This window comes from Chelonoidis abingdonii, chromosome 13 (assembly GCF_003597395.2).
Source record: "Chelonoidis abingdonii isolate Lonesome George chromosome 13, CheloAbing_2.0, whole genome shotgun sequence".
NCBI classification, from domain to species: domain Eukaryota; kingdom Metazoa; phylum Chordata; order Testudines; family Testudinidae; genus Chelonoidis; species Chelonoidis abingdonii.
This window is the reverse complement of record NC_133781.1, coordinates 31,799,057-31,867,549: the sequence shown is the minus strand read 5'-3', so window position 1 is coordinate 31,867,549 and position 68,493 is coordinate 31,799,057. Positions and strand designations below refer to the sequence as shown.

The window sequence follows — 68,493 nt, the reverse complement described above, 5'->3', positions numbered from 1 at the left end:
TTTAAATCAAAATGATCACCATGCTTCAGGAGGCTCTCTAGGTCAGGGGTCCCCAACGTTGTGCCCGCGGGCGCCATGGAGCCCACAAGGGCCTCTGAGTGCACCCACGTACTGGCCGGAGGATGAGCATCTGCCGAAATGGTCGCTGAAATTCGGCAGCATTTCGGCGCTGGCGCCTCTGGATGACACTGCTTGCCGCCGAATTTTGGAAGCATTTCGGCGGATGCTCATCTGCCACCATGGTCCTTCGTCTGGCGCCTGCCAGACGAAAAAAGTTGGGGACCACTGCTCTAGGTTCTTGCACTTTGTCATTAGTTGCTCTTGTTTTCCTATTTCGTTGAATTTAGTCCCGCTCAGCCTGTTGCCAGCTGAGTGAATGGAACCCCAGGCTGACAGCATGTTGAGTGGCTCAGCCAGGGTCTCAGCCGCCGGCCTTCTCAGCCCGCTGCCAGCCTGGGGTTCCTTGGGGGTCTCCAGGCCAGCAGCGGGTGCTGAGTGGGGCTGGCAGCCGGGACCCCGAGTGGCCATGGGACAGCAGCCGGAACTCCAGGGCAGTGGTGGGCTGAGCCGCTCAGCCCGCCGCTGCGTGTCATCAAAAATCAGCTCGCATGCCACCTTTGGCACATGTGCCATAGGTTGCTGACCCCTGCTTTATACATTAGTAAAGAGATGAGCATATTACAGTTGTTGGAGGGCTCTATTTGGCAGTAACAGGGCTATAGGAAAGTCAGTCAACATTTTTTGTTTCTCTGATGAAAACTGGCCCACTCCCTTCTCCATACCAAACTTGTCACAAATAATTGTCAACAGCTTAATTTTCTGTTTTTGGCTAAGATATTGATTTTATATATTTTATATATAGAAATTGAATTCAGGATTGTTAGCAAGCATTTTTGGCAAACAAATTTGCTCAATGACAATCAAAATGGCAACACACTACTGCTTTCATGCTTAGCTCAACCCCCCAGCCTGCTGGTTCAACAGCTGCAGTAGAAGAAGAGATAGGTGGAAAACTGCAGGACCCCAAAATCCACCTCTTGGGTGGCAGAGGGCAACAGCAGCAGCAAACCCTCAGGTCCGATCCACGCCAATGGGCACACCGCCAGCCCAACAGACCATGGTGAAGTTAGCACAGCATCTGATCTCAGGGACGGGACACCCATGGGAGCCACAGCAGCTCATCCTGCCTGTGCAGCTCCCCCCCGGATGAGATGGATCACTGCCAGTCCAGGGGAGAGACACGCTCCCCAGCTAGGTGACTAGATCCAGATGCCCTGATTTATAGGGCCAGTCCGCGATATTTGGGACTTGTCTTATATAGGCACCAATTACCCCCACCTAGGGTGACCAGACAGCAAGTGTGAAAAATCAGGACGGGAGGTGGGGGCAACAGGAGCCTATATAAGAAAAGACCCCAAAATTGGGACTGTCCCTATAAAGTGGGACATCTGCTCACTCACCCCTACCCCAACTCCCTGTCCTGATTTTCGCACATGCTACTGGCTATCCTCAGCCCAGCCGTGTGTGACCATTCCAATCCTGGCTCCCTGCGAGGAAGTGAGTTACTTTCACTGTCATTCCTCAGCAGGTAGGCAGCCAGCCTCACCTCCCCACAGCACCTCACCCAACACAGCCCTGACAGCCCTCACCCCGGGGGAAAGAGTCACACTCACAGGTGAGTTCCTTCCCCCACCTCTTCCCAGAGACCCCAGCAGCCAATCCCCTCCCTCAGACTGTGCTGCATTCGGCTCTCTCTAGGACCCAGCAGCCCTGCTCTTACATGCTCCACTGCTTCCCATCTGTCCGGGATCCTGGCAGAGTGGTGCCCCCAGACCTAGTGCTGCCCTAGGTGGCTGCCTGTTCTGCCTATGGCTAAGGATGGCCCTGCCTGCTGGCATCCACCTCCCCCCCAGCCTAATGATCTGCACCTGGAGAGGCTCGTCCTGCAGAGCAGGGAGTAAGTGCTGGGTGCTGCTGGCAGGTGTCATGTGCTGCTCTTGCAGCAAGGACAGTGCAGCTTTCATTGCAAGGCAGAAGGCACCAGCCAAGGCCTAACAACAGAGAGTGAAAAGCGGGCAGTGGGCAAACAGAGGTGAGGCGGGGCCAGTTTGGAGGGACAGGGCCACTTCTTTCCCAAAGGCAGGTTCAGGAGCCAGGCTTCCCCCCACTGCCTAGAGGCATTTCCTGTGGTGTCCCCTCCCCAGGGCAGGGTCCTGGCCTCCCGCTACCCTGGGCAGAACTTGCCACGAGCACAGCTCACCTGGCAGCATGGCTGCCCCACTGTCCGGGTCAAGCGTTTGCAGGTTCAGGTTCCAAGCCTGGATTTAGGCTAATGCCAGTTGCTGACAGTACAGGGCAGGGCCTGAGGGAGGGGAACATACAGAGCAGGCAGGGGGCAGAAAGCGGCGAAGGGGCAGGGGTTAAACTTGGTCCATTCTGCTTCTCCAGGGGGATGTGATCCAGTGATAGCTAGAGCCGTGGGGCTCCATGATCTCCCCCCACCCCTGCTCCCATCTGATGATTCCAAGATCATGCATAGGGCAGGAGCTCATTCCCAAGGCCAGTTCTCCTGGGGCAGGATCCAGCTGACTCCCACACAGCAAGAGAAGCCGGCTGCAGGGCTGCCACGGTAGCCGGGCTCCGCCAGCCAGCCACAGCCTCTCTGCCTCAGACCCTGAGCTGACCAGTCTCTTGGTAACACAGGACAGACTGGAATCCAGCTGGTTCCAAGAGCCCCAGGCAAGGGCAGCGCACAGACACCCTCCCATGGTCCAGAGCAGCTGGCATGAGAGTGAACAGGCCACTGGAGAGTATCGTCACAGGACACCCCTACTCCCTGCAGAGCATTACCTGCCTCAGGCCTGCGCTGGACAGCTGCCGTCTACGGGGCAGCTGGCGTGGGCAGCCAGCAAAGCAAGGCCACTCCGTACGTCTGGCACAAACCAGGCCTCTCCTCACGCAGCCAACGGGCTCTCCAGGGAATGACATGGCCCAGCCAGGGTCTCCGGCACATCTGGTCACATAGAAAGGTGCTCTGCTGCCACGGTGATGGGCCAGAGAGGTGCCATACACACCCAGGGCTGTGCTGAGAACCTGTCAGCTCAGCTCCCAGCAGAGATTGTCCCCACCCAAACCCCACCCAGCCTCTGGGAAAGACTCTGCCAAGCTCCAGACGCAAGCCATGCAGTCGGGCCCTTGGCAGGGAGAGCAGCATTGGTCTAGGTCCCTCCCCTCTGCTGTTTGCTCTTCCCCCTTCACCCGACAGGACACCTTCCTGACCCGCTCTTTGCACTGGGGCTAGGAGCAGCTGATGGGGTGGGCGGTGTGGTCCTAGTTACCAGACAGAAGCATCCAGGCCATGCCCAATGCAGCGATCAGCAGCCATGCCCAGTGCTCATTGCACAGCCACCGCCTGACCCCCAAGGAGTCTTGATTCCGAGCTGGCTGGGACAGGAAGTGCTGCTGTAGGGAACAAGGCCTATGCCGGCTGTTTGCCCTACTGCCACTCGCTGCCCCTGCTGATTGTCCAGCCCTCTTGGCACCCCCAAGTCACATCCAGGGGCTCGTGGGGATGGCTCTGAAACAGAGATGTCCCCGTGAGCTGCTGGCCAGCTCCTGTATGGACCCCCTGCTGCCCCAGGGAGGACAAGCCTCTCCAGCTTTGCTTAGGGTAAGGTAGCAAACAGAGCAGCTGCCGCCCGTGGCTCCTGCTTTGGCCTGGGAGGGCGGGAAGTGACATTGGCTTAGTGGCTGTGGGCAGGAAAACAGCTCCTGGTTCAGTGGGCTCCGGCCTTTTCCAATCACGTGCTGATGAATCACTTGACAGAAATGCAGCCCTCTCTAGGCAGATTTGTTCTGAACAGTGCGGCTTTGTGGAGCAGACTGCTCTGCACTTCCCGGCCAAGAGCCCAGCCAAGCTCCACGCTGAAAGCCAGGAGCCAGAGGGGAGGGTGGTGTGGGAAGGAGAGGGAGAGAGTCAGCCCAGGGAAATCCAGGGCACAGCATGAGGTCCCTCCCAGCCCCTCAACAGGAGGCAGCTCCGAGCACTCAGACTGTGAGTCAGACCCACAAAGTCAGGAGATTTTAATACTAAGAAACCCTTTGTATTTGCCATGTCTGGTGAGCGAGCTGATCAAGTCACGTTTTCAGGCACCTCTGCAGCAGGGGCAGGGCTGCAAATATACTGTGGTTTCCCAACGAAAGCCAAGCTCCCCACAGAATTCCCTGACTCCAGGAGCTGGAGCTTTAATGGAAATCCCAGCTACGTTCCAACTCATGCTAAAGTCAGAAGAGAGCTGGTGAAGGCCGGGGTGAGTAACGATGGCCCCATATTGGCTCCCCAGGAAGGACAAGGTGCCCTCCCCAGGCAAGGGAATGGGACATGCAGAGCCCAATACCCTGGAGATAAAACACCCCCCTCCCTGGGAAAGATGCCAGCAGCAGCCTGGCAAACTGAGGCTGCCTAGGATCCCAACTCACACCTCATTAGCTGCATGGCAGTGACGCTGGGCATCCAGGGACATGTCAGCATCCCTGGGCAGGGGCCTGGGAACGAGACCCACTGCCAGGTGGCTACCTGGCTGTGTGAGCTGTTAATGGGTGGGGGGGTTGTCTAGGGCTCTCAGACACCATGGCAACAAGTGGGGTATGGTTCCATGTAAGCAGCAAGAGTCAATGGATGGGACCGAGGGACTGTTATAATGGGGGGGGGGGGCACGTCACCTTACACATTTTAACCAATAGGATTGTACTATGAAATTCCCTGATGCCATATGATGATTGGCTGTTACCGCTGAACTCACAGCCCTCCCCCCCCCCCACTCCATCGAGGATGAATCCAAGAGTCCCCCAGACCTGCCCCAAAGCAGGAGGGGGTGGAGGCGCAATGGGATGACCCAGGATTGTGCACAGGACTCCAGCAAACACACACTTCTCATCCCCACACTGCCATCTTCTGCGCTGTCTGAATCACTGGCCAGCCAAATGCCCCCCCGTCCACCGTCCTGCTAACAGCACGTCCGGGAGCCAGACAAATGTATTCTGGGCAGCTTTCAAGCACTTAGCCTTTAGCTGCCTCTGCAGCAGCCTCCATGCAGAGAGAGAGATGGGTGCAGCTGTCCCCACAGCTCTCCCCATTAAAGCCCATCTCCCTCCCCATGGATTTCCCCACTAGCTCTTGGAGGCGCTGGAATGTGGACCCCCTCTCCCCGCTGCTTCTGATAACTCCAGAGAGAGAGAGAGCGCACAGTTATCAGTCTAGCTTTGCCCAGCAAACATGCCTAAGCCAGAGTGCCCTTGCTCCAGCTGGTTCTGAGCAGGAAGCTCACTCTCTATGGCCCACTCGGTCCTTGGCTTCCCTGCAGAAACTTCCCTAAACCCATGTGTTTTTGACACTGGGGATGTTCATGGGGAGCTGAGCAGCCAGCAATGAGTGGTAACTTTCCATCATGACTGCCCTGGGCTGGATCTGTACTAGGGACCTCGAGGGAGAGGCGTCACAGTCCACCGTCATGCCTGAGCTAGCCAATTCCCAGGCCAGCACACGGAGGAGATGATGCATGTTGGTTCTGGGGCACAGAGCTGGATGAGAGGTGAGGTCACAAGGGCATGAGCGCTGTATCTAGGCACTGCTGACAGTCAGTCCTTGGCACCTATATAATAGGGACTCCCTCAAAATAAGTAAGCCCCTGACCGACCCTCTAGCCTAGAGGGAGAAGAGAACAACCTGGAAGAGTCTTTGCAGTTCTGGGTGCCTTGAATTAAAGCAGTAGCACTGGCACCACACGGGGTTTGTGGGAATGGGTTCAGCCCATAGCCACATCTGAAATAAACCCCCAGCAAAACAGGAACGCCTGTGTGCTTTTAAATGGAAACTTCCTGCTCTGTGCTAGTGGCTGAAAACAGGGCTAGGAACGAGGGGAAGCCAGCCAAGCTGCAGGAGCCTCATGCAGCAACACTCAGTGTCTGAATCATCTCTGCTGCGATCTGTAACCTGGGCAAGGGCGATTCCTGGGTCGCCATGTGCCTCTGCTAGCTGTGTCCCTGCTACGAGACAGGCTCCCTTCCAGGTCCCGCCCTGTATGTGGGGAATCCCACACTGGGATGCTCCATGTCACTGGATATAAGGCTGGATTCACCCTCTTCAGAGAAAGGAAGATCAAAATAACAGCACCTAGAAGCGAGTACTCCCACCTACCCTCCCCTTCCAGGAGGGAGGCCTGTCCCTTTGCCTCCATTCTACAGGCACAAACAGACACTGCAGTTAAACTGCCCCTTAGCCCAAGTCAGCTGGCATGGGCCAGCCACGGGTGTCTCACTGCAGTGCAGACATACCCTGAGTGACTTTCCCAAGGCCTCTGAGAGAGCAGGGAGCAGAGCTCTGGGCTTCTGTCTGAGAACAATAGTCAGCATCCCAAAGCACAATAGCTACCACTGATCCCATTTCACAGGTAAGAAAACTGATGCTCAAAGACCTGCCCAAACTCAGTATAGCGCCAGTAACAGGACCCAGGAGTCCTGACTCCCAATCACTCCTTGCTGACATTGGCTAGGGGCTCTCCCAACAGAGCGCTGAGGGGCACTGTGCTACCCAGCCTCTGCACTCATGTTCAGAGCACCATGTCATTCCGGCCACTTCTGAGCTGCCAACGCCATGGGCTCCTGCCAGCCCCCATGCCCCACACCACCATGTAACAGGGGTGTGACCTGGTGATCACCACCCACACACCCCTACACAGCCTCAGGGTGGCCCTGAAAGCAGCCCCTGCCTCAACTATCCTTTCTAAGTCCCTAGTAACTTCAGGCAAAACTTTCTGAGCATTTATCATAACCCAGCCCCACCACCCAGAATTCCCCAGCTCACACTGACAGTCCATCCACACACCCAGTACAGCCCTGGCCTCGATCGCTACACCGAGGCTGGGACTCCCCAGCGTGGCCCTGGCCACCCCACCACACCCAGGGCCCCCTGGCCTCTCTCACACCTCACCTGGCCCCTCTTACCACCGCCAGGCTCCCCGGCGTGGCCCTGGCCTCCCCCGCCACAGCCAGGCTCTCCAGCACAGCTCTGGCCTCTCTCACCACACCTCACCCGGCCCCTCTAGCTCGTCTGCTCCTCCACTCGTTTCATTCTCAGGTCTGGTCCTAGCTGTCACCCAGAGACGTCAGCGCACTCACCCGTCCATCATTCCCCAGCCTTCAGCGGCCCAACGAGCCAGCAGGTACCTCCCTCTGCAGCTCTCAGCCTTCAGCCCGCTCTGGCCTGGGCAAGTTTGTGGGTGACCCCCATCCCTCCCCCAACGGACCTGCTGCCTCCTGCTTTCACCAGCCTGCCCTGACTCACTGCTCAGCAGGGGCCCTCGCTACTCCCTCCTTCGGGGGCAGCCCAGCCCTGCTCTGAGTGGTCTCTGGACACCCTCTCCTCTCTGGACCCTCCCTTGCCTTCAGGCTGCCTCTCACCTGTAACTCTCAGGCCAGAGGTGCTGGAACTAGGGGTGCTGGAGGTGCTGCCGTACCCCCTGACTTGAAGTGGTTCCATCCTATCCAGGGTTTACAGTTTGGTTCAATGGCTCTCAGCTCCCCCACTGTAGAAGTTGTTCCTGGCCAGGGAAGGGCAGCCCTGCCCTTCTGACACCAAACTAGGGTGCAGCTGGACCAGAACCAGGCTGCTGGGCCCAATTTCATTGAAGACACCAGCTCCCCTAAGCAAGGGACTGATCACCATGTGCTGGCCAAGAGTGAGAAACTCCCCCCACCCTCCGATGCTGCGTCTCCCCCACCTGACGGCCACTTCCCAGGCACTCAGCTGGTAGGTCCTGTGTCCCCACTGGTTACCATGGCAAGGCCCTGGAGAGAATTAATGCTTCAGACCAAAACACTGCAAGCTCCAAATCTGCAGCTTAATTAGAGGCTGGGGCGTGTGAGGGGAGCGCTCTGCTGCGGCTGAGCTGCCAGCCCCCCAGCCCCGACTCCCCCTCCCTGCACCAGAGACCCAAGGCAGCAGCACTGGAATCTGACAGCTCTGGCCCAGGCGCCTTCGAGCAACCCCACATGGGGGAAGGGAGCGTCATGCAGGGAGGGGCCCACTCTCCACTTGCAGACAGCTGGTGTGAGGATGGGTCTCCGCTGATCCCTGGCTACAGACGCTCTAAGCCGACAAGAGAGAGCTCTCCCATCCATCAGCTTAATTAATCCAGCCCGAAGGAGCAGCCGCCCGCAGGAATATCAGCAGGACACAGTGCGATCACGTCGGTGTCACTTACGTGGCTCAGGGGTGGTTGGTCAGGCTGACCTGAGTGGCAGCGTAGCCAAGCCAGTGCCTTTAGGAGAGCTAGCCCTGCTGTCGGGGGGAGGCAAGGGCTGCTCTGTGGCAGGGCCACACAGCAGTACCCTGCAGAGCACAGCTACCTCCAGGGCAGCACCATGGCTGGACAACGTGGCTCCTGGACAACGGCTGCTTGTCTGACTGGCAGCTTCTTCAGTGCCAAACTCTGGACTCACGGGGCTGGTTCCACCCCCAGAGCTGCCAAGCAGAGCTCCCTGCAGGGGCTGTGCGACAGAACCGGGCAGTGGGCAGTGCTGTCTGCCTGGGGCCCCAGATGAGGGATTAGATGGGTACAGGTCACCTGCACAGGCCGTTACCATGCCAGCAGCAGTCACCACTTACACAAATCCTGCCTGCAGTCAGGGAGGTGCAGCTGGCACAGGTACAGTGGCAAAGCTGGCCCTGCATGGAGATCCCCTGGGCGCACACTGGAGTTTGCCCCACAATCCTCAGCTAGTGAGGATGAGACCAAACCGAATGACAAGTCATTGACCTGCTGAGTCAAAGCAGCAAAACAAGTGAGCTTCCCAAGAGGCCCTGCACAGCCCAGCACGGGGTGGCCCCGCACGGCGGAACCAATGCTTCTAGCAGCACAGAAAAGCCAGAAGAGGAGCAGCTGCTTGCCAGCCTCCCTGCTTCTCCTGCTCTGGGCGTTTCCCTGGGGTCAGCAGGAGGTTCCCTGGCTCCTGCACGCCCCAGTTCGGAGGGGCACTGGGACAGGAAGTGACCTCACTCCAAGCAGCTGTGACACACACGATTTAGTGAGACAAGAGGGAGAGCCAATCACATGGCCAGCATGAGGCATCCCAGCCCCCAGCCTCTCCTCCCAGAGCTGGCAGGCTTGGCGCTGCCAGCAGAGGGTTTGCTGGGAAGCACCCACAGGCATCTCGGATTCTTTGGAAGGTGCCACAAACGTCACAGCCACACTCCACCCTAGCAGTGCCTCCTCTGCTGACCTGCCAGGACTGACCTGTGCTCAGGGCTTCCCTGGGCGTGAGCCGGTGTCAACAGCACAGGGAAAAGCTCTGATCCGGGCCCTGGGCTGGACTGTTAGCTGCAAGGGAAGCAGAGGCTGCTAAGCTCAGGGATCCCAGCAGGAGCAGAGGGCTGCAGGTGGTTATGTTTCATTGCAAGTTCTGCATATTATATATATGGCTCTGCTGGTGCACAGCAAACCCTGGTAACGGGCTAGAGCCTGCTCTAAGGTGTAAATCTGGAGTCACTGGAGTGAGTCTGGATTTACACCAGCACAGGCTAGTCTGAAGGGAGTGAAATCCCTATGGATGCCCATTTTATATTGTTACTGCTCTGCGGTGTCAACCACCACAGAAAGGAAGAGTCCAGCTGCAAGGCAGGCATCCAGAGCCTGCCCTGTAGCTGGGACCCCCTTGCCCTAGCCCCCCCGGAGCGAGTCTGCCCTTAGCCCTGACACACCAGCACCAGCTCAACTCCACCTGCCATGCTAGTGTCAATAAGATGCCAGCATCTCTCCCCAGCCAGAATGGGTCCATGTGACAGAGCAGGGAAACCACCAGCAGCCCCACCCCCAGCACCCCCACTAAGGCCTCCCTGCCCCAGGCCAGCACCCCACTGCACCCCCACTCCAGGCCAGCACCCCCTCCCCACTCCCAGCACCCTCACTAAGGCCCACCCGCCCCAGGGCCAACACCCACCCCAGCACCCTCACTAAGGCGCCCCCGCCCAGGCCAGCACCCCCATTCCCACCCAGGACAGCACCCACTCCAGGCCAGCACCGCCTCCCCCCCACTCCCACCCCAGGCCGCACCCACTCCACCCCACTTCAGGCCAGCATCCGCTCCCCACCTCCAGAACCCCACAAAGGCCCCCCACCCCAGGCCAGCACCCCTCCCCACCCCCAGCACCCCAATATGGCCCCCCCACCCCAGGCCAGCACCCCCACTCCCACCCAGGCCAGCATCCCATTTCAGGCCAGCACCCCACTCCACCCCCACTTCAGGACAGTGCCCCTCTCCATCCCCAGCACCCTCACTAAGGCCCCCGCCCTAGGCCAGCACCCCCTCGGGTGGAGAGGTTTCCTAAAGAAGGCTAGTGAGACAACGTCAAAGTGCTGGCGGGGTGGATCTGAAGCATGTCACTCTATAGCTCAGTCAGGAAGACAGGTCCCGGCAGGTGACAGGGAGTTGCCAGGAAAAGGCCAGAAGGCGCAAGGCCCCAGGCAGTGGGGGGGGGAGGCGCTGTCCACATGCGGCACAGCTTCAGGGACTGGTTTGGCTGTTCCACTCATCACATGAAGCAGCTGCCAGGGCTGGGTTCCAGCACTGCGCAGGCTTCAGACACACAACTCCCCTGCAGCTCTCACCTCTACGGGCTGTACACCTGAATCCCCTGGGCTCCGTTCTCACCCCAGCCTGTGCCACGTTCACCCAGCCCTGCTGCAGCGCAGGCAGAGCCACTCCAGAGCGAGCTGCAGCCTCCCGTCCCTTGGCCAAACATGGGGACTATCAGAGCTTGTGTCATAAACAGATAGTTAAGGGTTAATGTCTCTTTTACCTGAAAGGGTTAAGAGCTCACTAAACCTGGCTGACACCTGACCAGAAGGCCTAAGGGGACAAGATAACTTTCAAATCTTGGTGGAGGAAGTCTTTGGTTGTGCTCTTTGTTTTAGGGGTTGTTCGCTCTTGGGGCTAAGAGGGACCAGACGTCCATCCAGGCTCTCCAAATTCTTCTGGATCAGTCTCTCATGTTTCAAACTGTAAGTAATAGCCAGGCAAGGCGTGTTAGTCTTATTTTGTTTTCTCAACTTGTAAATGTTCTTTTTTGCTGAGAGGATTTTACCTCGTTTGCTGTAACTTTGAACCTAAGGCTAGAGGGTTCCTCTGGGCTATATGATCTGATTACCCTGTAAAGTATTTTCCATCCTGATTTTACAGAGATGATTTTTACTTTCTTTTCTTTAATTAAAAGCTTTCTTTTTAAGAACCTGATTGATTTTTCCTTGTTTTAAGATCCAAGGGGATTGGATCTGGACTCACCAGGGATTGGTGGGGGAAAAAGAGGGGGGATGGTTAATTTCTCCTTGTTTTAAGATCCAAGGGATTTGGATCTGTAATTTCTCCTTGTTTTAAGATCCAAGGGATTTGGATCTGTGTTCACCAGGGAATTGGTGAAGTCCCTCAAGGCAATGCAGGGAGGAGAAAGTTTTGGGGGGACAGAGAGTGCTCCAGACACTGGAATTCTGGATGGTGGCAGTATACCAGATCTAAGCTAATAATTAAGCTTAGAAGTGTCCATGCAGGTCCCCACATCTGCACTCTAAAGTTCAGAGTGGGGAAGGAACCTTTACAGCTGGAGTCCCCACTTGCCCAGCCTCCCCCTTCTGCGGATCCTTTCCATGTGCTGCTGGCCTCTGGCACTCCCCCAGGGCTCGTGACTAACCAGCCAGAGGCCCCAAGGAATCTGCTAGCGGGGCCAGGGCCATGGGTTGAGTCCTTGCAGAAAGCTGGAAGCTGAAGCCTACCTAGAGGTCACATGTGGGGCTGGCTGAGCTGCAGACTAGCCCAGGAGAACTCCAGTCTGAACAAGGCAGCAGAGTCAGGGTCATAGAGGAAAGGGAAGTGGCCCCAGGGCCATGCGGCAAACCCTGGGCTGGCTTCTGCAGAGGGGAGGGGAACAGCACTCCCTGCACTGGGCTCACACCCCTATGAGCCATGGGCCAGAGGTCTCCCCCAGGCAACACAGGAGGAGTGGGCCATGGGGCAGGGAAAGATGCACAGAGAAGCCAAGTGACTTGCCCAAAGTTACCTGCAGCCAAGATATGAATTCAAGACCTCTTGGCTCCCAGTCTGGCACCCTGCTGCGCCCACTACCCAAAGCTCAATACTTACTACCCCCTTCCTAAAACTCTGCCTAGAAATCAGGCTTTCGATTCACGTCCATTTGCTTCTGTGCCCAGCCCAGGCTCCCCTAGCCCCAGCAGAGCTGGCTCACAGGACCCAGGGCAATAGCTCCCCTCCCAGCAGGCAGCATCCACGGCCCAGTGCAGGGAGACACCCAAGCAGCATCAGAGCCCAATGCCAGGAGGGGCCATTGATCGTCCAGGCTGAGTCTCAGGCCTTTTTCTGCAGCCACATTAGGCCAGCAGCAGCCATGAGCTAAAAAGCAGAAAGTCACATCCTCACATTCCATCTAAATTGCATCACAACAGTGTCCCATCAGGCTCTTAAGGAGGCTCCTGTCCTAGCAGCACCACCGCCACCAGAGAGACATTGTAAGATGTCTAATGAAAATGCTGTTTGATGCATCCTGTCTGGGAAGGAACCACTTCAAGAGTTGTGACTGTGAAATCTCCACTTCTCTATCGTTTATCTGTAGGGTCTCCGTCAGGTTCTTTAATCGTTTCTGTCTCTTGCATAACTAATTTTGTAAGATTTAAGTCAACTAAGGTGGTGGGATCTGATTGGGTAAAGAATGTTTCACAATGTGCCAATATTGGTGAAAGACATTGTCCTGCAGGACTTTAGTTTACAATGATTGGTTAGGGCACAGCTAAGCAGAACTCACATGTCACTATATAAACTGGGCTCCAAAGGAAGTTCCTTGGAACCGACTCCAGGACATGGCCCAGGATCAGAGCTGCCAGACCCCAACACCCCGACAGCCACAGTGTGCAGAAGCCGGAGGCCCTGATGACCTGATCCTGACTGGGCCCCAGGAGAAGTTTCTCTGCCTTACTGGGAGTGGCGAGCATTGTCTGCTCAGCGTGTGCAGTCTGCTTTGATGACTGTTAATAGAGGTGAAGGATATTACCGTGTGAGGCTCTTTCACTGACCCTGCAGACCCACAGAAGAGTACGCCCCAAGCCCTTGCAACGCAGCAAGGATGGAGGAGCCTAAACTAACAGGCTTGTGCCTTGAGCTACAGAAGGGCAGAGGTGGGTGCCCTAGAGCGTGCAGGTAACACCCATATAACATGGACCAGAGAATTGCCCCTTGGAAGTCTGACATCCTAGGGCCTGTACCACAGCCCTGCGTGCTAGCTGCACTGCCCCTCCCTGCCCTCCATACACCCTACCCCCCACAGATGAGAGATCACTGCCCCAAAGCCTGTCTCCTCAATGGGGAGAGCAGCTTGTGCAGGTCAGAGCCAAGGGCACCAGCTGCCTCTTCCTCAGCAGCGTTCACTGGGCCACAGCCAGGTCTCTGCCCTGCTGGGGGCTGCTCACTGGCAAGCTCTCGCCTCATTCAGAGGTGGGTTTTACTTTGCAGCCAGATGAGTGCTGTGACCATGGCCAGGATCACAACTAGGGCAGGTGAGTGCCCATCCTCCTAGCCCAATTCCTGGCAGCATTTCCTGCTTTAGTCACTCCAAGGCCCTGTCACCGATGAACCATCCAGAGGGACCAGTGAGGCTGAAGCCTGCATGAGGAGTGGGGAGCCTGGGAGGATGAGGACAGGAAAGTGACAGAGGCCAGCTGACGTGTGCTGTGAACTTCAGCTATACTGCCCTGCCCAGCTCCCACTGAAAAACTTGGGGAAATCCAGCAGCTCAGATTGATGCTGCTTCACTTTGTCTAAAATCTTCCTGTCCCTAAATCAGTTTGCACAGCTCCCTAACAAAGAGCGGGGCCCTGAGACACTCTGGGGGGGTCGGCAGGGGTGAGGCATCCAAAGCCAGGAGGCCAATCAGGGGCAGTGGGCACCCAGAAGTGAGGGGAATCTGGGGCAGTGCAGGGTGTGCGGTGATGGAAGGGGGCTGGGCTGTCAGCCGACCAGAGCTGCCAAAGCATTTCAGAATGTCTCTCTCCAGCCAAGCCTGGGTGCTGTGGCATGGCACTGCCCCTGAGTGCGGCAGGCAGTGGGACTGGGCTCAGTTTGTTTAATATGTTAAATGTAATAAGGGCATTATTCATAGAAAGAGGAATCCAGATCCCGGCCCTGCCAAGGCCTCCCTTTCAGCAGCATCCAAGCCGAATAAACTGGGATGGAGGAAAGGAAATGCCTGGAAGTAAGGAACAGACAGAAGGTGACCCAACCCAACACAGCCCACTCCCCAAGGCAGGGCCCGGCTCTCTGCTCAACATTCCCCACCGGACCCTTCGAGCACAGCATCCAATCAGGAACAGCACTAACACAGCTCTCGCCTTCCCCAGGGCGTCACCAGTGAGCTTGAGTAAATCAAGATGGCAACGTGCAATGCTAGTTTTTGTCATTAGGGGCTCAGCTGTATTGAGTCAAACCCAACAGAGCAGACAGCTCCATTTGTGCCTGGTACTCGCCCTCCATAGGCCCAGTGCCCAGGCTGAGCTTGGGGGAAGGGTTGCGCAGGGACGCAGAGAACACAGCTCAGACCTCTCAAGGAGGATTTTCATCCCGTCCCCACTAACTGATTCAGAACCCAGAGAGCGAGAATGGCCTGGGGGATTCTCACCCTACCAGACAGGCACACTCCTGGCAGCACGAACTGACACACTCTCCCACCCAGCAACACCTCTGATTAAACAGACAGATGCCCTGAGGTTACAAACCCAGAGAAGCTCAAGTTCAGTTTGAGGCTGGTGCTGGGTCCAGAGAGAGCTACAAGGCGTCACTATCGGGTGCTTTGCTGCTAAAGCTTCGTCTACACAGCCTCCCACATGCCTGCAGGCCAATCCAGCCAGGCCTGGAGGACGACAGTGCTTAAAGGCATTACTGCAGGGAACCATAAAACGAGCAATACATTTGATAACTGCAAGGTGGTGAAAGAGGAGATAAGTCGGGAGGCCCCACTTTAGGCCACGTGTGTCTGGTCCCACAGGCTGGAGGGAGCAGGGAGTTCGGGCAGGGCACCCATCAGTAGCTAGGTGGCAGGTGGTGATGGCAACAGCTAAAGCACAAATGATTCTCAGCTGGAAGCTGAATGGCCCGAGTGGCAGAGGTAGATGGCATATGAGGAGGACAGCAGGCTCCTGTTCCTGTCTCTTGCCAGACCCGTGGCTGTGACCGAGCAGCCCAGTCCAGCTCTCACGTGCACAGGTTGGCTCAGCACTCGCTGGGCAGAGATGGGACACCAGCAGCTTCTGCTCTGGAAAGGGAGGCTGCTGGGTGGGGGGTGTTGAATCAGGGCAGTTCCTGGGAGCCCCAGCCAGGCCCCTCTCAGGGTGGGGGTTGCAGGTGCCTTGTTCCATCACAAATGCCTCCAAGACCGGGTCTGGGAGTGACTTGCCACGGACTCCCCGGAAATGGCTCTGTTCACAGCAGACTAATCTCTCATGGGTTTTAACGGGGGCAGGAGCAGCCAGGGCTTCTGTTTGCTCATGGTGCTGAGAGGGGCCAGCTCCCCAGCAGCTACCAGGGAGGCAGTGAGCCCTTGAACTCGGCTCTCCGCAGGTAACAGCTTCCCAGCTCCACTCTGCTGATTGGATGCAGGGAGAGCACTGCCCCTGGGCACAGCTACCAGGCGTGGGCACAGGGCTCTGCCTGAGCTTGGACCCAAAAATAAACCCCAGTGAACCAAACAGGCCTGGAAAGTGGGGGGCGGGCGCCTATTTCAAGCACACTTAAGTTCATCCTGTACAATCCATCCTCCTACGACTCCCCCCCGCGGCCTGCCAAATGAGTTCCCTGCTGAGCCTGCGGGTCAGGGTCCAGCGACCACAGCCTCCACCCTCTGTCCTGTCTCTCGGGCCCCGCTGCCCGGCAGCCCTGAGCCAGGGGGCCGCAGAGATCCGAGCCCCACCGCCCCCTGCCGATAAAAGAGTGTCCCATGTTTGTACAAGCGCCGCAACCCAGCGCAGCCCCCAGCAGCCCGGGCTCCAGACCCCAGCCCGGCGCGGCCCGGCCCGGGCGCACGTCTCAGCCCCAACCGCACCAACTAGCGGCGGCGGCGGCGGCGCCCGGCCCCTCCCGCAGGGCGGTTCGTGTTGCCCGGCCCGGATCGATCCGTGGCTCCGCCGCAGCGGCCCCAGTCACGTCCCGGTGCGGGAGGAGGCGCGGCGGGCGCCCTTACCTACGTCCGCGTTGCAGAAGGCCTGTTGCGGGTGCACCGGGGAGCAGCTGCAGGCGTCGGCCGGGCGCGCCGCCCTCCAGAGCAGCAGCATCGCCAGCCAGGCCAGCAGGCTGGGCAGAGCAGCGCGCATCTTGCGGGTCTCAGAGCGCCCGTGGGGGCCGCCGCATCCAGCCAGGCGCTGCCGCCAGCTCCCGCCCGAGCCGGAGTCCGAGTCCGAGTCCGAGTCCGGCTCCGCCGGGCCTGGAGAGCCGCGATTCCCGCGGACAGGAGGCTGCACACGCCCTGGCTGCCTCCCTTGCGCGGAGGATTTGCTGCGCCGCTCCGCGAAAGCTGCTTTTAACGCGCTCGGGGCTCGCAGCTGCTCCGCCCCGTGGCACAGGGCCAGGCTGCTGCGCTCAGCGGCTCGATCGCTCTCGCCCCTTCCTTCCCCCGGGCCTGCGGCGTGGGTCCGGCTCTCCTTGCGAGAGGCAGGTCATGCCCGGCTCCAGACCCAGCCCCCGCCCTTCTGCTCCCCCCACACCTGGGGAGTCTCCTCGGCGGCTGGGCTCGGGTGGGTCTTGCCAATGGGCTCCCTCTGGGTCTGGCTGCCAGCACCCCAGCAATGCCCAGGCCTGTGCTGCAGTTAGCAGGGTGCCCCAGATGGCCCTGTGGGCCAGTGGGGGGAGGGAGGAGAGGTAGGCCACCGCTGCAGCGTGCCCCCTCCTGTGGGGCTCCGTTCCTTCCCATGGGGCAGAACCTTCCAGGGAGCCCCCCACCGCTGGCAGGAGTAACCTCACCATGGCAGTGACAGGTGCCACTCCTCCAGGAGCGGTGAGTGCTGCCCCTCCCTGGCACAAAGGGCCACAGCATGCCAGCCTGGCAGCAATTGTAGGATGAGGATCACGGCCAGGGGGTTATTTTCTTCCCCTGAAATGTGAGCGCTGGGGGAAGGGGCAGGTTTCCTGCCATCACCCCCTCCCCTGCGCTCAGGAGCCAAGGGCTCACGGCTGCGACATCAGCACCAGGCCAAACGCAGCCTCACGTGGAGGTGGCAGCTGGCCAGTGCTGAGCGGAGCAGTACGTTTGCTCCAAGGGCTGTGATTATGTCTATGCCCAGGCATTTCCTGGTTTTTCCTGCTGATCTCTTCCATCTCTTGCCCCCCCTTTCCCAGCTCTCTTCCCTTGAGCACCACAAGCAACTGCTTTCCCACTGTCAGGGGCGGCTCCAGGCCCCAGCACGCCAAGCGCGTGCCTGGGGCGGCATGCTGTGGGGGGAGCTCTGCCGTTCGCCGGGAGGGCAGCAGGCAGGTTGCCTTCGGTGGTATGCCTGCGGAGGGTCCGCTGGTCCCGCGGCTTCGGTGGAGCTGTGGGACCACGGACCTCCACAGGCAGCCTGCGGAAGGATCCACCAGAGCTGCAGACCGGCGACCGGCAGAGCATGCCCTGTGCATGCGCATGCTTGGGGCGGCAAAATGTCTAAGACACCCCTTCCACAGTGCTGGAGCCGACCGCTGCTCACACTTTCCAGACCCTTGTCCTTTACTGTGCACACAGAGCTCAAATCTTCTCTCTGGCCTTGCAACCCCAGTGCAGCTCCCCCGCCCCCCCCCCCCCCCCCCCCCGACACTCAGCCTGGCCCTGGCTGCCTACTGGCCTCCATTTCAGTGCTGGAGGAGGCAGGCTCTGTGTAACACTGACGGCCATATGCAGTGGACACAACTTTCCTGGTCATTCCACACTCAGGTTCTCCAGCAGTCCCTGCCTCAGTGTGAGAGTGGGGAGGACGTGTGGCTCTGTGGCTGTGCCTGGCAGGGCTGTGGAGACTCAGTACTGCCTGCTACATGGCAGGGACAGTCTGCTCTGAACTCCAGCTCAACATCACGATAATCACAACATCACACCCAGAGATGTGGGTTTTCAACAAGGAGAAGTCTGTTCTAGCAAGATGCTTATGCCTGAGTACTAAATATCAGCATGCCTGAGAGCTAGCACAGGGCTGAGCTGGAATCAGCATCTCATCTGGTGAGCTGCACATTTCCTTTCTCCCTGCATTGCCGGTGCCGTCCCCTGGGCGGTGGGATGCACAGGACCCCCTCCCCACTGTGTCCCTGTAAGGGGATTCATGAGTCACCCCTGCCACGCCTCCTCATGGCTTGTCTGGGGATTAGCTCACCATGGCCCCTTCCCACAGTCCCTCAGCCCCTCGTCTCATGCTCCCCTCCAGCTCTCTCTCCCCTCCAGGACTCAGCATAGTCTTATTGACTGTGATTCGGCCTTCTAGCCAGGTCTCTGTAGTCCTCCCCTTTCCAGGTCTGTCAGCATCTCTGCCATTCCCAGCTGTGCCAGCCCAGGGACCCTGTGCCCCGCAGCTATGGGCCACTCACTCCCAGACCTGGTGGCTACTTCCCCCGGTTCCGGCCTACTTCCCCCTTCTGCCTGGCAGAGCTTCCTCTGCTCCCATGGCTGCTTCCCCCTTGGGCTTCTTACCAGAGCCTGTAATTGCTAACACACTTCCCTCTGGACACGGGGAGACCATAGCCTATTGCCCCCTGCACCTGCCCTTCTGTTCTCAGCCTTTCACAAGTCTGCCCAGGGCAGCTTCAGTCTTAATTAAGCATTACTGAGCCCTGGCTCCCCTCGAGGAGCAGCCTAGGTGGTTAATTGGCCTGTCTAGCCACCTTAACCCCATTAGGATTGGTATGGGGTGAAGGCCCCAGCACAGTCCCCCTCAACCGCAGCACTGGCCTCTGATACTGAGGGGGACAGTAAGCGTCACAGAAGGATGGGGCAGGGCTCTAGAGGGGGGCCAAACCCGCAAGGCCGGCTGGGGCGAGATGCGGGAGGACAGTTGGGAACTTGGCTCCAGAATGGCCGTGGGGCTGTCTTGGAATGGGGGTGATGGGGTTTGGAGCACACACAGCAGGGTGGCACCCCGGTCCGCACCAGAGCCTGAGGTGTTGCCTTACTGCCAATCACAGCAATGCTGGAAACTGAGGCCCTGTGACAGCTGCAGGAGACAGATGTGGCTAAGGAGCTGGGCAGGGGAAACCGAAGCAGTACCTGGGATGGGGTGGGAGTGACAACCCAGGTGCTACAGCAGGAAAAAGAGAAGAACCCCAAGGTGGTGGAGTGGGAGGCATGGGCCAGGCCCACTGAGAGGAAGCTGGGCTGGGGGTGGCCCAGAGAGAGCAAGAAGCCGAGACAAAGCCAGAGCTGGCAGCAGCAAGCGAGGAGCCTCTGGGGGGCCCATGGCACTGTTGGAGCTGGGCGGCTCTGGGGTCCAGAGTGGGCTGGGATAGGGCTCCCCTGCTCTCAGGTGGTTTTGGGGAGCAGCAGGCCTCGGCTGGGAATGTTTCGCAGAGGCGCTGGAGGAAGCTCCCCCAAGCCCCAAGCCCAGCAGTGAGTCACGGCTGTTTGGGATAAATGGAAACACATGTCCAGCCCCACGCTGGCTTATGGCTCAGCTCTCCAGAGGCACTCGGTAAACACAGGCAGGGGGAGGGGAAGGAGCCTGCTTGGCTCTGCCCTGGGGAGAGGGCCCCGGCCCCAGCACACCAGCACCTCAGGCTGGGGGGAGTTTCACCCCAAATTCCAGCAATGGTCATCACAGAAGGCACCACCCGTATCCCAGACCAACCTGCCCTGCATCCCGCTGGGCACACAGCCCAGGTGAGGCCAATTCTGGGTGGCAGGGGAGTGGCTGGGCCTGGCTCCCCACGCTCCACAGCGAAGGTGGAGCAGGGGAGGGGAAAGTGGCTCTGATGGGAAGAAGGGGCACTCTCCAGAGGAGACTGAGTGAGGCAGGTCCTGGTTTGCCAAAGCCCCACCCCCTCCTGGCACGCATGGCCCTGGCTCTCTAGATCTGTGCTGTGGCTTTGACCCCAGCCTGAGGCTATGGGCCTGGTCCCCCTGGCTGACTCTGTCCCCTCTCCTCAGAACAGCTGGCACTTCACCCTCCTGGGCCAGGGAAGGGGAGTGCCCAACCCCGGCTCACACTCCCGGGAGGCGGTCTGCAGTCCCCTAGACTGCATGCTCACAGGTCTCAGCTAGTGCTGCTTGGTCTGCCAGCAGCGCCTTGTCCTTAGGCTGGAAATCTCATCCGCTGCTCAGGGCCGCTGGGAAGAGAATGGATCCAGCATTTACAATTACGGCAAGGCGTGCCCCCACTGTTCCCATGCCATGGGTCACTCCCAGCCCTGGCATCTGCCATTCCTGCCCCCAGGCCCTGTTCTTGGCAGTCTGTTCAGAGGAACAAATGCAGCCTGTCCCAGGGACCAGAGCAGGGTGTGCTGAAGCGAAGCTGGCATGAGCAGCATCTCCTCTTGTGATGCAGAGGGCAGTGGCAGTGTGGCCCCTACCTCCCACAGCAGCATGCTCTAGCGCTGCAGCTCCTTCATCGGCTGCCAAAGGAAATATGTTTGTGAGCAGAGCATGAAAACAACACAGGCAGGAGGAGCACGCTTGGAGCTCAGGGCAACGGCTGCACCCTGGAGCAGGTCTGTGCTTGGAATACACCCAGAAGGCACAGCACTGCCACCTCTCCAAGCAGGGTGCAGGGGGTGTGAGAACTGGCAGAGAGCTCCTGGCAGTGCTGGAAGGAGAGTCAGGCTATGGCAAGGCAGCAAGCACTGTCCCTTTCAAGCTGTCTCCTTGCACTCCAGACTCAAGCTGTGAGTCACTGCAGTCCTCTGGCTGAGTCCACAGAGCATCTGAAACAATGGCTTGGAGAGGTGTGAACTGCCCCACTCATCTCAGTGAGGCAGGAATGCAGGTGCCCAGGGTCGCTGAGCTAAATACCAACTATCCCCGGTCAGTGCGGCATGGACGGAAGGAGACAGAGGAGCATGTTATGGCTAGAGTGAGTGGGGCAGGTGGCATTTAGGAGATACTATGTCTTTCCCCACCCTCCCAAACTAAGGAGCTGAGCCAAGCAGAGCCCACAGGGGTGGGGTGGAGGGAGCAGAGCCCACAGGAACACCCAAACCCTGCTGGGCGAGGGCCCTTGCCTGGGGAGCCCAGCAGATCCCTCACAACATGCATGACCATATTTTGAAAGTCTGCTGAATCTTTTGCAAGTAGTGTCTCCAGTGGGCAAAGCTTGGCCTCTGGGCAGAGCTGGCAGAGCACCATTACTTCCTCCTCTCCAGTTCAGCCCCAGGGGGGTAGGTGACAGAGGGACAGGGTGCTGGGTGGGGAGTGGAAGCTGGAGTCTTGGGAGAAAGCAGTAGGGTCCAGGGGGTGCTAGTGTCAGGGCACAGGAGTGGTACCAGCCTTATCTGAAGGCCAAGGCACCAAGTGTGCAAATGAGAGTGTCCCTTGAGATTGGGGGTGTATCTCAAGCCCCTTGCTGTCTCGTGGGGTCTCAGCCCTTGCATGGTCATTACTGCACAAGCTAGGGTTAAATGAGAAGCTAACGCAGGAGATAACCCCCCTGCTTCCGGACAGGAGCCAGGCACCAACTGTGGGGTGAGGCAGATGAGGCCATTAACCCCATTACAGGTTCCTGGTACCTGCTCAAGAGCCGCTGAGACTGGCCTCTCAGAGCTGAGAGCACAGACAGATGGGCCCCATGCCAAGCCAGCCCCACAAGCGCCCCCTCTATGCCCTGATACAAGCCATCCGGCACCAAACCTGGCATGTCCCTTTAACTAAGGGACCAGGAGCTCCCCAGGTGCCAGCTAAGGGCCAGGCTGAGCAGATGAGTGCAAGGCCAGGCAGTTCCCTAGGTCGCACAGCACAAGCAGCCGGAGGCAAGAGCCCGGTGCAGATGGGCCCCGGGACAAGGGCATGCCAGCCAGCCAGCATGCCATGGGCCCAGGCAAGGCCAGCACATGTGCTGCAGATCCCAGGGGAGGGTAACTTTAGATACCAACCCTAGGGGGCATCTCCTGGGAGGTGGGTTCCATCGTGTCCCATTAGCTCCACGGTGATGTCCAGAAGGGAACCTGAGTGCCCGGGAGGTGGGGGGACAGCTCAGTGTTTCTGCTCAGGGCAGCCTGGGAAGGGGGCTGGTTCTGAAGGAGACCAAGCCTTCTCCAAGCAAGATGCAGATCATATGTGGAGGTGGCTTGTCCAGTCGCAAAGTATCTCCCTAGCACAGGGGTCAGCGACCTATGGCAAGCAAGATGATTTTGAGTGGCACTCACACTGCTCAGGTCCTGGCCACTGGCCTGGGGGCTCTGCTGCCAGCCTGGGGCCCTACCGCTGGCCCCATTCAGCCACTGCCGGCCCCGGGTCCTGGCCACCAGTCCTGGGGGCTCTGCTGCCAGCCTAGAGTCCTACCGCTGGCCCCATTCAGCCACTGCTGGCCCTGCGTCCTGGCCAGTGGTGCCAGGGGCTCTGCTGCTGGTCCTGGAGTCCTACTGCCGGCCCCATTCAGCCACTGCCGGCCCTGGGTCCTGGCCACCAGTCCTGGGGGCTCTGCTGCCGGCCTAGGGTCCTACCGCTGGCCCCATTCAGCCCACTGCTGGCCCCGGGTCCTGGCCACTGGTGCCGGGGGCTCTGCTGCTGGTCCTGGGTCCTGGGCACCGGTCCCAGGGGCTCTGCTGCCAGCCTGGGGCCCTACCGCTGGTCTCATTCAGCCACTGCCGGCCCCGGGTCCTGGCCACCAGTCCTGGGGGCTCTGCTGCTGGTCCTGGGGTCCTACTGCCGGCCCCATTCAGCCCACTGCCGGCCCCGGGTCCTGGCCACCAGTCCTGGGGTCCTACTGCTGGCCCATTCAGCCACTGCCGGCCCCAGTCCTGGCTGCTGGTGCCGGGGGCTCTGCTGCTGGTCCTGGGGTCCTGCCGCTGGCCCCATTCAGCCACTGCCGGCCCCGGTCCTGGCCACCAGTCCTGGGGGCTCTGCTACTGGGCCTGGGGTCCTACTGCCGGCCCAGGGCTCTGCAGCCGCCCCCAGCTGTGGCCCACTGGCCCCAGCCTGAGGCAGGGAGGGGTGTAGACGGGGCAAGAGGGGGCACAGCCCAGCATCCCCCACCTTAAAAACTGTTCCAGTGCCACTGTACCGGGATATTTTTAGGTCCTGATTTGCTGCTTACCTCACCATCACATCACGTGGAACAGCGCACTGCGTTTGACGTTGTGTGTGCCATCTGCCACAATTTTTTTTTCCACTGTAAGTTGAGGGTACATTTGACAAAACGTCAGCTCCTAAGAAAGCAAACTTAGGTGTCCATTCATTTCTGCCTTCTTGGACACAGACATTTGGATTTATTCAAAAGAAGGATCATGCAGTTTGTGCTTTCTGTTGTGAAAGTGTTGTTTGATGACCTTTTCAAACGAAGCACGAGGAAACCTTTCTTGACAAAGCAGACAAGACTGAATCAGTCAAAAAGGCAGTAGGAGAATATGAGAAGCAAAGCAGTGTTTTTAAACGCTTAAGTGTAAGTAAAAATCAAGCCACAGAAGGAAGTTACAAGATTGCACAGTGCATTGCAAAAAATGGAAAGCCATTTACAGATGGGGACTATACAAAAGAAGTTTTTCTCAGCAGTTTGGAGGTTTTGTTCAATGATTTGCTAAATAAAGATGTGATCGTATCTAGAATAAAAGAACTGCTTGTCTCTGCCAGAACAGTTGAGAGACGTGTAAGCAAAATGGCAGAACACATTAACGAGAAGCAGACGGCTGCATTAAAAGACACAGCAGTATTTAGTGTTGCAGTTGATGAGAGTGTGGACATAAATAACGTTCCACGTTTGGCAGTTGTTGCAAAATATTGTGCTTCCGATGAAATCCAAGAGTTTTGTTGCCTAAAACCCTTGCATGACACAACAAAAGGGGAAGATATAGTGGAAAGTTTTGTAAACCATTTTGAAGAATGAGGAGTTGACATCAGAAAAATATTTGGTGTGACAACAGATGGTGCTTCTGTCATGGTGGGAAAACAGAAGGGATTTGTAAAGTTACTTGAAGATCAGATTGGTTGCCTGACAGTCAAATTTCACTGTATCATCCATCAAGAAAACCTATTGCTAAAATTTCTAATTCAGAGCTCAATAATGTGATGAATCCAGTGGTGCGAATTGTGACTTTCCTTGTTGCTTGATCTGCTTTGACTCTCAGACAGTTTCAAGCACTGCTAGAAGAGATGGACAGTGTTTATAATGACATCCCATTTCACGGCAACATTCGGTGGCTAAGTCATGGCAAGGTTTTGGTGCACTTTGTAAACTGTTTTGATGCAATCAAGGCCTTTTTGTCGGAAAAAGGACAAAACTACCCCAAACTGGATAATGACAAATGGCTGTGTAAGCTCATGTTTCTAACTGACATCACTGCTCACCTAAATGAACTCAACCTCCATCTCCAGGGTGCAGGGAAAACAGTTCAGGGGTTAGTGGAGGTGCCTGGGTTATTGGGGAGGGGTGACACCTTTCAGGGTTCCTGAGTTGCTTGGGGTGAATCACTGCCCTGTGCTCACAGCGGGAGGGAGCCCTGTCTGTGCCCACCAGGGGAAGCGGTCCCCAGCCTCTGGCTGCTGGCAGCACAGGCGCCCACTCCGGGCTCCAGGAGCTGGCTCTTTCCCTCTGCAGACTACCACATTACACACCCCATGTTGTTACCCTCAAGGCCCTGTCCCCTAGCCATGGAAGCAGTGCACCCCAGGTCACCAGTTACGCCTCAGCTCACCTCAGTACACTCTCCTTAGTACTAGGCACATAGCCAGGTCTGTCGGAAAACCAAAGTGAAGCTGAGTTAACAGAGCACTGGCAGGGTTTAGAAACACAGGGTTACAGGTAAACGGAAAACACGGGATGCAATCTACAGCCGGCCCTTGTTGACAGGTTCCTGTCCTGTCTATATGGTGTTCCTCCCCCAAAGGGCAGTCCTGGCAGCGCTTCTCCAGGCCAGAGAGCTGGGCCCCACCTTTCACCAGACCCTACTGCTGGCAGAGTGTCTCCCCTATAATGAACACCCATGTGGGCGCTTTCTTCACCCCGTACAGACCTGTAGCCCTGGCAGTCCCATCTTCAGAGACTTTGGGGGGTTCTTTTGTCTCTGTAAATCCTCACGCCTGTACCTGGTCCTGGTGGTACCCCCAGCACAGCTCCAGAGGAGTCCGGTGCTCTTAGCGACTGAGCTACCCTGCAACCCACCTCACCCTAGGGGAGAAGTTTCACTGCAGCAGTTTTGAAAGCCAATATCCTAAGTCACAGAACTCTAGTTATCGTCTGTACAAACCTCTCCCCCAACCATGCCCATCAGCTAGTGCTTCACATCTGGCAGAGACCACACACGACCCCCATCGGGGCAATAGTGAGATGACGGTTGGACGCGGGGTAACATACCTGCCGGGGTATGTCTGAGCAAGTCTGTGTTAGAGGAACATGAGTCACTGCACCAGACTGCAGGAGATCAGCTGTCTCCAGATGGCAGCAGGTGGCACAATCAGGGGGCCTCCAGAGACAGCTAGCTGCAGTGCCAGGACACGCTAGCACACACCCAGGGAAACATGGAGAGCTCCTGTCACAGAGTCCCCGGGCAATGCTCTGGAACAGCTCCCCACAAAGCCAGTCAGGACTTTGGGGAGCCTCCTCTCCCTCGGAGCAGACTTGTTCAGGGCAAGAAGCTCACACATCTTCACCTCCTGGGTCTCTCATTGGAGCCCACCCCAGCGGGGTCCTGGGGAAGCCACAGGGTCCTGCACCCACTTTGCAGTCAGACGTGACTCTCAGCCATCCAGTAAAACAGAGGTTTATTCGATGACAGGAACAGGGTCTAAAAGAGACCTTGTAGGTACAGCAAACCAGACCCCTCGGCCGGGTCCATTCTGGGGGTCAGTGAGCAAGACCCCCAGGTCTGCACTTCACTCCTCGTCCCCAGGCAGCTCCAGACTAACAACCCCCTCCAGCCCCTCCTCTCTGCTCAGCCCCTTTCTCGGGCCAGGAGGTCACCTGATCTCTTTGTCTCCAGTATCAGAGGGGGTAGCCGTGTTAGTCTGGATCTGTAAAAGCAGCAGAGAATCCTGTGGCACCTTATAGACTAACAGACGTTTTGGAGCATGAGCTTTCGTGCATGAGATGCCTCTGACGAAGTGGGTATTCACCCACGAAAGCTCATGCTCCAAAACGTCTGTTAGTCTATAAGGTGACACAGGATTCTCTGCTGCTCTTTGTCTCCAACAACCTTCGGTTGGCACCTTTGCAGAGAAGAGGCCCAGACCATCAGTTGCTAGGAGACAGAGGGTCAGGCATTTAGGTGCACTGGCCCTTTGCTTTGCCAGATACTTAAGAACTGCATAGGGGACACTGAGGCACCAACACAGTATTCAGAGAAAACATTAAGAACATTCCCAGTTCATCACAGCTCCACCCTAAGAAACAGCCATCAAGCAGACCAGAACCTCAGCAGGGACAACTCCGACGCGACTTCCTTGCGCTGAAGGAACAAAACGCAATCTAAAGGGTGCGAGGCAGCCAGCCAGCAAGGAAAGGCTTTGATCAGCCGTGACCGTGGCCAGGCTGCCAGATCAGATCAGTGGAGCGCGTGGGATCAGCAGTGGCCTCTGCTCGGGGGTGTAATTGAGCCCTTTGCTTTAAAGCAGAGCCCCAGTCCCCTGGGCTGACCACTGGACTTTGAGAACTTGCAGCTGGATGGAACTTGCCAGGTCGGGGCCTGTCCTTACAAAGGCTCCTGAACTGGCCCCTCAGAACCAACCAGTCCCATACATATGGAGAGTTCAGATTGCTGAGCCCCACAGCTCTGGGGAGGAAGGGCCCCACATCTAGGGACAGGCAAGGTCAGCGCCTGTCTTGTGCCAAACACCTGTCACAAAGCCAAGAGCCCTTGACCCCAGCCGCGTTGCCGAGGCCTGCTGAGATCAGGTCCAGCCTGGAGCCTCAGCCTGAGCAGCCCCTGGAGAGCCCTGATCTGATTCAGCAGCAGCGTGAGGGAGGACATTGGCTGTCAGGGACCAGCAGGACGAACCCAGGCCTTACCCCAGCCCAGCTCAGCCTGGCCAAGCTGGGCTGCTATGAGCTGTGTGACTATGAGTCTGCAGAGGAGCTGGGCTGCAGCAACTGGTGCTGCTCCTGCCCTGAGAGTCACCTGTCTGGGATGGGGGATACCTCAGCCCCATAGGCTGATTTCAACAATGCGCCTCTAATGCGAGCATGTTCCGCCTGCCTGAAACAGGCTAATGCCCAGTGCCATGCCCAGGTGCTGGAAGACCAGGTGTGGGGGCTGCCACACCCCCTGGCTTAAAGTAGTAATAACCCAAATGCACGGATTCCACCTTCAGCCCCCCCCACTATAAAACCTGTGCCAGGGCCCAGTCAGGAATGCAGGGTGCCCTCCAGTGAGCTGAGGTGGCCCAGGTCCCTGCACCCCAGGGCCCAAGCTGGGGCTTTACAGCTATGATCCAGCAAGGCTCCCTCTGACTGCCCCCCAAGCTCCGTTCGATCCCATGGCAACAGGAGTCCAGCCGGGGGCCTGAAGGTGCCAATAGTACAGGCCAGGCTCCGCAGTGGCAGCATCCCAGCCGGGCCGCCATTGCCCTGCCTGCCATGCTCTGTGCCCAGCAGAAGGGATGGGACCCTCGCCAAGCCCAGGCCACAACCCCCACTGCTCCAGGCCCCTGGCGCAAGGCAGCTCTGTGTCTATGCACAGAGTATGTCCAGGACCTGGCTGTGGCAGCTGGTTTCCCAGGCTGGCTAGTCCTGCCCTGCTGGGTTAGGCAGTTGCCTCTGGCCACTTGATTTGTGCTCTGCAGGTCTCACAATCCCCTATGTGTGTCTGGGGTGTGGTGCTGGCCCAGCCCCAAGCTGGCGCGCCCTCTCCCTGACAGCTATTAGTCATTACTGAGACTAGCCCTTGTTTATGAGCATCTCTTTGTTTTCCCCTCCTGCAAGTCAGACTCTTAAAGGGGCGCCTGTTTCCCCTCTCCCCGTCACATGGGGCCAGGTGCTGCCTAGGCTCACAGGTCGTCACACGGCAGAGCGGTCACTGGCTGCGCCTGCAGCTGGGGACACAGACACAGGGCGGAGAAGGGACTTGTCTGACATCACCCGGCAGGCCCGTGGCAGTGGGAATGGAACCCAGGAGCCCTGTCCATATTCCTAGACCAGGCTGCCCCCTCCCTCGGATTATATCCTGTACGCTGGCTCAGCGCTGCCCTGAGCAGATTCCCTAATGAAATGGATGAGGTCTCACTGACCCAAAGGAGCCCAGCCCAGGGAGGCATCTGCAGCACGATGCAGCCCCAGGCCTGAGCACAGCTGGGAGTGAGGTATTAGCCCAGATCACCTGTTCCCCTAGCAGCAGGACTCATGGATGGGGGAGGGGGGGGAGCACTTTTACATAACCAGAGCACCATGCTGTGTTGCCATGACAGTCAGCATGCCAGGCATGTCTGTACCTGCATGGAGGCCAGTCATGTGCATCCCTTGACCGGGCTGGAGCTGGGCTGATGGGGAGCAGCTGCGGTGCCAGCCCCCAGCTAGGAGTTTGTTCCACGCGCTTGCAAGTTGGTTCTGGCACAGAGCAAGATGAGGCTGCACTGGGGGCTCTGTACCCTCCTGCCAAGGGGTCTGAGGCCTTCGCTTCCCTGGCGTAGCCCCTCCAGCTGCCACTGGACCATCAAGCCCAGGAGGGAAGACCTGGAAAGCAAGGGGGGTATCCCAGGACTCAAACCCAGAGCCACATTGTGTGTGGGAGAGCTGGCCTGAACACACCTGAGTCCAGCAGGGGGCAGCCGACAGCCACCCCCAGCTCAGCCCCCCCAGATACACACAGGGCAGCTGTGGGGTTAGGGGAAGCACTTCGTAATGGGGGAGGGTTACCTAGTGCTCTCCAGTCTCTGTGCTCTCCACTGGGCCACGTTCACATTCTGGGTGCCAGGATGCACTGCAGCTGGCCCCATACCACTAGCCTGCTCCCTGGGGGCTGTGTGCATGGGCTAGGGCTGCTCCAGTCCCTGGGGGTCGGGGGGGAAGCGCTGCTGGTTGTTTTGAGTGTGCCGTAGCTGCCCCCTGCAAGTGGGTGTGAACTGGCCCAGCGATGGGAGGGGCACAGGCAGTTGGGGATGGGGGGGTTTGCCCTGAGCCTCCCAGCCCCATCCCACCGAACCCAGCTGTACCCAGGACATGGGTGCTGGCAGTAAGGGGGGCGTGGGGGAGGCTCTGGCCTAGCTCCTGGCCAAGGCAAGCTTGGGGCTCCCTCTTCTCCAGGCTGTGCGGGGGCACGGCAACAGCAGGGGGCTGCCCACAGTAAGTCATTTACTGCCAAGCCTCCCAGAGTCCTCCCCCAGCATTCAGCACCTGCCCTGCAAGGCAGCTGCTGCCCGCACGCCTTGAGCCAGCGCAGGACTGGAGAGCGGCAAGGCACAAGCATGGGGCTGCTGCTCTGGCTTCCCAGCCAGCCCTGCTGCTGCAGGGACAGCACATGCTGCTCTTGTGACCTGACTTCAAACTACAATCCTAGTCCCCCAGCAGGGTGGCTCCTGCTGCCCACAGCTGGTAGGGCCGGAGAGCTCCAGGGACTGGCCTTTGGTCCCCTTTGATCCCTCCCTGGCCCTGAGAGACTCTGCCCCGCAGCCTGTGTGCTAGAGCCAGACTCTGCAGCCAGCGTGGATCCCGTCTGCTGGAAGCCTTGCAGACCTGCAGCCTCTGATTTCACAACTTCCCTGGCAGGCAGGCAAGAGAACTCCGGCCAGAAAGGCAGGCGGAGGGGGATGCCGCGGCTACGAGCCTACCCTGCCCCCCCCCCCCCCCCCAACTCCGCCACTACCAGCAGGCCAAGCTCCCCCAGCCATGTCCCATCTCCAATCCCAAGCCCCTAAACAACAGGCCAGGGGACACCACTTCCCTGGACAGCCCCTGCGGGGACCTGAAGCAGGCTTGCTCCACAGGCAGATGGGCGCATGATAGCTGTGCACAGTGGAGCACTACCATGCATGTGACCCCAGCCCCACCCAGGTCAAACAGGGAGAGCAGCCGGGGCCTGCTCCAAGTACCAGGCAGATGAGAGACCACACTTCCAGATCCAATGCATAACCTTGGGAACTCCCTGCCACTGGAGAGCTTGCACCTTCCTCTGGAGTGGCTGCTTCTAGCTGCTCTCAGCCACTGACCTATACACAGCCCTAAGCGATCCTTTCAGCCGGCAGGGCCCCCACTCAGCCCAACCCAACCAGGGGTTTCTGAAAGTGCAAGCCAGCACACTCTGCACATGGTTATCGCTGGGTTGGCCAGGCCCCGCATCGCCAGCAGATGGATGCTGCCACCTACTGACGCAAGCTGGTTTTCCAGCACAGCAGGATGTCAGCCCCAGAGACCCCCGGGAACCCACTCTGGCTTCAGATCTGGCATCCCACTGTCAAACCAGCCCCCACTGGTGCCCCAGGGAAGGGACTCGACCATCTGTCCTGCTCCAAGCTTGCTGGGAATGGGGCCTCAGGAGAGCAGAGGGCCGGCCCACCACCCCTGCAGCGGAGCCCCACGGAGAGGAGAGAAGCTGCAGGACCTAGAGCAGGAGCAGTCAACAGGCAGAGCACAGGCCACAGCTGGACCACCTGACGCTTTTGAACGGACGGCAAAACTCTGTTTATTCCCTTGTTAGTGCTAGTGTGGTGTGAAAAATCTCTCACATCTGGACCTTGACAAAAAATAATTGACTACCCTGACCTAGAGCCTCTGCAGCCCTCCCCAGGGAACAGAGCCAAGGCCTGAGTCAGATCAGCCCAGCCTGCCACAGGGAAGGGAAGCCGGTCTCTGCTAGAACAGGCCAGGCGCTTTCCCTACCCCCCAGTCAGGGCCTGAGCACCCCTGGGCACGGGACAAGGGAAGGGGCAGCAGCTCTCCCGCCCCTGGGACAGAGCACCCACAGCTGCTGCTAGGTCTCCTGATCGAGTGCTAGCCTGCCTGTCTCTGGGACTGCTCACAGGGGTGTGGGACGCTCGCCTGGTGCCAGTGGGAACCCTGCGTGTGCTGGGCTGAAAGATTCCCCTTTCCCTGCACTGTACCCCTGAGGTGTGTGAAGGGGCTCGCCAGGCCCTAGCCCCCAGAACAGGCTATTGGGGCTCCAGCCAGGGAAAGGCTGCCTACAGAACGGACCTGCTGTCCGGGTGGAGGAACCCTGCTGGAGACATGCCAGAGAGCCCATTCCAGCAATACTGCCAGGACCGATTCATAAAGCAACATCGGCCCAGCTGCCGCCCAGCCAGGGCCTCACCAGGACAGGGTAGGACTCAGGAAGAGACAATCCCATTCTGCCAGGCGTTCCAGGGGCCAGGTCGCACTGTGCTGCTGGCTGGAAAGCTGCATGCCTCAGTGGTTGAGATGTCCCATTTCACTGCCCCCCTATCCAGCGCTGGAGGACGCTCTGCCCACAGAGCTGGAGGGCAACACGCTCACCCCAGAACAGTCTGGTTTATTAGACGGATGCAGAAGCCAAGCAGCACATGTAAGTCACTAATCAGGTGCAAATGCTGCATCCGTCAGCCAGCAGGGCACAGACCAGGCAGGGGCCTGGGCCAGAGCTTGTGTGGATTCCTGTCTGACTTGGCCTGTTTTGAGTGCGTGCAGCGCAGGCAGGCCTTGGTGAGGGACCCCTGCCACAGGCATAAGGGGCCAGGGCAGAGGGACTCCTGACCTGTGGGGCCGATGCAGGGACAAGGCTCCATTCAAAGTCACTTAGCCATTTCCCTACCCTGCCCAGGCAGAGAGTGGGGCCGGGCCCTCCCCAGGGGCACAATAGAGGCCAGGACCCCAAAGAAATCTGAAGAGAAAAGGGCCTTTGCACAGGCCCCGCAAGGCCGGAGTACCTAGGGACAGCCCCTTGGGCCAGAGGGGAGGCATGGGGAGGAAGCAGCTTGTGTCAGGAGGACCAGGCCACTGTCCCAGCCCCTTCCCAGGGCAAAGCAGCAGGGAGATGAGAGTGGCAGCAGGCCAAGGGCAGGGCCAGGTGCTGGCCTGCTCCCATTCCCTGGAAAGCTGCAAGTCGGAGCCCTAACCCGCCGAGCTCGGTGCCTGCCTCAGCCAGCGGGGAGGGAGATGCCAGGTAAGCCGGGAACAATGGCCAGGCGGATTCAGAGGGGATGCCTGGCCACTGGCTATAAGGGAAGGAACTGGACTCCCCAGCAGGGATCCCCACTTCTCCAGCATGGCAGTTCCCAGCACAGAGCAGAGTGAAACCCTCGCACAGAGTTCGGGGGTGTTTCACTTTGGTTAATTTAATCTGTTAAACGGCCTGGGCTGTAGCATGGCTCTCTTCTGAACCAGCCAGGCCCTGCGCATCTGTCCCAGCTGCTCCAGGCTCTTTCCAGGCCGTGCTGCAGCCACACAGGCAAAGGAGCAGCACCTGGGGGCTGGCTGCTACACACCAACCTACTGGGCACGGCCCTGTCGGCATGAGCTGCTCCAACTCTGCTGTGCACCGCAAAGGCTCTTTGTGCTGGGGGGAAACTCCAGGATAAAGCAGCAGCAGGAGCATCAGGCTACAGTGCAGGGCCCTGCCTGTGGGAGGGGAAATCACAGGCCAGTCTCAGAGATGCTGAGCAATTCCATTGCCCTGGCTAGGCAGGAAGGAAACACTCTCTGAGCAGCTGCCTCACAGCTTCGCTAAGGCCCCTGGAGACCTCCACTGTCAGCACCCAGTGGTCTGCAAGGCAGCCTGGGAAGGGCCATGGGGTGCAGGACAAGGGCTTGCAGCTCTGCAGAGGAGCAGTGATGGCCTTTCACCACCAGGTGCCAGGGCCCAGACATTCAAGCCGCATGTGCATGTGCTGCAGCAACTCACCAACATGGTAACTGCAGAAGCCTGGGACCCAGCCCTGGAGCCAACTCCCACGGGGATCCAGGCCATCTGCCCTGCCCAGCTCAGGAGCGGCACGCCCCCCACGGCGACTAAGCTCAGGCAAAGCCCCGCGCACCCAACCCCGCGGCGTCCCCACCAGGACAGAGTCCCTGTTAAATAAACTCAATCCCTTCGTATTTCATGGCCCCGATCCTGGTCTCCGGCAGCAGAAAGCGCCCGTCCAACGTGAAGGCCATGATGTAGGTGGCTATCTTGCCATTGTCCTCCTCTGATTTCAGGGCCACGATGAGCTGGTCGTCAGTGTCGGGGATGAATTTGAAGGAGGAGAAGCCGTGGGTTGGGACCGCGGCCCCCACGTGGCTGACGGCGATGTTGCCGAAGTCCTGTGTGGCCCGCAGCAGCAGGTTGGTGCCCCGGTGCTCATCGGCCTTCTCATCGTAGCGCTCCTGGCTAGCCCGGCGTGGCAGGAAGAACCAGCGCTGCAGCGTCTCTCTCCAGGCGGCGGACTCATGGATCAGGTAACCTGGGGAGGGCAGGGCCGAGTGAGAGCGACTCCTGGGCAGGCAGAGCACAGGCCTGGGAGCGAGGAGCTGCCACTGCTATCTGGATGTGACAAATACCCTGGGCCACGCCCACCTCTCCTGGGGCAGGGGAGTGGGTGCCAGCAGACCCCCTCCTCGCTGGGATTTCCGCTATGCTGCATGGATGGTGCAGAGCCGGCAGCTAGCAAATCTGGACAGAGCGGGAGGCCAGCCAGGCTGAAGTTGCCTGCCCCTGAGGAGCAGATTCCCCCTCCCAGCCCCCCTAACACAGAGGGCAGCACACATCACGGCCTTGCCTTCAACAGCTCCGTGGGGTACAGACTGCCAGCGTGCCCAGGGACGGCACCCTGCTGGACACGGCTCTGCATCACTGCGGGCACAAGACTGGTCACAGCACGATGGGCAGGAGAGGCCCATCCCCTGGCACCCAGCCCCACCCACATCTGCTCCGCGTGGGGGGGGAAGGGGAGGTTCAAACCTCCAGTTCCTTTAGCACTCGCATTGCCCCCCCCCGCAGCCTGGAGGGTACAGAATCAGGAATTCCTTCCAGGCCCTCCCTGCAGGCGCAGATGGGACTGCCCAGGGCTGCGGGCAGCTGGTAGGCAAGCCCCCACTCTTACCTGGGGGGCTGATGCCAGCCGCTGCCCTCAGGGCCTTGTAGTTGGAAACCCAGTTCTCATGGCCCACGTCCCCCTTGGAGCCGACCACCTTCACCCACTCGGGGTTCTCATTCATCACCTCTCCGGTGGTCGTGGTCCACTCCTTCCCCAGGCCGCCCACGTACAGGTGTTCATCCTTCACTGCCAGCCACTCTGCTTTAAAGCCTAGGCAGAAAGACCCAGTGTTAGCTTGCACAGGAGGCCTCAGCCTTGCAGTGAGGGGGAAGTGGGGGATGCACCCACAGGGGACAGGGCCTCAAGCAGGGGCAGACAGGCGCAGCAGGGTAGGTTCCCCAGCAGTCAGGAAAGCCTCTCCCAGCTGCTCCTTGGGGGGGATTCCCATAGCCATGATCCAGACGCCCAGCAGGGCATGAAGGGATGCGTTGGGCTACTGGTCACCCTGCAGCTTTGCTCTGGCTGCAGTTTGCCCTGGATCCGGGCTGCGGCAGGGAAGATGAGGGGAGAGGCAGAGCTTACCTTTACCCACGGTGCCATCCCCATCCGATAGGATCACCCAGGGCACCACCGTGGTACCCTCGATCAGGTAGATCACTCCCGTCCGGTCGTCCACTGCATACAGCTTCCCGTTGAAGACGACCAGTTCCGAGAGCTCCATGCCTCTCCCCTTTTCAGCCAAATGCGACTCCAGCAGATTGTCGGCCCGGTCCCACTCCACCGTCACTCTGTCCCCGCTGGCCGACAGGGTCAGGTAGCCCTTCTTCAGGTAACTGAACCAGGTGTGCTCCTGCGGGCCCTTGGAGCCGGTGTCCAGGTCGGCAATAACCCCAATCCTGTAGCGCACCCCTTCCGAGTTCCTCTGGGGCGGGGACAGCGGGTAAGTGTCATTGTACCTGTCCCCGGGCAGCAGGCTGAGCCGCCAGTTGTGGACGTTGGCTGGGGCTGGCCTCCCCGTGGCCGAGCGGTGAAAGCAGACCAGGAGCAGCACCAAGGCGACGCTGAGCGAGGACACCAGGATGGCCTTCCAGCGCAGTCGGAAGCGGGGGTCAGCAGCCTTAGTCATGGAAGCTAGGACAGGAAGGCCACCGACGCTGATCCGGAGGGGGTTCATAGACTCACTCCATTCCAGGCGCTGGCTGGGCAGGACGGGCATCAGCCTGGGGGACAGCAGAACCTGGCACCGAGCAAGAGAAGTGACAGGGTGACAAAGGGCCAGAGCTGGGCTCTCGCATCACGCCCTTGGGTGGGGCTGTGCTCCTGTCCCAGGGAAGGTAGCAAGATCCTGGGCTCTGCCCTGCCACCGACAGCACCCATGGGGTGGGCCTGTCTGCTGACATCCCTGCCCCCGGCACGCGCTCATCACAGCCTCAGGACAATGGGAGCTGCTGGTGCGCCCTTCTCTGCAGGCAGATCTGGGTTCAACCGACAGGTAAGCGGGAAGCCCCCAAGAGGGCCCAGAAGATGGGGTGCCCCATCTGGGGAATTCCTGTAGCTCGCTGAGGGGGAGGCGGGGCCAAGACTGGCTGGGAATGAGCATCATCTCCCCCGCACCCCCCGCCGCTGGGAGGGATGGAAAGCACGGGAGCATCCTGAACAAAGAAGAATCAACCCTGCGCCTCTGCGCGGGACAGCTAGGGCCCTACCAGGCCCTCAGGGCCCCTGCCAACGGATCGCCCCAACTGTAACAGGCATGGCCTCCCTGGCCATGGGCACTGCCCTGCGGATTGCAAACACCAAGCCCAGGAGCTCTGCAGGAAAGCGTGACCCCCAGAGAGGCGAGATCCCCAATGCACCGCAGCCCATGATGGGGAGACGCCCAGTGAAGCTGTCACGGAGTGTGGGGGAGTCCAGTCCTGCACCCCTCTTCCTGGGACTCTCAGTGACTCTCTGCCAGCCAGTAAAACAGAAGGTTTATTGGACAACAGGAATGCAGGTTACAGCAGAGCTTGGAGGCACAACCAGGACCCCTCAACCAAGTCCTTCTGGGGGTTCAGGACGCTTAGCCCCCAGCTTGGGATTCCCTGAATTCCAACCACCCAGCTCAAAACCGAAACTGAACTAAGGTAATAGGTAATAAGATACCAATCTCCTAAAACTGGAAGGGACCTTGAAAGGTCATTGAGTCCAGTCCTCTGCCTTCACTAGCAGGACCAATTTTTGCCCCAGATCCCTAAGTGGCCCCCTCAAGCACTGAACTCACAACCCTGGGTTTAGCAGGCCATTGCTCAAACCACTGAGCTATCCCTCCCCCTCCCTTCAGCTGGCCCCTTCCTTTGTCCACCTTCCTGGGCAAAGGTGCTGACACCCCTCCCCCTCATCTGGCTCAGGTTACAGGCTTAGATTCTGTCTCTCACCTAAAGTCCTCCTCGGCTCTCCCATCCCCGACACAGACAGTCCCTACCGCATCACATCTCTCCCCCCTTTGAGACTGAACTGAGCGGGGTCACTCTGCCCAGTGACCTGGGGAAGTTCAGGGCCCCCTCTCCTGGACAACGCGTCCGCTATCAGGTTGGCACTTCCCTTCACATGGACCACGTCCATGTCATAGTCCTGCAGGAGCAGGCTCCACCTCAGGAGCTTGGCGTTGGCTCCTTTCATCTGGTGCAGCCAGGTCAGGGAGAGTGGTCGGTGTACACGGTGAAGTGTGTCGCCCAAGAGATATGGCTCTAGCTTCTTAAGGGCCCACACCATGGCCAGGCATTCCTTCTCGATGGCCGCGTAGTTTGCTCCCGGGGTAGCAGCTTCTTGCTCAGGTACACGATGGGGTGTCTCTCCCCTTTTCATCCTCCTGCATTAACACCGCCCCCAGTCCCGTGTCTGAGGCGTCGGTGAACACCATAAAGGGTTTGTCAAAATCTGGGTTCGCCAGAACTGGGCCACTGACCAGAGCCTCCTTCAGCGCCCGGAAAGCCTCCTGGCACTGCTCGTCCAGATCACCTTGTCTGGCTTCCCCTTTTTGCACAGTTCAGTGATGGGGCCGGCTACGGCGCTACAGTGGGGCACGAACTTCGATAGTACCCCGCCATCCCAATAAAGGCCTGGACCTGCTTCTTGGTTTGGGGAGCAGGCCAGTCTCTGATCACCTCCACCTTGGTGCAATGGTTCTGGCTTCAGGCAGCCGCTCCCCACCCGATGGCCCAGGTAAGATACTTCAGCCATCCCCACCTTGCACTTCTCAGCCTTTACGGTTAACCCAGCCTCCCGGATTCGGTCCAGGACTTGTTTAACCTGGGACACGTGGTCCTCCCAGGTCTGGCTGAAGACGCAGATGTCGTCAATATATCGCCACGGCAAAACTCTCCATCCCCCTCAGTAGCTGATCCACCAGGCGCTGGAAGGTGGCCGGCGCTCCCTTGAGGCCAAAGGGCAGGGTCAGAAACTCGAGAGCCCCAGAGGGTGATAAAGGCCGATTTCAGCCTGGCATCTGCGTCCAGCCCGCACTTGCCAGTCGCCCTGTAAGATCCATGGTGGTGAGGTACCGAGCACCTCCCAGCTTGTCTAGGAGCTCGTCAGGCCTGGGCATGGGGTAGGCATCAGATACGGTGATGGCATTGAGCTTTCGATAGTCCACACAGAACGGATTGACCCATCCTTCTTGGGACCAGCAGCACACTGGCGAGGCCCAAGGGCTGGAAGACTGCTGGTCATCACCCCCAAGCCAGCATGTCCCTGACTCTTCTTTCCAGATCCTGGGCAGTTTTACCAGTGACCCGAAAAGGGGAGCATCTTATATAGGGGATGTGACCCGGTCTCCACCCTGTGGACAGTCAAATTAGTGCGTCCAGGCTGGTTGGAAAACAGCTGTCGGTGTACAGATGCAGCACCCCTCTGATCTCAGCGTGCTGGGCCAGGGTCAGCTGATCAGAGAGGGGAATCGCTCCAGGGGGGAACCAGCTTTCCCAGGGAATAGATCCACTAAGGGTCATCTCCCTGCCCCTCCCAGTGTCCACACACGGCCAACACCACATTTGCCCCTGTCATAGTATGGTTTCATCATGTTCACATGGTACACCCGCCGGTGATGTGCCCGGTTTGACAGCTCCACCACATAGTTTACCTCATTCAGTTGCTTGATAACCTTGAAGGGTCCTTCCCAGGCGGCCTGGAGTTTGTTTTTCCTCACGGGGATGAGAACCATCACCTGATCCCCTCGGTGGCAAAGGCACGGCCCGGCCGTGCGGTCATACCAGACCTTCTGCTTCCTCTGGGCTCGGGCCAGATTCTCCCTGGCCAGGCCCATGAGCTCGGCCAGTCTTTCCGGAAGGTCAGGACATACTCCACCACTGATGACTCCCTCGGGAGTGGCCTTCCCTCTCCCATTCGTCTCCTCATTAGGTCCAGGGGCCCCTTACTCCGCCTTCCATACAACAGTTCGAAAGGCGAAAACCTGGTAGATTCCTGGGGTACCTCCCTGTAACGCGAACAGCAGGTGAGGTAAGTATTTGTCCCAATCCTGCGGGTCTGGTTCTGTAAAAATGTTTTTAGCATCATCTTCAGCGTCCCGTTGAACCTTTCCACCAGCCCGTTGGATGGGGGTGATACGCTGAGGCCCAGTTGTGCTGCACCACATTTCTGCCATAAGGACCGGAGCAGGTCCGACATGAAGTTGGACCCCTGATCCGTTAAGACCTCCTTGGGAACCCCACCCGGCTGAAAATTGTCAGCAGCGCATCTGCCACTGTGTCTGCTTCGATAGAGGACAAGGCCACCGCCTCGGGGTAGCGAGTGGCAAAATCCACCACCACCAGGATGTATTTTTTCCCTGACCGGGTCATCTTGCTGAGAGGTCCCACTATGTCCATGGCCACCTTCTGGAAAGGTTCTTCTATGATGGGTAAAGGCCTCAAGGCTGCTTTCCCCTTGTCCAGGCCTTCCCCACCCTCTGGCAGGGGTCACAGGATTGGCAGTACTTGTCGGACATGGGTAAAGACCCCAGGCCAGTAAAAAGTTCTGTTAGAGCAGCCTCTGCCTGGTGCGCCGGATTCCCTGGTGTCCTGCGAGAGGGATGTCATGGGCCAGGTACAGCAGCTTGTGGCGAAACTTCTGGGGAACCACCAGCTGCCTCCTGATCCCCCATGACTCTACTCCCTGGGGGAGCCCATTTCTCGGTACAGGAACCCCTTCTCCCACAGGGAACCTCTCCTTGCAACCTCTCCTCAGGGTCTGTTCTGCACTAAGGTCAGCCCGGTCCCTGGGCTTCCGCAAGGAGGGATCTTTCTGCAACTCCGCCTGGAACTCAGCAGCTGGACAGGGATGGGACCAGCTCTCTTCTTGCTGGCTGGGTCTGAGGCGCAAGCCTCTCTGAGCCGGTGCCCCTGGGCGCTCCCCGCCCCCCAGGTTAGGGTCCTGCACCTCGGGCCGAGTACCTTCCCCGTTGTCGGGGTGCAGTGCCCTTTGCCGACTCTGGACTACGAGTCACGACCAGGGCACTCTCTGAAGTGCTACTAGGCCAGTCCTCAGGTCCCTTCCCCATCAACACGTTCTGTGGGCAAAATGTGGGTGTACCCCCACGTCCTTGGGGCCCTCCTTGGCCTCCACTTCAGATGTACTCTGCCACGGGCCACCTTGAATGGGGTCCCGCCCACGCCCATCAGGGTCAGGTAGGTGTCGGGCACCATCCGATCTGAGCCCACCACCTCGGGCGGGCAAGCGTCACCTCTGCACCGCCGTGTCCCAGTACCCAGTTGACCTCCCTTACCCATCTCTACCTCAGGGAAACAATGCACTCTTTCCGGAGGGCAGCCCCGCGCCACCCGGTAAACTAAAACCCGGAGGCTGGAGCATCCAGCCCCCCAGGAGCTGACCTGGGACCTCTCCTCCTTCATGAGGTGGTATGTTGCCAGCCCCCTTTTTCCCTGGGAAATGTAGCCCATCTTCGATTTGGGTTTTTACCCAGTCTCACCCTCTGCGGGTTGGGTCTGCTTGGTCTGTCCCTGAGCTTGGGTGTGCACTGGGCCCGTATTATGTGCCTCGTTGGGCCACATGATAGCAGCCCATGTCTCGTGGGTCCCTGGAGTGGGTCGGAGGACCTGACACTGGATGTTCCCCTTTGGGGGGGTTCTCCATAGGCCCGCTGGGGCTAGGTCCATGATGACTCTCTCTCTGCGTTGAGGCAGGCCTGCTCCTTCGAGACTCACTCCCTCCCTGCCATCCCCTGCCCGACTGTCCACAAATTGGTCGGCAAGTTGGCCTGCGTGCTGCGGGTTCTTCCGCTTTCTGGTCCCTCACACCACAGCCTCAGGATCGGTACGGGCATCTGCTCATCACAGGTGCTCCAGTATGAACAGGGTCCAGCAAGGTCCTCTTTAGTTTGGGCCCCAGCTGTCCACTTGCGGGCCCCCCCAACCGGCTCTTCACAAACTCATCAGCCAGCCGCCTTGCATGTCACTGGTTCTCTGGGTTTTGGTCCCTCAACCACAGCCTCAGGTCGGATGGGCACCACTCATACAGTTGTTCCAGTGCCAGCAGTTTAACCAGGTCTCCCTTCATCTGGGCCCCATCTGCCCACTTGCTGGCATATCCCTCCATGCATATGGCTAGTTGCAAGTATGAGACCTCAGAGGTGTTATCCTGACCCCGGAACCTCTCCTGGTACATCTCAGGAGTCAGTCCAAACTCACGTAGTAGGGCCTGTCTGAATAGTTCGTTGTCCCCTTTTTCCATGCCTTCCAGTTGGCGGTACAATGCCACAGCTTTGGGGTCCAGTAAGGGGGTGAGAACCTGGAGCCTCTCTGCAGGATCTACCTGGTGCAGCTCGCAGGCTGTCTCAGAGGTATCCAGGAAGTCATCCATGTCCTCCCCCTCCTTACGCTGGGCCAGGACACACTTATTAAAGCTCCGTGCAGTCCTGGGCGCCCCCTCACTCACCGCAGCCGGGGGCCTGCTGCCCCTCAGCCTCACCAGTTCCAGCTCATGACGACGCAGTCTCTCTTTCTCCTCCCAGTCATGTTCCCTCTATCTCTCACGATCCTCCAGCTCTCTCAGTTTTAGCTCTTTCTCCCATTCCAGCCGTTTCCGCTCCATGGATGCCGAGCGTCGCTGGGAGGATCCCCTGCTGGCCGGGGGCATCATGGTGCCCTCGGCTTTTGCTGGGCTCCTCCCCGCCCTTCCCCTAGGCGTAGGAATGGGGCGTCTCGGGAAGCCCTCAGCTGCTGGCTGACAACTCCCAGCAGTGACAGACACTGGAGCCTGCGCTGCATCTGCCAGGCTGCTTCCCTCAGACACAGGGATCAGTTCATTCAAGCGGTCTCCCTCCTCCAGCTGGGCAATCAGCTGGTCTTTGATGAGCCTCCCTCTGCGCAGCCCCCTCTGCTTGCACAGCTCCACCAGGTCACACTTGCACTGCTTGGCGTACATCTTCCTGCTGGCCACTCACAGGCCGGGGTGCTTGCTGCTCCCCTCAGTTTCCAGGGGGACCTCTAGTGCACCAGCCCTTCTTGAAGTCAACACCTGTCTGCCAGGGTCGAGCTGCAGACTCCTCCGCCCCTGGGACCACTCGCTGCAATCCCCCAGGGGACTCTCTTACTGCAAAGTCCTTCTCACTGGGCCCACACTCCCAGGGGTTAATCACCCCTTTGTTTTACTGCTCCCCAGTCATTTACTCCAGGAAGCGCCATCCACAGGGTGCAGTATCTCGCGCCGCTGCCACCAGTTGTCACGGAGTGTGGGGAAGTCCGGCCCTGCACTCCTCTTCCTGGACCCCGCAGTGACTTTTAGCCAGCTAATAAAACAGAAGGTTTATTGGAAAACAGGAATGCAAGTTACAGCAGAACTTGGAGGCACAATCAGGACCCCTCAATCAAGTCCTTCTGGGGGTTCAGGAAGCTTAGTCCCCAGCTTGGGATTCCCTGAATTCAAACCACCCAGCCCAAAACCGAAACTGAACTAACTCCCTCCAGCCGACTCCTTCCTTTGTCCAGCTTCCTGGGCAAAGGTGCTGATCCCCTCCCCCCTGCCTGGCTCAGGTTACAGGCTTAGATCCTGTCCCTCACCTAAAGACACCCCCGGCTCTCCCATCCCCTAGACAGTCCCTACCGCATCAGAGAAGCACACACAGCCAGCCTGCAGCAGAGCCGGAACTCAGGAGTCCTCTGACTCCCAGCTACAGCCACTCCGTAACATCCCCACCTGATTTATCCACCACCTGGTGCACACCGGTGCCAACCCATCGCGAGCAAGAGCTGGGGATGACCAGCCCTGGCAGTATCCCGGCCAGGCACTAGGGGCCCCATAACCCATACCTGGCACCATGCCAACCTCACACCCATCACACACTGCCCTGCAGCCGAATCCCAGGGTCCAGTGGCACAGGAGGAAGTAGCTGCAGTGTCACCAGTTCTGCTCTGGCAACACTGCAGGTACAGAAAGCGGGGTTCCCTGGGAAGGGAGGGGTGGCAGGAGAGGGCCTGACGTCCCCTGCCCATGGCATCTGCACCAGATGAGGGAAGCAGAAGAAAGACTAGACCCCCAGACCCCACTCTCCTTGCAGCCTCCACAGCTCATCACATGGCAGAGCCCAAGCACGAGCCACTCTCCCCCGGCCCAATCCTGCACAAGCCCCACAGTAGTTTAGCAAAGCCCAGCAGGGCTGTGGTGGGGGCTGGGCCCAGCCCCCTGGCTCTGTCTAGGGTCCCAAAAGGGTTCCCACAGCTGCTGGCTCAGCTCTGACTCCCACGTTGGCAGTGAGGCAGGCAGCTGTGTCCTGGCACCCCGAGCCATGATGCTGCCTTGGACAAGAGGGTCTGAAGGGTGAATGCCAGCGACCACAGAGCTCCACACGGCATGCCCAGAAATCCCAGCTCCTCCCCCAGGCACAGCACAGCTGGGGAAGGGGGCCCCACTGCCCCAGGAGTTACAGGGATGTGGGGCAGGAAGTGGGGAAACAACGGCAGCAGCATAGGAGAGCTCCCCTCAAGGGGTGTGGGAAGCACCCAGCTGCACGCTCAGCCCTTCCCCTGAACCAGCCTCCGGGGGCTCCCAGCCCGGCAGGAGGGGAGCACAAGCCCTGGCCTAACAGTGCGGAGAAAGGCCAAGTTCTCTGGTTAAGGGCATAAATGCAAATTTGTAACAGCCGGGAACGGGCCCAGGAGCTCTGGTCACCCCTCCCCCTCCCCCTTCCAAAGTCAGGCATGGGCCCCTGGAGCCCTGGTCACCCTCCCCTCTCCACTTCCAGAGCTGGGGACAGGCCCCGGGAGCCCTGATTCCAAGTCACCTGCTCCGAGCCGTCAGATCACACATACCCCAGATGAGGACGAAGATTCCCAGGCCGCTCCGACAGCCCAGGGGATCCTGCCCCACAGCCAGCAGGAATGGCCTTTGTCTCAGGAGCCACCTGCCCTCTGGGGGGAGCAGCCGGCTGGGCTGGGTCAGGGAGCAGGCCCAGCCCCTGTGTTCTGCCGCGGCCCCACTGCTGAGCTGTGCAACAGGTGCCAGAACAAGACCTGAGCAGATCCAGGAAACGGCAGCCAGCTCAAAGGATCTAGCCCTAGCCAACCACGTCTTCTTAAAGACACAGCAGCCCTCTTCCTCCTCTACCCGGCCTAGCCAAGCCTGCTCACCCCTGTGCCTGCAGCGTGCTCTGGGCCTGGGAGGCAGCCGCCCACTGAGGCCTTGGGGAAGTCACTTTGTCTGCCTACCAGTGGGGACGGGGAGGGGGGAAGGAACTCACCAATTAATGACAGCAAAGAATCCTGTGGCACCTTATAGACTAACAGACTTTTTGGAGCATGAGCTTCCGTGCTCCGTGTGTGTGCGCGTGTGCGTCACCTATAAGGTGCCACAGGATTCTTTGCTGTTTTTACAGATCCAGACTAACACGGCTACCCCTCTGACAGTTAATGACAAGGGCAGAGCTAGGCCAGGAGAGCCCCAGCTTGACCAGCCAGACCTGCCAAACCTGCTCTGGTGCATTGGTGCCTTCACCTCCCAGCCCTTTCTTAGCTGCTCTAGGACTTCAGAGGCAGAAACAGCCTTTAGTTGGGGGTTGGGGGCCTGCAGCTCTCACAGGGACCAATGGAGGGATGGGGTGCAGCCAGCCCCTTCCCTAGCCAGCCGTGCCCCAGGGAAGGGCTATCCTGCCAAGGAGGCCGCTCCTTCAGCCGGGCCCGCTCGCAGAACTGGGCTTTAGTCACTCAGGGCCTGAGTTCGGCTTGCCCAGAAACGGGGAGACACTCTTGTAACCGAGCAGCACACTGACCCCCACACGTAGTAACAACTGCAGCCAGGGCACCCCATGGCTGGGAGCGATGGCTGAGTGCCTGCGTCCAGCACATGCCTCTGCAGACCCCAGGCCAGTGATGCCCTGTAAGGGGCAAACCTCTAGCAGGCTGGCATGAGAACCTGGCAATCAAGAAGCTCTCCGGGGAGGGGGTGGATCCAGTGTCATCCCCCAACTCACCAGCTCCCCTGGGTTAACAGCTGCTAGCTGCTCTCCTGGGAAGCTCCCCAGACAGCCTGGCTGCCTGGGGAAGGGATGCTGGCCAAGTCCCCAGAGCAGCCACGACTCCTGCGTGCCTTCAGCAGCCCGCCCAGGGTGGGAAGAGAGGCCTTGTTTGAGCCAGCCGGACGGAGGACTGGGGGAGGCATTGTCTGCTCGCTCTGGAGCACAGCGCTGCACTGGAGCTGCAGGCCTCAGGGCACAGAGCAGGGGCACAATCACAGACACTGCGGGCCCCCCATGAGACTCCTGCTGTAGATCGTGTGGGGCTGCCCAGGGATTAGGGAGCACCCACTGGGAGGAAGAGGGCGAGATTATAACACCCATGAAAGCCAGGGACAGAACCAAAGCCAGCGAGACCACAAGCCGCAGGGAGGTACAGTACCACCTCCTCAACTCTACCCGAGCACCTCCAACCTGCCCCCAGCTTCTCCCCCACATGTGCACAGCTCAGCCAGTGCCCCTTGGTCCCGACCCACAGCCTTGCCCCCCCACCCCACACAGCTCAGCCAGTGACCCTCAGTCCCGACCCACAGCCCGATATCCCAGCCCTGCTCCTCCCCGAGCTCTGCCAGTGCCCCTCAGTCCCAACCCACAGCCCCTGCCCCCCCAGCTCTGCCACTCACTCCCCCTACACAAGCTGCAAGTAGGTGCAGAGGACACGGAAGGGAGGCTCAGGCCCAGGGCAGGACTCTGCAGACAGACCCCGACTCCAGCAGCCAGCGGGTCTGGGCATTTGATGGCCAGGCCAGCGGGGGAGAACGAACATCCCTGGGGGCAATGACCCTGCACAGGCCACGGAGACCCCGGGGGCGCTCTCCACACCTCCTCCCGCGCATGGTCCGGGCCAAACAGCCCGCAGGGACCAGCTGCAAGGCCCCCCTCCCCCGAGTCTCCCAGCACCAAACACCTCACGAAAGAAACCAGAGCAAGCGTGAGACAGGGGAGGGCACAGGGCCCGGACGCCTGGGTTCCATCCCCAGCTCTGCGGGGGGGGACGGGGAAGGGGCCCAGGACGCCTGGGTTCCATCCCCAGCTCTGCGGGGGGGGGGGGAACCGGGAAGGGGCCCAGGACGCTGGTGCCATCCCCAGCTCTGCGCGGGGGGGACGGGGAAGGGGACCAGGACGCCTGGGTTCCATCCCCACGCTGCGGGGGGGGGACGGGGAAAGGGCCGCAGACGCCTGGTTCCATCCCAAGCGTGCGGGGGGTGGGGCGGGAGGGGTCCCAGGACGCCTGAATTCCATCCCCAGCGCCTGCGGGGGGGTGGGGCGGGAGGGCCCAGGACGCCTGAGGTTCCATCCCCAGCGCTGCGGGGGGTGGGCGGGAGGAGGCCCAGGACGCCTGGGTTCCATCCAGCGCGGCGGGGGAGGGCCCAGGACGCCTGGGTTCCATCCCCAGCGCTGCGGGGGAGGCCCAGGACGCCCTGGGTATCCATCCCCAGCGCTGCGGGGGGATGGGGCCCAGGGACGCCTGGGTTCCATCCCCAGTCGCTTGCAGGGTGGGCAGGGGCCCAGGACGCTTGGGTTCCAGCGCCCAGCGCTGCGGGGGAGGTGCCCAGGACGCCCTGGGTTCCATCCCCAAGCGCTGCGGGGGAGGGCCACAGGACGCCTGGTTCCAATCCCCAGCCTCGGGGGGAGGGCCAGGAAAGCCTGGGTTCCATCCCAGCGCTCGGGGAGGGGCCCAGGAAGCCTGGGTTCCACCGCCAGCGCTGCGGTGGGGAAGGGCCCAGACGCCTGGGTCCATCCCCAGCGCTGCGGGGGAGGGGCCCAAGGACGCGCCTGGGTTCCATCCCCAGCGCTGCGGGGGAGCGGCCCAGGACGCCTGGGGTTCCATCCTCCAGCGCTGCGGGGGGGGGGGAGGGGCCCAGGACGCCTGGGTTTCCATCCCCAGCGCTGCGGGGGGGGGGGGAAGGGGCCCAGGAACGCCTGGGTTCCAGGCCCCACGCTGCGGGGACGGGGGGGGCGGGAGGGGCCCAGGACGGCCTGGGTGCCATCCCCAGCGCTGCGGGGTGGGGGGGAGGGCCCAGGACGCCTGGGTTCATCCCCAGCCCGCTCGCCGGGGGGGGGGAGGGCCCAGGACGCCTGGGTGCCATCCCAAGCGCTGCCGGGGGGGGGAGGGGACCAGGACGCCTGGGTTCCATCCCCAGCGCTGCGGGGGGGGGGAGGGCCAGGACGCCTGGGTTCCCATCCCCAGCGCTGCGGGGGGGGGAGGGGCCCAGGACGCCTGCCACCCCAGCGCTGGGGGGGGGGGAGGGGCCCAGGACGCCTGGGTTTCCATCCGCCAGCGCTGCGGGGGGGGCACAGGGACGCCCTGGTTCCATCCCTCAGCTCTGCGGGGGGGCCCAGAACGCCTGGGTTCCATCCCCAAGCTCTGCGGGGGGGGGTGGGGGCCAGACGTCCTGTTCCATCCCAGCTCTGCGGGGGGGGGGAGGGGGGGGGGGGGGCCCAGGACGCTCTGGTCCATCCCCAGCTCTGGCGGGGGGGGGGGGGGCCCAGGACGCCTGGGTTCCACCCAGCTCTGCGGGGCGGGGGTGGGGGGGAGGGGCCCAGGACGCCTGGGTTCCACCCCCAGCTCTGCGGGGGGGGGGTGGGGGGGGAGGGGCCCAGGAACGCCTGGGTTCCACCCCGCAGCTCTGCGGGGGGGGGGTGGAGGGGAGGGGCCGCAGGACGCCTGGTCACCCCCCACTCTGCGGGGGGGGTGGGGGGAGGGGCCCAGGACGCCTGGGTTCCACCCCAGGCTCTGCGGGGGGGTGGAAGGGGGGGAGAGGGGCCAGGACGCCTGGTCCGCACCCCCACTCTGCGGGGGGGGTGGGGGGAAGGGGCCAGAAGCCTGGGCTTCCACCCCCAGCTATGCGGGGGGGGCGGAGGGGGAGGGGGCCCAGGACGCCGGTCCACCCCCAGGCTCTGCGGGGGGGGGGGGGGGCCCAGGAACGCCCGGGTACAACCCCCAGCTCTGCGGGGGGGGGGGGGGGGGGAGCCCAGGACGCACCTGGTTCCACCCACTCGCGGGGAGGGCCCAGACGCCTGGGTCCACCCCCAGCTCTGCGGGGAGGGGCCCAGGACCCTGGTCACACCCAGCTCTGCGAGGAGGGGGGCCCAGGACGCCTGGGTTCCCACCCCCAGCTCGCGGGGGGGGGGGGGGGAAAAAAGGGGGGAGGGGGCAGACGCCTGGGTTCCACCCAGCGCTGCGAGGGGGGGTGGGGGGAGGGGCCCAGGAACGCCTGGTTCCACCCCCAGCTCTGCGGGGGGGAGGGCCAGAGCCTGGGTCCACACCCAGCTCTGCGGGGGGGGGACCTGACCCCCCACATCGCACGGGGCGGCCGCGAATGAACCCCCCTGCGGTCACAGCCCCGCAGGCCCCCGTCTCACCCAGGCTCCTCCCGCGGGGCGCCGGCCGCCGGCTGCTCGGGCCCTTCTGGCTGACGCGGCGCCGACGCGACGTTTCCTGACGGAGGGGGAGACAACCGCGCCGCGGCGCGCAGGCGCTGGGCCGGGGTACTCCAGCTCCCGGCATGCTCCGCGCGCCGCACTACAGCTCCCAGCACCCCCTGCGCAGGCACCCCGGAGGCCACTGGGAGATGTAGTCCGGGCCGTTCAGGCTCCGCCCCCTGCAGGCCTCACCCGTGGGGCTGTTTGCGCGGGGTCACTGTCTACCCTCCGCCCTGTGACAGTCCCACTGTGCGGTGCAGCACCCAGGACCCAGGCCTTCCCCAGGGCATGGCCCTCTCAGGTGCCCGTGCTGTGCCCAGACATCCCCATCGCCCCGGCCCCATCAGCACCGCGGGGGGAATCCCCTCCCGAGTGTGAACCTGGCGCCCAATGCCACGGTGATGGGTGTCACACGCTGCTTGGACATTGGGCGCTGCAGGCCTCAGCACACAATAATCACCCAGGCCTCAGCCCTGCGTAGGGTCGCCAGCTACCCCAAGATCATGGGATTCTGTCCCAGGAGGACTGCACGGCGCTCAGCCCACGGGCTCTGCCGTGCGGTGTGATGGGCTCAGGATCCGCTCACTTGCTTGGCCCTCAGAGGTGGCCACACTGATTGGAGTCTAGGAGTGAGCAGTGTTGAGGTGGCAGTTCCACTCAGCACTCTGCTGTGTCAGCCTGCTCCAGCCCAGCCTCAGGGGCACAGCGCCTGAGCATCATCTGCCCTGCACATCCCACTGGGCTCTCACTCGGTAGCCAAGAATGAGGAGAGAGAGCCAGGAACACATGAATGGCCAGAACACACCAAAGTCCCATCCAGTCCTATGCCCTGTCTCCGGCAGCAGCTGGCACCCAGTGCTTCAGAGGAAGGTTAAGAAAATCTGTTGTGGGCCCGGTGTGGCAGGCCAGGCTGGCACCACCTACAAAAGGCAGACTGTGCAGAGCACCATGTTAGACACAGCTTTAAACATGGTGAAATGCCAGCACAGGGAGGAGGAAGGTAGCGTTGAGGATGTGAGTGGGGAAAGGGGCAGGATTGGGGCAGGTAGGGAACTCACCCTTACCAGGGATGGGCTCCAGGACCCACTTCTCTTCTGCGCAAGGCAAATCATGTGGGAATGAAACCCAAAAACCATTTGGGGAGGGAGGGGGTCCAGGATCCTGACCTGGAGGAGCATCTCCTGTGGCAGAGCCTCAAGTCTCCCATGTGATGTTCTGATCCCATGAAGCCCAGCAAGCTGGGGCCCTTAGCTCGGCAGAGGGCAAGGAAAGGAACAAGCCAAGCTTGCTGGGCTGGTATGAGCAGAGATGGGGCAGGGGGTGAGCTTTAGTGTCCCAGGTAGCCTCTTGCAGGAGTGTGCTGGCTGCATTTCTCCCCGCAGGACATTTGGCTCTCAAGCTCTTGCAGACTGGCAAGGTCTTGGCCCTGCAGCCCCCCCAGCAGAGGCATGCTGGGACTCCTGCTGCTTTTTGAGGGGAGCTCATTCCCCCCTGCACAGCCTGCTCTGCCAGCACAGGGATGAGCAAGCAAGAGAAGCCGGTTTCCCTTCTGATCCTGCTGAGTGCCTGGGATGCAGCTGGCTGCTCAGACCCTGGCAGCTCCCAGGCAGGCCGCTGCCAGCACTCCAGCTTGCACATGGGACCAGCAGGACAAGACCACACGTGTGGGACAGAATCCCAGTTTGCTGGCTCCTCCCCACCCCGCTCCCAGCTGCTTTTTCTTGGCATTCGCATGGGGTTAAGGAATTACCCAGGCAAGGGTGTGAGCACAGCCTCGCGCTACCATTCCCGGCTGCTCCCCCTGCACTCGCCCACCTAGCAGCTGGAGGCCAGGGAGGACCGGAGAGTGCAACCAGGTACAGAGACAATGAGGAACAGACGCTGCTCCCAGGCCAGGGCTTGGGCCCAAGCAGCTGCTGCTCTTGTTAAACCAACCCTAGAGAACAGACGCTAGGGGATGGGCCTCCCCTGGGCCCAGGGATGGGCTGGAAAGGACTGGAGGACATGGGCCAACCCTGCTTCTGGGGCTGGAGCCTTCCGCTCCTGGGGAGAACCCAGAGTCCCAGCTGGTGGGGAGCGAGTGTCAGGGCAGGGGGCCCAGGTTTTCCTGATCTAACCCCGGAGGGGGGAGGAGCCAGCAGGCTGGGATGGCTCCAGGGTTAGATCAGTAAAGCCTGGGCCCCCTGCCCTGACACTCGCTGCCCATAGGAAGCCGAGAGCTGTGGTGGCTGCTCTCTAAAGTGCCACACTTCCGTGAGGATTGGGGAACCCTACTGCCAAGTGCCCTGGAAAAGCCCAGCCCTCTCCTCACATCCCCAGGGCATAGGCTGTGCTCCCTGTAGGGTGAGCAGCCTGCAACCTCCCCTCCTGCACACACCAGTGCAGCTGTCTCAGCTGTGCCCCAGCAGGCTTCCCTGCAGCCTCAGCATCCTCCAGCAGCCCCAGGCCAGGCTGCAGGCTGCAGCCAGCTCAACAGGGGCTCTGGTGCAGCACCCAGGAGCTGGCCCTGCATTTCTGTGTCCAGCTGGCACAGGCTCTGCCTGCACCTGTGAAAATAACTTCCCCAACTCCTGGGCTGCCCGGCACCGTTCCAGTCTCAGACACGCCTGGGGGCTTGGCCGAGAGCCTTGTGGCACTGCAGGGGATTTGGGCTTATCATTCTGCTGAGCTGAGCCACTGCTGCTGGGGTCTGTCCCCCTTGGCTCCAGCCTCAGACATCTGGAGGTCTGTCCTGGCACGTTAAACCTACCATCTTTGTCCTGGGCAGAGCGGGCGGCAGTGCTGGGCCTGGGAGGGGCTGGGCGCATACATGGTTAACACAGGCCCTGCTCTCTGCTGCAGCTCACATCTGGCAGGGGGAGGGCTGCTTTGCCGGGTTTGTCTCTTTTCTTCCCTCTCCTCCTTTACGCTGGAGAGACTGCGTTTCCGCCCAGGCGTAGAAGGAGCAGAGGCTGCGCTAGAGGGGCAGGGAGCAGAGCTGCCTTGGGCCAGGCCCCCCACTTCCCTCCTCCCTGCACCCCAGTAGGGGTTGGAAGTGGCAGCTCAAGGGGGATGCTGTAGGGAGACGAAACGCACCGAGAGAGGGTGAGAGAAACAGTTCCAGCACGGCCAGCACCTTGGGCTCCAGCCACCGAGGCGTCAAACCTGCCACAAGTACGTGTGAGGGAGGTGGGCGGGCTGGCAAGGCCCTGGGTGTTTGTGCAGGGGCATCGGGGTGCTTAGCAGCTTGCCCAATGCCAGGGGCTGCCCCTGTTCAAATGGTCAAACAAAGGCTGCACCCGGGGCTTCAGCTGGAGCTCCCCTGGGATCATGGCACACAGATCCCCCACTACATGAGCTCGCCAGCAGCAGGGAGCACATGCAGCCCTCGGCTTGGGCCTAAGCCCGCAATTTCCAGGGAGCTCCAGGGCCCTGGAGCCTAGGCTGGGATATGACAGTGCTTGTTCAGATCTCCTGCTGTCCCCTGCCGCTGCGTCTGGGCTGACAGAGCCGGGGGCCCTAGCGCTGAGCACACACCTCCGCTTTCCCTAGCATGGCTCGGAGCAGCTCTGCGCTCCCAGAGCAGTTGCTGGCGCTGCCTGGCTGCACCCTTCCCCGGGGCAGGGCTGGCGTCAACAACAAAGGTGCCCCAGCCTACTCAGTCCTTACACCAGGCATCTGGGTCAAAGGCCCTTAAGGACAGACAGTGCCAACAGCTCCAGTGATGTGCCACTGCCCTGCCACAGCCTGGCATGTCCGTGGGGGGCAGGGGAGTGACGTGCTTGCTTGGTCCCATGTCCATTGCAGTGTTTGCTGGGTAAGAGGGGCTTGTTTCCTGGCTTTGTCACAAGAAGCCAGGGAAGGCCTGTGTCTGCATCATGTCCTTGCACCCCGGAAACCCCAAGGATGGGGAAGCGGGGTGGGTACACAGTCCAGCTGCCCATCTCCAGCTCCCCTTCCCCATGCCTACCAGGCCTTGCCTGGGCCCCTCCTCCTCTCACTGCTGGGATTTGTGCTCAGTTCAGCCCGGTCCTTAATTCTGCCTAGGATTTATTTCAGGCTGTTTTGCCTTACAGGCTTGAAGATTTCTCAGGAAGTGAATTTACATATCCCAGGCCTCTCCTGGAGAGCTTCCAGCCTGGACAGGAAAAAACAAAGTCTGGGTAGTAAGAGTGCAAGTGTGTCTGTCTGTCTGTGCGTGCGTGTAGCTGTGTGAGGTGGCGAGTGTGAGCTTGGCCAGCTCTGTGCACAGCATGTGAGCCATGTGAGCAGGTGTTTGCCTCCTTTTCCTGCCCCAGGATGGCCTGAGAAACGAACTGCTTTGTCTCAATGGGAATTTCCTGGTTAAGGTTTGTCAGCCCAGCTGAGCAGACCCCAGGAGATGGGTTTTCTCAAAGACTGGGGCTGCTTTGGGTTCCAGCGGGAAACGCCTAACAACTGGAAGCCTCTTTTCCCTGGCTTATGATACAGCAGAGAAAGAGCCAGACTTCCACAGTCACAGCGTGTGCATCTCTGCAGGGGCGGCTCCAGGCATCAGCACGCCAAGCGCGTGCTTGGGGCGGCAAGCCCTGCATCTCTGCATGCACTCAGGCACTCTCACACACTCATCCATGTGCATGCACACTTACACAACTCTCATGCATGCACGAGTACACTGGCACATGCTCACACACCCAAGCACACAGTCAAAGGGCAGCGTAGGGTTAAGGAAACCAGGCCTGTCAGGGCATCACTGCTTCCCAGGGGGGCGGCAGGGTCTCCTCTGGAATTCTCCAGCTGATTTGCTGTGTCTCTGTCCCTGAGAGATGGGAAGGAAGGGGCAGGCCAGCGGGGGAGTGATGGCCAGTCACTGTGGGGAGAGGCTGGGGAGCAGGGAAGAGAACATGAGCTCCAAGCTCCCTGTGCAGCCTGCGAACAGGCTTTGCCCATGGAGTGTGTGCACTCAGGTCACTGTCTGCAGTGTGTAAGGCTCCTAGGCAGGGCGAGGAGGTTGGTGCCTGGCTGAGCTCAGATCATGGGGCTTCCCTGAGATTCTCAGTCTGTGCCCTCTGCCCTCACTCAGCAGCTGAGAGCATTGGAGAGGGCACCGTGTCCCTGCTGTGCCACTGGCAGGGGACACCCAGCCTCCCCCATGGGGCAGGCACCCCGGGGGGGATGAATGAGGGGCTGGAACCCTTTGCCAAGAGTACACGTGGGCTGGTGTTTCCCTCCCCACCCCACCCCTCCCCACCTCTGGTCCTCCTCCCCTCTGGGCTGCTGTCAGCTGTAATTAATATGACTCATAAACCAAATATTCTGCCCTTGAACTCCCTCCACAAACCAGAGAGACGAGGAATTTGCAGCTGCCCTGATGTGGCCAACTGCTCACGCTGCCCATGTGTCCCGTGCACCCAAGTGTCCCTATTCCGAGCCTGGCTGTAAAAGCAAAAGCAAATTCTGCTGTAACCCCTTGACTTCAGGTGCCCAGGCCTGTCATACCTGTGCCTTAACCTGTCCCGGCAGAGCCTGGGTTCCAGAGGCACCAGGCCAAGGAGCGCTGTGGGCACTCTGGATCAGGCCCTCGGGGGGGGAAGTGCTGCAGCACCCTGGATTGGAGCAGCTTTAGCTAGCAATGCCCTGCAGCGCCTCCTCCCCCGTGGTCCCCGGGCCGGCACGAGGCCTCTAGCGGCAGCAGTGCTCTCCATGACAGCTGTCTGGCTTCTCAGGCATGGCCCCCTGAAAAGCCTTGGCTTCTGCTACTCCATCTGTGCCTGTGTGTCTGCAGAGGGTCCTGTCCATGCACCGAGTCACCCACTGCAGAGGGCCCTGGAGGGCCCTGCGTACCAGCAGGGCTGCTGCAGGCCAGGAGATGCCGAGGGCTCCGCCCCTCTCCTTGGCGTTGTCTGGACTCTGCCGTGACTCAAAACGGGCTGAGCAGGATAAGCGCAAGGGAGAGCGGCTGCCCGGCAAGGAGCGTGGGGCCATGGGCAAATGCAACTATTATCCTTGGCCTCACGCTGAGCACACGGTCTCACGCTCCAAGAGCCCATCTCCTTTGGCTGCTGGCTCCCAGCTGGGCTCCTGGTTGCCAGAAGACTTCAATCTCTCTGGAAAAATAGGCTTTGTTTCCTTAAAACTCTTTCTGAAAAGAGGCACTAGGCAGGCTCCTGCTGAGTGCTGGCTGCCAGCTGGGCCACCAGCTTCTGATCCCAGGGTGGCAGCTGGCCCCTTTGCCACTGCCCCTTTTGTGTTCTGTGGGGAGAGGGGCCTGCATGTGCCCTGTGTCATGGAGTCACCGGGCGATGCTCTGGAACAGCTCCCCACAAAACCAGTCAGGACTTTGGGGAGCCTCCTCTCCCTTGGAGCAGACTTGTTCAGGGCAAGAAGCTCACACGGCTTCACCTCCTGGGTCTCTCCTTGGAGCATTCAGCATCCTCTGCCCCTCCGTGTGCTTCCCACAGCCAAGCCCACCCAGGCGGGGTCCTGGGAAATCCACAGGGTCCTGCACCCCCACTTTGCAGTCCAGACCGTGACTCTCAGGCCAGCCTAGTAAAACAGAGGTTATTGGGATGACAGGAGCAGGTCTAAAACAGAGCCTGTAGATACAGCGAACTGGACCCCTCGGCCAGGTCCATTCTGGGGGCAGTGAGCCAGAAGAGTCTGCACTTCACTCCTCGTCTCCAGGCAGCTCCCGACTAAACAACCCCCTCCAGCCCCTTCCTCTCTGCTCAGCCCTTTCCCGGGCCAGGAGGTCACCTGATCCCTTTGTCTCCAACACCTTCAGCTGGCACCTTTGCAGAGGAGGGGCCCAGGCCATCCAGTTGCTAGGAGACAGAGTGCCCCGGCATTTAGGTGCACTGGTCCTTTGCTCTGCAGCAATCACACCCCCTTATCCCACCACCTAGATATTAAGAACTGCGTAGGGGACACTGAGGCACCAACACAGTATTCAGAGCAAACATTAAGAACATTCCCAATTCGTCACACCCTGGCATTAGAGGTGCTTTGTTTCCTGCCTGGCACTGACTGTGCAATGTGCCCTTTCTCACCCACGCTGCCAGGTGTACACGACACTGGGTGCCAGATTGGAGAGGTGGGGCCAGGGCTTGGTGGCAGCAGAGAGGCAGGTGCTAGCAAGAAACCTCTTCTCCGAGCCCAGTACTGAGGGGCTGGGAGGAGAAAAAAGGGGCTGAGCTGGGGAAAGGCTGCTCTTGAGCGCCCAGCCAACCCCAGGGCACCATGGTGCTGCTGCCCATCTGGCCACAACCCAGGGGAGGGGCATGGGGGGAGGAGCCCAATGAGAGATGCGCCCCCCCCGCCAGCTCTGCCCTCTCCTGGGCCCTTGGAGCTGCTTAGCAGGCAGCTGATGGGACCCGTGTCTGGGGCGGGCTCTGGTGCTACTGAGTCCCTGGGGAAGTCAGGACGGGCTCATGTTACACAGGGAAATCCTGGCCATACCGGAGAGGTTCCAGGCTGTCACTGGGGGAAGTGTGCCAAGCGCTCTGCAGACACCTGGCTCTGCTGGACAGCCAGGGCTAGCGACCCGACACCTCTGGCCAGCTGTTCAGCTACCTCTGCAGGCGACAAACCTTCACACTCATCCCCAGAGATGCCATTATCTGCTGATTATTTTTCCAGTCAGCAGGCGAAGCTCGAGTGCTGTGGCCAGGGGTTCCGCAGTCCTCACTCACGACGCCAAGGGCAGCAGCCCGAGGGAGGCTTGACTACGCACTGCATGAGCTGGCACGAGTGTTAGCCCCACCTTCTCTCACCCCAGGTAACGCCCTGCCCAGCGCTGAATGCTAAGGCACGGAGTGGGGGCGGGAGACAAGCTGACACAGCATCTGCCCACCCTGCCCCGGATTTCCCCTCGGCTTGCAGGCAAGCAGCGCTGTCCCAGGGAGTCTCATGCCTGGCTCTGCTGGAGCAGCCCCTAGCTAGCCCAGGCCCACCCGGGTCAGCAAGCGGCATTTGGCTCTGGGTGCTGGGCCCGATGCCGATATTCCTCCTAGTCCAGCGCCGCTGGGGCTGGGCGCAAGCGGGGTAAGGCTGTTTGAGGGTGGAGGGAAGGTTTGTGGCCAGGCCTCTGGCACCTGTGGGGCAGGGCTGGCTGCAGGGAAGGATGCAGCTGGAGCAGCCGCCCAGGGCCTGCTGTGGCCAGAAGCATTTTGTGTAAAGCCGGCACAGTGGTCATTCCTGGGCTTGCCGAGACCCAGGCCAGCACTGGGGAAGGGGAGACAGAGCCTAGAGCTGCTTAAAGGATGATGTGGATTTTAATGAATCGGCAAAACAGGAGCTAGGGCTGCTGGGTGGGGCTGGCAGGGTCTCTCTTCCCTCCTGCCCCTATGCAGTGGGCAGCAGCTCAGAATGTGGTGCCCGGCTCTGACTTGCTAGAAGTTCTGAGGAGCCAGAGCTGGGAGAGGCCTACTGGACCCCTTGCCCGATGTCCTGGTGTGCTGCCTCCCTAATGCCTGGTCCACGTGATGGAGCTTCCACCATCTCCCCTGCCTGGTGCAGCTCACTGCCAGGCTGCTTCCCCTCCCAGATTCTGGATTGCCCCCAGGTAGCATGCTTGCCGGTGCCTCTCCCTCCAAGCAGGCACGCTGCCAATCCCTTAGTGCCCCACTCAGCACCAGCTGTCAGCCCCCTCCTGGGCCGGGCTCATGTGCAGCCCCGGTGGCATTCCCATAAACAGCCACTGCAACCAGCAGGAATGCATGCAGCCCAGCCCGGGCCCATCCACTCCTGCACCTTGCTCTGGGGCTGGGCCTGGGCCATGCACACCTGGGAGCGGCTTTCTCACGGGGAGGGGGAGGGAGAGGCCAGGATGCCTCAGTGCAGCCTGCTCGCTGCTCCCGGTGCAGTGCAGGGTGGGGTGAAGGAAGGCTGTCCCCCCTCCACACACCCATGGGGTTCTAGCCCAGCCCAAACCCACTGCAGGGAGGACAAGCAAAGAGACCAGCAGTTACACCTGCACTGCTCCTCGCAGGCCCTGGCCACTTGCCCAGCCCAGCCTAGGGCATCCCTTCGGCCTGCAGGGTGGGGGGCACTGGGACCAGGAAGGGCCCTGCAGCCTCTCCAAGATGGGGCTGCCACAGACCTTGTGACCCAGTTCTCAGTGGCTCCTTGGTGCTGCAAGGGTGGGGGGGCTGTGGTTGCCAACCCTCCAGGCTTGGCCTGGAGTCTCCAGGAATTGAAGATTAATCTTTAATTAATGATAATGTCATGGGATTAAGTCTCCAGGAATACGTCCAACCAGAATTGGCAACCCAAGGTGGAGCCGAGGCAGTGCAGCCCCCTCAGCCCCTTCCCCACAGTTCTGCATACTGCTGCTCCCCACAGCCAGTCCAGGGCCTCGTGGGGTGCACTGCATGTCCGTCTCTGCGATAAACCCACCACTGTTCGGGGCCTGACCTCCCCACTGGTCTTTCCCCCAGCAGGATGGAGGGGCCTTGGGCACTGAGCTTCCTGCTGCTGGCCTGCCTGCTGCTGCCCGACTCCACGCTGAGCCAGCCCAGCCCCCCCGAGGAGGAGCAGGGACAGGCAAAGCGGACACCATCCCACCGCCACGCTGCCAGGTTAGGGGGCGGGGGCGCCACCACGGGCGGGGCTTCAGCTGGGCTCTTTGGCCTCCCAGAGCAGCCAGCACATGGCCTGAGCTGAAGGAGGCTCTGCCCCAGGTGGGGCAATAGGCATCCCCAGGCCTGCAGTCACTAGGAGAGGAGGCTGAAGACGTCGCTTGGAAACGCCTGCTCCTGGGGGAGGGCCAGGGAAAGGGTGGTGGGGTACTCCCCAGCTGGGGCGCATATGGGGAGGGCAGCAGCTCACCTCTCCACTGCTCAGGTCACTGGGGTGGCCGGCTTCCCCAACACACAGCAGGTCCCTAGGGCAGCAGGCTCCCCTCACCTCCTCAGTGCATCCCGGGCAGCACCCTCGTCCCAGGGGTCGCTGAGGCTGCTTTCTCAGCTCCCACCCTGAGGTCTCAGTGCTGCTCTTTGATTGGTACCTTCCAGGGCCGAACGAGAGCACGAGAAATATCATCGCAACCCGGACAAGCAGCCTCCCCGCTCCCAGTGCGTGCGCTGCTGCGACCCCCCCACTCACTCCTCTGTCTACCCCATGTACCCGCCCCTGCCCCACATCAACATCACCATCCTGAAAGGTAAGAGGACCTTGCCACCTCACTGGCTGGACAGTGCAGAGGGGGCTGGGACAGAATCCTGGATCCACGGGGACAGGCGAATCCCGCTCCCCTCAGCAGTGCCTGGACTGGAGGGCAGTGTGAGGCCAGAGGCTGGGGCACAATGGAGCTCTGTGTCTCCACCTCCCCTCACAGCCTCATCCACAAGGCCCCCAGTGCTGCCCTGCGATGCAGAGTGGGAGTCAGGTGCTCTCAGCTCATCCAGGGGCCCCTGGCACCCCCGAGTGCTGGGCAGTGGGAATCAGCTTTTCGGGAAGGCCTGAAGCCTGAAATGCCACCTGGCCTCCATGTTGCCAGGGCACCGAGCAGCATTTCGCCTGGAGCGTCTTCCCAGGCCCATGTGTGGGGCTGGGCTCCAGCTGCTGCTGTCACTTGTCTCCCTGGGCACCACTCTGGTCACTGGCGCTGCTGCTCTTGGACAAACCTCATGGTTCAGTTTCTTTAGGGTCAGATTTTGAAACGCTCCTTGTGCTGAAGCCAAGGGCCAGAGGCTAGAACACCCAATCCCAAGTCACTGCACAGAGCAGAGCGGGGGGTATGGGCATCGACCAGGGAGAACCAGGGTCGCAAAGGACGTGGGTCTGGGCATGGGCAGGGGACCTTGGAGCACAAGAAAACATGGCAGCGGCTCAGGGAGCATTTTGTTCAGGCCTGGGGCCTCTCGGTATCATCAATGGGCAGAACTGGACTCAGCCTCAGCCCAGGGCTGCCTTCGGTAGAAGAGAAGGGGACTGTGGCACCAGCACTGCCCTACAGCCTGGGAATCAGCCCAGAATCTGAGCAAAGGCACCAGGCGTTAACAACCTCTGGGCACCCTGGGAATGCTGCAGGGACGTGCTGGGCCTGCAGGGCAGCCAGAGCTGGTAGCCCATGCATGGAGCTGCAGGAATGCCTGCGGGAGAGCTAGGGAAGGTTGGTGGCTGGGAAAGCCGGAGTCCCTACAGAGTGGGGCTGGCAGGGCGCAGAGAGCACTGAGGCTTGTGGGTGGGAACGCAGCCCAAGCTAAGTCCTGGGAGTTGAGTGGCCTCCGGGGAGAGAGCTATAACATTTGGGGTGCTGCAGTGAGGATGAGCAGGCACTCGGCTCTGCTTGGGAACCTGTTTTGCTGTGCCCGCCTCACGCCCTGGGGCTGGCACTACAGTTGTGTGCTTCATCCAGCCCCAGCTGGCTGTTCTGAGTGGGCAAGGATGGTGCTGGCCTCTCCAGTGCAAACAACATCCGTCTTGCCTTGCCCAGGTGAGAAAGGAGACAAGGGCGAGCGAGGCCTGCAGGGCAAGTTTGGCAAAGCCGGATCGGCGGGCAGCAGGGGCCACACGGGGCCCAAGGGCCAGAAAGGAAGCATCGGGGCCACGGGGGAGCCATGCAAAAGTCACTACGCTGCGTTCTCCGTGGGCCGCAAGAAACCTCTGCACAGCAATGACTACTACCAGACGCTGCTCTTCGACACTGAGTTTGTCAACCTCTATGGCCACTTCAACATGTTCACAGGCAAGTTCTACTGCTACGTGCCTGGCATCTACTACTTCGCACTCAACGTGCACACCTGGAACCAGAAGGAGACCTACCTGCACATGGTGAAGAACGGGGTCGAGGTGGTGATCCTCTATGCCCAGCAGAGTGACCGGAGCATCATGCAGAGCCAGAGCGTCATGCTGGAGCTGCAGGAGCAGGACGAGGTCTGGGTGCGTCTCTTCAAGGGCGAGCGGGAGAACGCAGTCTTCAGTGACGAGTACGACACCTACGTCACCTTCAGTGGCTACCTGATCAAGCACAGCGGGGAGCCGTGACCCCAGGCCTGGGCTGTCTGGCTAGTCCTCCCCCAAGGCCATCACCCATCTCCTGCTCTGCTCCTCTTTCTGGTGCAGACCCCATCGCACCCCGCCAAGCCCTGTCATGTCTGTGCCCACTCCCTGCTCCCCTCCCTCAGCTGGGGCATGACCCTCTCCAGGGTCGTCCTCCGTCATTGCGCAACGGTGCTCTCATGCTGTCTGTGGCTGTTTACATATGGACATCCCTCTCCCCCCCATGCCTTGCTCAGATAACTGGGATGAGATGTATTGAGAGCCGGGGGGGCTTCCCCAGCCTCCCTGCTGGCATGATTTGTGATAGGAAGAGCTATTCCAGCGAGGGAAACAGGCCTTCCTCGGGCAGCAGATGGCATGGGCTGGTATTATTGGGATGCGTGGGGTCTCTGCATGGCCACCGCAGAAGCCAGTGCTGTGGCAAGGAGCCTCCCACAGGTGTGTTCTTTGGACACGTTTGCCTAGTGGCTAACGAATCCGAGTCCTGGCACACACTTTTGCACCAGCTGAGGGTGCCCTGTTCTGGTACAGTTACGTGGGTGCAGACATGACCTCACGGCAGAAGCAGAAGTTGCTCAGCACCAAGCAGGTGCAGGGATCCCTGCTGTGAAGAGACAGGGAAATGGCAGCTCCCTGGAGGCATCCGCTTCGTCCACAGGGACCCTGGGATTTACAGGGTGCAGAGATGTCATGTAGCAGCAGCAGGTGCTGTAGGGACCTGCCTTGCTGGCTGCGAGTGGGGCCTGGGAGCAGTGTCACACAGCTCCCAATAAACCTTCCTTCAATGTGGAGCTGGCAGATTGACCTGCTGCAGCTTCCCCTTCCTGCTTTGCTCTGCTCTGCTCCGCTCCGCACCCACCCTCACGGGGTCTGGTCAGGGCATGCCTCTGTGCAGGCTCTCGGAATCCACGCCAGTGTGTCCTGCCAGCTGTGCTCTGCATTGGAGTCCAACAAGGCCATGAGACCCCAGCCCCTGCCTCCATTCAGAGCATAGTGCTGAATAGCCCTCACCCCGGCCCTGCACTCCTCAATGGCTGATGGTCACCACCCTAGCTGCTCCCCCGCAGCCGGGGAGCTGGTTCCAGCTGGCGGCGCTGGTTGCAATGGGCTTGGACTTAGTCCCTCCTTCCTTGGTTAGTTCTGCTGGTCAGACTTTTTATCTCTGTCAGTACAACACAGAGCGGGGCTGGGGCAACCTGCTGCGGCCCCAGGCTCTCTGCACTGCTCTGTAATCACATTAAACGCTGAAAGGACTGGATTGCTAGCTAGGCCTTGGCTTCGGGCTACTTCCTCCACTTCACTCACATTCAGAGGCCCTGTGAGGGGACCCTTGGGCCTGGCTGGCTGAGCTGGGACTCCCCCCTACGATGCCCTTTCCTCCATGGGAACCCTGCAAACTGCCTGAACTGGGCCCATTGGTCTCTGGAGCTCTCACTCGCCGCAGCAAGCAGCAGCAGGACTCTGGCCCCACAGCCCTGCCGGGAGCGCAGGACCCTCTCTTCTCTGGGGGCAGCACACGCCCTTGTGCCTTCCCACTACAAACCTTTGCTTAGATTTGTGCACCTCCCTCCCTAGGTGCATGTCCCTTGGCATCCTGTGTGTGGGGGCAGGGACCCAGTGCTCGGAGCTGGGCATCACCTCAGGGGGACACAAAGCACATGCTCTTCCCTCCCACCTGGCTGGAGACAGGGATAAAGGCCCCCCTTCCAAAGGGCTCTAGGCCTGCAGCCCTCCCGCAGTAACACCTAAGCCAGGTACCAGCAGGCTTTGCCCCATGCACTGACTGCCAGGGGGAGGAAGTGCAGGGTGGCAGAGGGCAGCTTGGGAGCATGGCTGGTCCTCAGAGGAGAGGGCAGCATGGGGGAGCAGGTAGGATCTGGGCTCAGCCAGCAGCAGTCCTACAGGGTGACAGATGGCTGGGAAGGTGAACCCTGCAATGGCACAGGGCCACTCCAGATACACGTGGGAGTAAGGATATATGGTGCTGGGGGAGGCCTGGACACATACAGGGACAGGATGATGCCAAGGAGATGGGGGACAGGCACACGCAGTGGCAGGGCAAGGGACACTGCACACCCACTGGACAGAGTGAGGGAGGAGGGCGTGCATTGGTGTTGAAAGTTTGTAGCCACAATATCAAGAGTGTCAGCTAAGCCCTGGGTGTGCAGCCTGGACCCCAGACATGCTGAGCCCTGCAGTCACTTTGTGGAGCTCCTTTGCCAATCTGAGAGCCAGGTCCTGGTGTCTGTGTCTGGGCTGAGCACAGGACTCAAGGCTGCCAATGCTTGGCCTTGGCAGCTGAGCAGAGTGCAGGGGCCAGCCCTGCTGTCCTGGACTGGGTGAGTCCTTGGAAGCTGGGGGATGGGCCAGCCAACTGGCCGAGGGTGGCCTTCCAAGAATAATACTGGGAGAGGCGTTCTGGAGCAGAGCAGGGATGAGGTCACCCATGCCAGAGTCTGCCTCATGGGGCCAGGAGAAACATTCCAGGAGAAGCCTCTGAAGTCATGTGTGGTCACAATATCATTCTCCCCAGCAGACACAAACTTAGGAACATTCCCTTCCTGGGCCTTAGTTGTACCCAGAACCAACTCTGGGTCAACTGATAAATTCTTAAGCAGCATAAACCTAGAAGCACTTTCTGTCTGCTCCACAGACAAAAGGCTGGAGGTACATTCTCCTTCATTAGGCACACTGCTATTTGCAACAGACAAACAACTGAAAACAGTTTTTCCTTCAACAGATAAACTGTTGCTTTCCACAAAAAGTGTCTCACTACACTGATTTCAGAGTGGCAGCCATGTTAGTCTGTATCAGCAAAAACAATGAGGAGTCCTTGTGGCACCTTAGAGACTAATAAATTTATTTGGGCATAAGCTTTCGTGGGCTAAAACCCACTTCATCAGATGCATGGAGTGGAAAATACAAAGGCAGATATAAATACAGTCTTTATTCAGGCCTAATGTGATGGTGTCACATTTGCAAGCTACACTGAGCTGCTTTAAACAAATCATTTCTACCTTTTTCAGGCTTACTTTCACAAACTTCACTAGCTAACAATTCATCACTCACCAAGACTGTCCCCCTTCCTTCCTCAGTCAGGGCTTTAACCTGATCACCAACTTTAATTTGCTCTAGAGAAACATTTCCCCGAGACTTAGCTAATGCCAGATTCACTTCTGAGATACCAGACAGATACTCAGCAATTTCTTCCACATACGCATTGGCTTTTTGCACAGATAAACAGCTATCTTTCTCAGAGAAGCATTTGGAGAAACTCTCCATAGGCAAAGCCTTGCCCCAGGTAGACACAGGTTCAAGATTATTTCTTTCCTGTGACTGATTTACATTAACCTGACTGAACAAAGCTTTAATATAATCCCCAATCAAAAGATTCTCAGGCAAGAACTTCCTTGCACCAGTTACAGCTTCATGCTTAGCACCATTCCATTCAAGGTGGATTCTGGCTAAAAGCACACGTACGGTAAACTCATAGTGGATTACAATATTCACACTCTGATTTGGTAAATAAACTTCCTTTTTGACAAGTATCAGAGAGGTAGCCGTGTTAGTCTGGATCTGTAAAAGCAGCAGAGAATCCTGTGGCACCTTATAGACTAACAGACGTTTTGGAGTATGAGCTTTCGTGGGTGAATACGAAGTTATTCACCCACGAAATCTCATGCTCCAAAATGTCTGTTAGTCTACAAGGTGCCACAGGATTCTTTGCTGCTTCCTTTTTGACCAGATCTGCTTTAACAAGAGTGATGTTAGAAGCTGTAATTTGCCCTAAACAGCTTTTACCATTGACTTTTACACTCTCTGCACAAGTTATGGGGTTACCTTCACCTGAGCTCACAAGAGAAGCATTACATAAAGGTGGCAGTGTTGGGGTAAATTTGGTTACAAACAGACAACTGCTTAGAGTCAAACAACCTACCAACATTGCTACAAATTGGATAGATTCAATCCCCATCTTTGCTGTTGAGAGGAGCTGGCTTTTCAGGATGATACAGTTCCTGTTGTTCCTTTATTCTCTTGAGTTGGAGCTTAAGTTTATCCACTTTTGCCTTAGCTTCTGCATCCTGCAATTGAAGATATGCCATTCTTGGTTCATGTTCAAAACACAAGTGTTCTCTTTAAGCAGCTTCTCCTTCTGTATCAGCTATTTTTTGCTTTTGTTCAAGTTCTAGCTGCTGGTTTCTCATTGCAAGCATTTTCACTGGGTCTGCTTCCTTATCACTAGCAATTAACACATTTTTCAGTTCCTGCTCTGGGGCCTTTTTCTTAAAAGACAACCCCCCCCGTGAGCACGATTCTTCCAGGCTTTTTCTGTCAGGATCTTGATCATGGGTCACTCACTGTAACTGATTTTTAACCCTTAAACTCGCCAATATCAAAATTAAATTTGATAAGCAGGTGGTTCTGATCCAAAAACCCAATTAACCTGCGGTAATGGGTATCCAAGCATGACTACGCCACCGTGACCAGGGTCCTGTTGGGGAGCCGGCTGTGGTCACTCAATTAGGATGAACTGCAAAGAATGGGGCAGACAATCCCCAAAAGCTGGTGGATATTCCAATGTTTAGATTTACCAAGCAGCATAAAACAGCTTTTACTACCTCACTGGTTACTCAGAAGTGCAAACAACACAGTTCCCTTAAAGCAGGGCTGGCCAACCAGAGCCTGTGAAGGAGCCAGAATTTACCAATGTACATTACCAAAGAGCCACAGTAATACATCACCCCCTCCCCCCGCTCCCAGTGCGTCCCCCTCCCTCCTGATCAGCCGTTTTGTGGTGTGCAGGAGGCTGGGGAGGGGGAGGAGCGAGGGCATGGCAGGCTCAGGGGAGGGGGTGGGAAGGGGGAAGGGCCTGTAGCAGAGCCAGGGGTTAAGCAGTGAGCCCCCCCAGCACATATTAACTTCTGAAGAGCCGCACATGGCTCCAGAGCCACAGGTTGACTGCCCCTGCCCAGGCCTCCATCCAGGTATCCATGTCAAATATGAAAATTTCTGTAAATCTTAGTTCATCATATAAAAGAAAAGGTTCTACCAATCCCAAAGGATTGGACACATCACCTCCCAGGTTACTGAATGTTCCAGGTCTCACCCAAATACATGCTACAGCCAATTCTTATTAAAAAACTAAACTAAACTTTTGTTTCGTAATAAAGAGAGAGTATGATTAAAAGATCAATATACATACAGATATGAGTTTGCTGAGGTGCAGATTCACAGCAGAGATGCTGAGCTTTGTAGCTGCAAAGAGTTCTTTCAGATATAGTTCATAGGTTAAAGTCCAACATCCAAATCTCATAGCCCAACTGGGACCTCAGTCTTGCGAGTCAAACTTCCTCTGATGAAGCCTAAGCAGATCTGAGCTGACAGAATCAGGACCCAAGGATCTTTTAGAAAATTTCATGTCTTTTGACAAGTTGGAGTTCCTCAGGGAACAAGAGGTCATTAGGATGACTTTGAAGGAGGTCCATCACTGGTTTATTCATATAGAGTCATAGATTCATAGACTCTAGGACTGGAAGGGACCCCGAGAGGTCATCGAGTCCAGTCCCCTGCCCTCACGGCAGGACCAAATACTGTCTAGACCATCCCTGATAGACATTTATCTAACCTACTCTTAAATATCTCCAGAGATGGAGATTCCACAACCTCCCTAGGCAATTTATTCCAGTGTTTAACTACTCTGACAGTTTAGGAACTTTTTCCTAACGTCCAACCTAAATCCTTGCCTGCAGTTTAAGGCCCATTGCTTCTTGTTCTATCATTAAAGGCTTGAAGTGAACAAGTTTTTCTCCCTCCTCCTGATTTGGACACCCTTTTAGATACCTGAAAACTGCTATCACTGTCCCCTCTCAGTCTTCTCTTTTCCAAACTAAACAAACCATTCTTTTCAGCGCTTCCTTCATAGGTCATGTTCTCAAGACCTTTAATCATTCTTTTGCTCTTCTCTGGACGCCGTGGCTGCAGATTCTCCACATCTTTCTTGAATGCGGGGTTGCCAGAACTGGACACAAATCTCCGGTTTAGGCCTAACCAGGCAGGAGCGAGCGAAAAATACTTCTCGTGTCTTGTTACAATACAACCGTTGTTAAGCATCCAAATCATGTTTGCTTTTTGCAACATCATCACCTGTTGACTCATATTTAGCTTGTGGTCCACTACTGACCCCTACCATCTCTTTCTGCCCATATCCTTCCGAGACAGTTCCTTTCCATTCTGTTGTGTGAAACTGATTTTCCTTCCTAAGTGAGCACTCTGCATCTTGTCTTTATTGAACTTCATCCGGTTTACCTCAGACCATTTCTCCAATTTGTCCAGATCATTTTGCATTTGCCCTTCTCACAAAGCACGGTTGCAATTCCCTCCATTGGTATCTCTGAACGTTAATTAAGCGTGCTTTCTATGCCACATCTCTAAGTCGTTGGAAGAATATTGAACAGAATGTCCCAAATACAGACCCCTGTGGACCCGTGTTATAACCTTTCCAGCAGGATTGGGAGCCATTATAACTATCTCAGTCAAGATTCAGAGGGGTACCGTGTTAGTCTGGATCTGTAAAGCAGCGAGTCCTGTGCCCCTTATTAGGACTAAAAGAGTTTTGGGCATTGAGCTTTCGTGGTGATTGGGTGAATACCCACTTCATCGTATTCACCCACGAAAGCTCATGCTCCAAAACGTCTGTTAGTCTATAAGGTGCCACAGGATTCTCTGCTGCTTTTACTCTCTGAGTACGGTTATCCAGCCAGTTATGCACCCACCTTATAGTAGCCCCATCTAAATTGTATTTGCCTAGTTTATCGTTAAGGATATCATGCGAGACCGTATCAAATGCTTTACTAAAGTCTAGGTATACCACATCCACCGCTTCTCCCTTATCCACAAGAGAAGGTACTTAGCTATACGAATTAACACAAAGCCATGTGCTTGTTCCTCCACCATTCACAGTACATTTCAAAGAGAGATGAATACCGAGATATCCTGTGTTTACAATTCATTTAAATGCTAGGATGTTCTTTTGATCTCTGAACTATCGGAATACAGCATAGACAGGGACTGTTGATTACATTGTATGATTTGTACATTGTATGGTTTACATTGTACATTGATTATATATATGACCCTACTCATACATATGTAAATACATAAAAACAGAAACCTTATCTCCCCATGTCTTTTGAGGGTTATTTATTTTGCAGGATGTTTAACCCTTTTTGGCCAAGCGTCACAGACCCATTCCCAGGAACGTTAAAAAAGAAATGAACATGACTTCTGTGGGCAAAGCTTTGTCTTTAAAGGGCCATCGCCAGTGAAAGCCAGGCTGCAGGCTGCAGGCTGCAAACACCGGCTTTGTCAAACCAAGATGTCTCCCCAGTGTTACCTAAAATAGTCCCAAGAAGAGTTGTTTTAAAGCAAACACGTTTCCTGGCAGCATATGAGCCAGCCCTGCTGCACCGAGGACCTGAGAGCAATGCTGACTTCAGGGGTGCCCACTGCCGAGCTGAGAGAGCCTCTCGAGCCCCAGACCCTGCTCTTCCAGACACCCCGAGTGATCCTGGACGAGTCCTCAGTTGCCACCTGGACCCCAGAAATCACAGCCCTGCCCTACTGCACGGGGGGAGGGGAATGTTAAATACTGCAAAGTGCCCAGACTCAATGGCGATGCGGGGGGGGGAGGGAGAGATAATTACCCAAGAAGACAGAGGGATTTTTTAAAAATCTCATGCACTGTCTATCCCAGAAGGCTGGCTAGCTCCCGCAGGGGTCATACTGACCCCGGCCACTCTGCTGAGCCTGCAGCCAGAGAGGGCAGGAGGGGCAAGGCTGAGAAACAGACTCGCCAACCCCTGAGAAATGGCTGCTCCTGGTTCACTGTCTGTGGGAATCCTGGTGCGGAAAGGGGGCACTGTCCTGAGCCAGGAGTCTGTTTGTGGCACGACGCTGGCAGTTCCCCTCGCACCAGGGCTGGCTAGTGCCCAGGCTTGATGGCAGGGCCGGGCGCTCAGATGGAAGGCTGCCTTTCCCCGGCCTTCCCCCGCCAGCCTCACCATCAGCCTGTCCAAGTACAGCGTGTGGCCAGCCTCCTCCCCTGCAGCCGAGAGGGGATGTGGGCAGAGGGGAAAGTCACCCACCCTGCTTGGCCAGGGCTCCTGTCAGGGACCTTAAACAAGATTATCTGGAGCCCAAACCAGCCCTCTGGAGCCTGCTCGCCATGGGAGGGGGAGAAGGGGACCCTCTGGGGCCACATCCCTCCTCATGTTGGCGAGGCACCTTCCACGCTCATGGTCAAAGATCATTGCCCTAGCTGGGGGCTCTGTGCCCCCCAGCCCCGCCCACACCGGCTTCCCTTCCCCACACAGCAAACAGGAACTGGGCCCTTCCTGCCAGCCTGCCCCGGGAGCGCACCCCTGTGCTAGGCCGACAGCTGCCCCGGTACCCGGGCACCGCCCGCCCGGCTGGCCACGTCCGGAGCCCG

General features: G+C 59.1%; 3 protein-coding genes across 10 annotated transcripts in view; 1 reads left to right on the top strand and 2 right to left on the bottom strand.

The window, feature by feature from the left end:
- Window positions 1–16,604, bottom strand: part of TIMP2 (TIMP metallopeptidase inhibitor 2) — a 27,008-nt gene extending 10,404 nt beyond the window's left edge. The window contains exon 1 of the mRNA XM_032799149.2: window positions 16,289–16,604. Coding sequence (XP_032655040.1) covers window positions 16,289–16,418 — 130 coding nt within the window. The 5' untranslated portion in view covers window positions 16,419–16,604. The remainder of the gene's footprint in view (window positions 1–16,288) is intronic.
- A 14,178-nt stretch (window positions 16,605–30,782) lies between these two features.
- Window positions 30,783–35,722, bottom strand: CANT1 (calcium activated nucleotidase 1). The gene is made up of 3 exons (XM_032799127.2): window positions 34,700–35,722; window positions 34,184–34,387; window positions 30,783–33,544 (listed from the first exon to the last, which is right to left on the bottom strand). The coding sequence occupies exons 1-3, from the start codon at window positions 35,331–35,333 to the stop codon at window positions 33,174–33,176; spliced, it is 1,209 nt and encodes a 402-aa protein (XP_032655018.1). The 5' UTR covers window positions 35,334–35,722; the 3' UTR covers window positions 30,783–33,173.
- Window positions 35,723–49,815: 14,093 nt separating this feature from the next.
- C1QTNF1 (C1q and TNF related 1) lies at window positions 49,816–61,269 on the top strand. 8 transcript variants are annotated; one of them, XM_032799144.2, is made up of 5 exons: window positions 50,948–51,128; window positions 55,641–55,779; window positions 57,440–57,580; window positions 58,016–58,164; window positions 59,440–61,269. In XM_032799144.2, the coding sequence occupies exons 3-5, from the start codon at window positions 57,444–57,446 to the stop codon at window positions 59,988–59,990; spliced, it is 837 nt and encodes a 278-aa protein (XP_032655035.1). In that variant the 5' UTR covers window positions 50,948–51,128; window positions 55,641–55,779; window positions 57,440–57,443; the 3' UTR covers window positions 59,991–61,269. The 8 variants fall into 8 exon arrangements, with proteins under 8 accessions (XP_032655037.1, XP_032655035.1, XP_032655033.1 ...); XM_032799142.2 differs by having other exon boundaries at window positions 50,948–51,197; window positions 57,443–57,580; XM_032799140.2 differs by having other exon boundaries at window positions 50,948–51,197.
- The last annotated feature ends 7,224 nt before the right edge of the window (window positions 61,270–68,493 follow it).

Excerpts from the sequence above, each read along its gene's own strand:
- CANT1 (XM_032799127.2), bottom strand. The coding sequence starts at position 35,333 with ATGCCCGTCCTGCCCAGCCAGCGCCTGGAATGGAGTGAGTCTATGAAC. Across the intron at positions 34,388-34,699 it reads GGATGGCACCGTGGGTAAAG|GCTTTAAAGCAGAGTGGCTG; the intron begins GTAAGCTCTGCC and ends CTTTCTGCCTAG. Across the intron at positions 33,545-34,183 it reads GGCTGGCATCAGCCCCCCAG|GTTACCTGATCCATGAGTCC; the intron begins GTAAGAGTGGGG and ends TGCCCTCCCCAG.
- C1QTNF1 (XM_032799146.2), top strand. The coding sequence starts at position 57,444 with ATGGAGGGGCCTTGGGCACTGAGCTTCCTGCTGCTGGCCTGCCTGCTG. Across the intron at positions 57,581-58,015 it reads TCCCACCGCCACGCTGCCAG|GGCCGAACGAGAGCACGAGA; the intron begins GTTAGGGGGCGG and ends GGTACCTTCCAG. Across the intron at positions 58,165-59,439 it reads CAACATCACCATCCTGAAAG|GTGAGAAAGGAGACAAGGGC; the intron begins GTAAGAGGACCT and ends TGCCTTGCCCAG.